At 41.6% G+C, this 72,089-nt stretch overlaps 1 protein-coding gene and 1 long non-coding RNA gene across 2 annotated transcripts; one reads left to right on the forward strand and one right to left on the reverse strand.

The window, feature by feature from the left end:
- The first annotated feature begins 838 nt into the window (after window positions 1-838).
- Window positions 839-57,639, forward strand: grk6 (G protein-coupled receptor kinase 6). Its single transcript, XM_031750294.2, has 16 exons — window positions 839-1,142; window positions 13,247-13,342; window positions 26,240-26,352; window positions 32,432-32,509; window positions 33,932-34,032; window positions 37,328-37,420; window positions 45,545-45,608; window positions 47,879-48,019; window positions 48,784-48,974; window positions 49,055-49,092; window positions 50,279-50,368; window positions 50,686-50,894; window positions 52,226-52,363; window positions 54,658-54,795; window positions 55,604-55,738; window positions 55,991-57,639. The coding sequence occupies exons 1-16, from the start codon at window positions 1,091-1,093 to the stop codon at window positions 56,039-56,041; spliced, it is 1,728 nt and encodes a 575-aa protein (XP_031606154.2). The 5' UTR covers window positions 839-1,090; the 3' UTR covers window positions 56,042-57,639.
- LOC120442266 lies at window positions 30,625-45,216 on the reverse strand. Its single transcript, XR_005614607.1, has 3 exons — window positions 44,731-45,216; window positions 43,964-44,095; window positions 30,625-31,044 (listed from the first exon to the last, which is right to left on the reverse strand). It is a non-coding gene; the product is annotated as an uncharacterized LOC120442266 (long non-coding RNA).
- Window positions 57,640-72,089: the final 14,450 nt, after the last annotated feature.

Genomic DNA, 72,089 nt, shown 5'->3' on the forward strand with positions numbered 1-72,089 from the left:
ACATGTAGTCTACAAATAACTGCAAGAAATCAAAACTTTTTGCGAATTATTTACATACTGAGATCAAATGGGCCTAACTGTAATGTGATTGGTTTGTCTACAACAAATATATTTGCTTTGACATAATTTATTGGACAAAGAGACAGACAGCATAAGTAATAAACCGTTAACCCAAAGTCACGAATGAAACCGTCAGCTAAAAGTAATACACAGTTAACTGAAAACAAAAAAAAGAAGTAGCAAAAAATGTATAAACTGTTAACGTAAAGTAACGAATGAAACAGTTAGCTAAATGTAATAAACAGTTAGCTAAAATAACAGATTACAAGGTCAGCTAAAAGTAATACACAGTTAACTAAAAATAACAGACAGTTAACTAAATGAATTAAAAGTAATAACCTGTTATAAATGGCTAAAAGTACTCAACGGTGAACCAAAAGTAATTAATTAAATGTTTAGCTAACAGTACTAAATGCTTAAATGATTAAACGGTTAGCTAAAAGTCATAAAGCGCTATCAGAGACCAGTTGTGCCCGTCTCTGGCAAAGGGTCCATTATGAATAATGCCAGTCAGTCTTTTTTAAATTGCATGGTTAAGTTTTGTGGACAGTAAAGTTTGTTTTAATATAACTCAAACTCTAATGGTATTGTTGCTAGCATTTTCTAATAGCTTTAAATTGCTTGTTTAAGTAACACACACTTCGAGGCTAGCTCAAAACCGAAGCATTAGATATGAGCAGAGTGAGCTATCTGCCTTTGATATTATGATGTGTATTTCCTTAAACGCGCCTTTGTAACAGAGTGAGAAGTCTGCTTTATTTCCTCCTCTCTGACAGCAGCTTCAGGGCGGAGAGATGGAGCGAGGAGGAGGAGTAACAGGAGGAGAAAGAGGAGAGGAGGGGCGCGGACTGTCACCGGACGGGTCTACGCGAAAGCAGAAACGGAGCTTGAGTTTTTCCTCCTTGGCTGGGCGGTGGGAGGAAGTGGTGGCGGTGGACGGTGCTTGGCAGAGGATAACTGTGATTGAAGCCGCCGGGGGGGACCTGGAGCTCGGTGTGCTGCCGCTGCTGTAAGCCCGCACAGCATTAACATGGAGCTGGAGAACATTGTGGCCAACACTGTGCTGCTCAAAGCACGGGAAGGTAAGGATGGGGAAGGCGGTGTGACAGCTCCTCTCCACCGGTGTGTTACAGTCACAGCACCGGAGGGATGCCCCGGACTCGGGCGACACGAACTATTCCTGCACTTCCTGACAAATCTTTTGATGATGCGCGCAGGGTGTTACCGTAAATACAGTTCGTACGAGTAGATTGAAACGACCAACCGAACTCCGTTTATAATTCGAGCGGTATAAGCCTTTGTTTCATATCCGTGGTCCTACCCTGAATGTCAACTTAATGAGGACTTTATTCAAAAATTTAGCAAACAGTGTCCAAATCGGCGTGGAATATGTTTAAACAAATCTCTTAATTACCGTGAAATCTCTGTCTTCCTTGTTCATTGTGCCGACTACATTGTAAAGTCAATAGCTCTGTTATACTACCTACACAGGGCATGTATGAATGTTTACTATATTCCAGTATACGCCGAATTAAAGAGTATGACCTAAAGGCTGGGAAAACGTTACAAGTACCAAATGTTTAAAATTATTTTTTGGCCTGGCTTTGATAGTGTACCTAAAAACGTTGTCCGGAAAGGGTTGTAACCGTGAACTGTGGCTGCAGCGACACATCGGGTTTCCCTTGCTGATCTTGCAGCATCGTCCTGTAGTTTGCGAAACAGGATGTTGTGGCAGAGCAGCTGTGCTGTGCATGGCTTTGTGCACACAATTGATTTTGCTGTTCCTGCCAAAGCCCATCATCATTAAAAAGGCCCTCATTAATCAGCTACAACCAGGAAGCTGTGATATCTGTGGGTAAGAGTCCAGGTGAAAAGGTTGGCTTGTAGGAAACCCTACTGGCACAGTTTGTCCAATGACTGTTAACACTTTTGAATACCTAATGCAACATAAACGGCCCTCATGCGATCAAAGGCGTTTGTTATTGTTCCAATAAACAGGAGACAAAGGTTTGAGTGGCTCACAGCTGACATAATCCTAATGCCGTCTGCACAGGCACCTGAGAAGATGTTTCATGAGTTTATCAGCTGTGCTCATACATAACCAGGACCTGAGGCTCTGTGCTGGCATCCAGCTGAAGCACCCTTGAGAAAGGCACCGTATCTCCGGGCCCCGTCAGGCCTTGACTCTGACCTCTCTGGAGCTGAGACTTATCTAAACTCTTGAGTTTTAAGTTCAGCGCTCACACAGACCGGCACAAAGTTTGAGCCCGAGGCTTTTAATTTCCTGCGTTCTGCAGAATTTTCTGCACCGGTTTGCACCTTTTCTCGTCGCTTAATATGTAACGCATAATTGCTTTATAATGATTGTTCTCAGTTTTCCTCATTTAACACTGTCCCCACTGAGTCATCACACATGTAGCCGTGACTCTTCTGACCTCATTGGGGTTTGCCTGGTTTTGGATGTGAGAGTCATCTGATATCGGGATAATTCCCCGGCCTTTTGTTTGGGGATGAATGAATAATTTGTTTATTTTAATTTACATACCTAAGACGTGTTTCAGTAAACAGGGCACTCATTCATTGAAACAAGGGCTGGCAGTGTTATTCTTCAGCATGTGTTGGACAACTTTTCACTTTCTTTAACCCAAACTGGGATTTTTTTCCTCTAAATATCTGCATGTAGTTTTAAGTAATAATTTATGAGGTTTTTGGATCAGTAATGTATTTATGATGTATTTAAAATAACACAAATTGATGTAAAAGCTGACTGAAGTGATTTGCTCTAACAACGATGATCCCTCCATTTAAAATTGGAAAAATATTCATGTCATGCACACCAATGACGTTGAAGAGTCCAGCGACACTTAAGTTAATAGGGAACAACTCTATGAAGTGACCAATGTGTTTCGGCTTGGTCGAATGACCCTGAGGAACGCCACAAGCCGAAACGCGTCAGTCACTTCATAAAGTTGTTCCCTATTAATTTAAGTGTCGCTGGACTCTTCTGTTTGTTACATTCTGTTAGTGGAGCGATAAATACAGTCAATAAACTGTAATGTGTCAGTGAACAACACAGACACATTACAGCGGGTCTTTACTGAAACTAAATCAGAACGCAGAGGCAGTGTGTGACAAACAGTGACTGAGTGGCTTGTTGAAGCATGTTTAGCAGGAGTAATTTAAAGTGTGACTTTATTAATCTCCCATATGGTTGTGGAGGATTTTTCATTCACTCTTCCTTACAATGTTGCTTCAGCTCATTGAGGTTTGTGGGCACTTGTTTATGCACAACTCTGTGAATGTCCAACCGCAGTATGTCAGGCGTGGCGTGGACCCTGAATCTTTTCTTTTTCAGTCGTTCTGTTTGATTTGCTGCTTTGGATCGTTGCCCTGTTGCATGACCCAGTTTAGTTCAAGCTTTAGCTGTCAGACAGATGGCCTCACGTTTGAGTCTTGGTATACAGGCAAGTTCATGGTCGACTCAACGGCTGCCAGGTGTCCAAATCATCATCCATCCACCAACATGCTGAAAGTTGGTATTAAGGTTTTTTTTCTGATCTGCTGTGTTTGGTGTTCTCACAGGTGGCGCTGTGCATTTCCACTTTGTATCATCTGTCCAAAAGACATCGTTCTAGAAGTCTTGTAGTTTGTGGAGATTTGCAAACCTAAGCCGTGCAGCCATGTTGTTTCTAGAGAGACCTTTTTCCTGGAAACCCTTCCAAACAGGGTGTACTTGTTCAGTCTTTGTCTAAGTGTGCTGAAATGAACTTTAACCTTGCTAACTGAGGCCTGTAGAGTCTAAGACTTTTCTCCAGTTTCCTACACGTTTGGGTGTCTTTGCTGTTCACGCCTGAGAAGATCGTAGTATGGTTCTGCTGGAGGTTTCTTCCTGTTGAAAGGGAGTTTTTCCTTCCCACTGGTAGGGCTGCTCAATTAATCGAATTTTAATCTCGATTACGATCTGGGCTTTCAACGATCATTAAAAATGACTGAACCGATTATTAGCACCTCCCTCGTGCTTTACTCTCGCGCTGCTCCGTGTGGCAAATCGAGCGCACCTCTCTGCGTTTCGAACACGCGTCACAACAATTAAGAGGACCCGAGGGAAGCTCGGAAAGCTAAGCAGAAGTTCTTTGGAGAGGAGAGGATAATGGCTGCTGAAGAAAGAATGCCGCTGGTTGAAAAGAGGTAAAACGACTTCAGTGGTGTGGAAACATTACGGGTTCACGGAGTCAGACGTGGATCAAGTAGACATAGTGTGGAAACTTTGCTACGGTGTCGTAGCTGCACCACAGAGCAACACTACAAATTTATTCAATCATTTGAAGACCGCTCACAAAGTGACACACGATCAAACAATGAAGGAACATAGAGAAAAACTCTCGACAACACCTGCTTCATCCTCACAGACCTCCGTTCACGCTACCCTGTACAACGCGACTAAATATCCCACCAGCTCCCAGAGACACAAGGAGATAACAAACGCGGTAACGTTTTCCTCGCCGAAGACCACCGCTCAATTAACACAGTGAACAACCAGTATTATGCAGGATTTTGAAGTTCACTAAACATAGATGTTTACATTTTTCATTTATTTTTTATATTGCAAACATTTGCACTGTAATCAGTATTTGCACACTATTTTATATTATTTTTTGACCTCTTTAAAGCCATTATTCAATACATTGTTATTGTTAAATAAATATCGTCAAATAATCGAGATCTCAATTTCAGTGAAAATAATCGTGATTATCATTTTTGCCATAATCGAGCAGCCCTACTGACTGTCATCAAGTGCTTGCTCACAGGGGGTTGTCTGATTGTTGGGGATCATTGAAAGGTCTTTACCTCAAAATACGAAGTACCTTGAGGTGAAAGTTGTTGAGATTTGTGCTATAAAAAAGAAATTAAATTGACTTGTGTTATCACACACCTGAATGAGTCAATAGAGGTGGTCATGCTTGCAGATGATAAATTAATTAACTGCATTTGATCAGCATGTGGCTGATACTTAACCTCTAAGTCTCTATGGATGCATTAGGGGTGCTCTTCATTTTCCCCACACTGTTTCTACATTTTGCTTTAGTTTTGTTACAAAGTGTGATGTTACATATGTCATATTTTGGATTTTATCAGGTTATTACCTAATTTTAGAACCTACAAAGAGCATGATTAATTCTTGTTTGTGTACTTTCTTTGTAACTGCGCACGAGTCCTAAAGATAATCCTGTAATCTAAGTGTACGTTTTCAAAGAGCATACCGCTTAGGTGCAGAGGAGGTATGCAGCCAGATGATGATAAACTCTCAGCTCATCAGCAGCTCTGTTTTTGCATCCGTAAACCTTTTAGAGGGGCAGCACCTTGATTTTCGACATGTTTGTGTCATTCAGGTGTGTTATGGAAATTTCAGAAGAAAGCTTTTTTTGGGAGTTTCATCTGTAGTCGACCTGTTTTACTGTGAAGTTGGATTATTCAGAGTGGTGTATACTGTATGCTGTCTTCAGCTTTGCCCAAGGATGTGATTTTAGCCCATTTCCTCACTTCTGGGAAGCAATTAGTGCCAGTTAATTTCAGTGTGCCTTTGAAATCGAATTGGTTCGTGAAGAGTCTTAAAAGTTCCCCGAAAGGCATGTGCAGCGTAACGACTCTTCATTATTACTCCAGACAAAGTCAGAGTCAGGGGGTTCAGGCCTCTGAGCTGCAGGTTTCTTCACGATGGCACGCTAAGAAACACTGAATGTGTCAGTGACCTAAAATCATGCAGCGCAATGTGAACGCTGGAGCACAAACGGAGGAGAGAGGCCGACATGACACGCTCTCTGCTGTGCAATAGTTCCAGTCGTGACCTTTTGTGTCACTTCCTGTGTGCAGAGACGCTCATGCCCTGCAGATGTCTGGTTTGGTGCTGCAGGGCCAATCGGTGATTTAGGCCAGCACTGAGGAGCGATTTTACACGACATCAAAACCAAACAGAGAATTATTTTTTCATATTTAAGACATGCAATAAAACACAATATACAAGCCCCAGTCCGATTTAATTTTTCACTTTGATATTGGAGCAATTAGCTGCTACACTGTTACAAGACGGTTAGCCATCTAGTTAGCTGTATCAGATTAGATGTGTTTCCATGTTAGCTTAATATGTTTTTTTACTTCCTGTGTGATTTCTGTCCATGTTTTAGATGTTCTAACGAATATTAAGCTAACACAGGCAGAACAAGTGTGTGTTTGTTGTCACAGCAACAAATACAGCACAAATGTGGTTATCATGCCTGTGACGTCACATTCATCAGTGAAGGATGGTGATGATTTGTATTTAGTGAGCTTTGAATTATGGACTGACGCGAGGCATTCGTGGTTCATTGTATTTTTTAGGTGCTTCTTTGGCATTTAAAGCCCTGCAGTAAACCCTGTTAGCACGTGGTCATACCTGCCACCGTTTAGGTTTCAAAATCTGGGAGGTTATTCTGGATGTTGCACAGAGAATTATGCAATTAAGCACATAAAAAGGGCACAAAGACAGCATCGTCCGTGTGCAACAGCACGACCAAACCGAACTGCTGCATGCAATCAAAAAGTCTGGTGAGGCAACAAAATGATTTAAACGTCCAACCGACTTTAAGTTCATTCTGTCTACTCTTTGTCAAAGTCCACTAAGACAGCATCATCAGTCCCGATGTCACAACAATCAGTTTAAATTTACTCAGATCTCAGTCACATACTCATGAGATATTACTCGAGGCAGTAGAAATGGCTGGTACTTGTATCCTGTTGTGGTTTGGGGATAATTTGCTTTCTGTTCAAAAAAATTGGAAATTGTTTTTCTTTCATTTTATTTCTAAACCACTATTATTAACTTGTTGACTTGCTAAATAAGCAAAATCCAGCAGCACCAACGAGTCCGTTAAGCTCCAGAAATGTTGGCCGTGCACTAACGAAGGCTGCGGCGAGGACAAAGTCCTCATAAAAGCAACTCTCACCATTCGTGAAATATCTTTTGGCTTTTGTTTGTGTGGTTATTGTTTATAATCACCAAAACATTGTTTTAATTTAACCCTATTAAAACCCTATGGTCAGCTTCTGCCTCCTGCCAAATAAACTCCCACAGATTTGAGTGGAGGATTGTTTCTGTCACCCGAGTCTCTGTTATAAGATCTCTAGCAATAATGGAGAAAGATATGGTTTGTGTCACAGCTGCAACTGAAAAATTTGAAACAATCTGTTGTAAAGTTTTAAGTAGAAAGTTTGAACTAAAGAATTAGAGTCCTGCTACAGAAGGATGAGATACCCTGAGGAAACAAGTCAAACAAAGTCCTACAAGAGCAGAGGGGTTAAAGTCAGTCCAGTCTGATGGAAGACGATTGCCTAAAAACCTGAAAAAAAAAGAAAGATGTTTAAGTACTTCTTGAAAACGTTACCATTTAATAAACTATATGTGTGTAAAACTGATAATAAACAGCCCAAGAGTTAGAGCCCAAGTGCAGTTTCAACAGTACATTACAAAGAAATGCTGCTGGTGTAAATCAGAGAACTCCATCAGCGCAACAAATCTGTAAAACAACCAAACAAAAAACATTAAAAATTGAAATAAATTGTCTGGTTCATCTAGAGTTAAAGAAGAAAGGAAGTCTTCAGTTATTTAATGGTTCTTCTGTAGTGAGAAGACAGAAACTTTTCCATTATCCAGTTGTAAAGACATCATCAATAGTGAAAAGGCAGGAATTTTTTCCCGCTACTTAGTGGTTTATTGACACTGAAAAAGCAGAATGTGTTATGGTTCATGGTTTATCTGTAGTGTTTCTTCATTGCTTACTTTACTATAGAACAGCCGGGCATAGCTAATGTATTTCTCAGGAAGACTGAGAAAGTATAGACTGATGATGACGTCTCTAATCCAGGAGCAGGTCTCAGTACTTGAAGCGGGTCACTAATCAAAGCTGACAAAAACACCAATAAAGTTTGCTTTAAAAACCTTCAACCCCCGTCTTTACTGTTGGGACACTCCCAGGCTCTGTCTTTTATGAGATTACCTCTGCTTCAGGTTGTAAGTAGCCAGGTCGTATTGACCGACTGAATGCATTTCATTGACAATCTGTCATCTTGGGTAAGAGGAGGCGGCCTTAAAATACAAGAGTGTTGGCCTGGCACTCGAACACATCAGTAAAAACCTTGCACACTCTAATACTGCCATATTAGCACCTATAGTAATGTCTTTAGCTGGTATATACCATAAATATCCTTTAATGTAGGACGAAACCACAATCTGAATGCGCAGCACAAAGGAAACGTGCCTTCTCACAGGAAGTACAATGAAAAGCCGCATCTGAAACTGAAGCTTGATTGTCACCTCCTCCTCTCTTTTTTTGCATTCCAGTTCTCATCTTATGCTATATGATTTCGGTCACTGATGTCACTTCCTCTCTCACTGCTGTTTACAGCAATTAAATCTGGGAAATCGTGAGCTTTAAAGTGAAGCACAAACACCTTAAAGCAACACCTTTTTAAAATAAACACGCAAGTGGAACAAAGTCGCAGACCAAATAAAAAACAACTTTTAGTTTGCTTTGGTGAAAAAGCTGCGAATCAGCATGTTTGAGGCCGGTTTTCAGTCCACTTGATGTAAGCACTTGCCTCGGTTTGGTTGAACCACCAAAGTTGTAATGACCTGTTCAGCATTTTAATCCGGTGCCCTGACATACAGAAAAACATCATTAAAAGAAGCATTTGTGGACCTAGCTGATAAACTGATTTGATAAAGCTGTATTAAATCAGAATGTGTCTGGCCTCTGCAGAAGACACAGTCTGTCTCCATCTGTATTTTCTACCTACAGTGTCCTGAGATGGTCCTACTGGGGCCTTCGATGTTAACATTTTATTGTAAAGAGGAGCTTCCTGGTTGTGGTGCCTTGCTTCACAAAGTATACACCACCAATTATACACCATCCATACACCACCACAGTGGATTTTAGATCAGATAATCAAGATGCAAAGACGTGCAGACCTTCAGCTTTGTTGCAAAGTGTTTTTGCAACATCAGAAATTACAGTCATTTTTAAAGACAGCGTCCCATTTCCAGACACTTAAAAGTAATCGGACAGTTGACTGACAGGAAACTGATAAAAGATCTACAGTTGATTCAGAGACTAGACAAATCAACAATCTTGTTCATTCTCTAAAAGCATGAATGCACTGACCAGCGCAGCAACACCAAACGGTCACCTAAAGTGGATGATCACAGAATTATTTCCATGGTTAAGAAAAACACCACCCAACACCGAACAAAGTCAAAGTCATTGTCAAGGCCTGAAATCAGCAGACGTCTTCATGAATGGAAATACCAAGTTTAAGGTGTTCCACTGCCTGCTGATTGGTCAGCAGGTTTCCTTCCTGGACATGCTTCAGGGCATGGTTAAACCTGAACTCAGCTTGCTTAGTTCATAAGCCAGCCTCATAATGGCCTCCAGGGTCATGTTTGGCCTTCAAGTGTAACCTTTGAACTCCCTAATGACTTTGAGAGTGCGGGATGAATTGGACCGCTTTCATCTTAATTACACCGGTGTGTCGCTCAGTCTTTCATTGGCTTTCCGTCCGTGTACTCGTGCTGTTTGTCTTGATTTACATTTTCACTAATGCACACAGCGGACGCGGGGCATCAGTCAGCTTATCAGTAATTCTGATATTATCGCCCATTTTCCAGGCACAAACACAACATCTTGTTTGCAGTGTCTCTATGACAGTAATTGATTTTCAAAGCAGCTGCCTGGAAGTATTTGAATAGCAAATCCTGAAGCGTGGACTGCCTTCCTTCAGGATCGGGGATGCTGAAGGCTGGACGCCTCAAGGCTGCTGCTGTATTCACAACAACGCCGTGTTATCAGTAAAAGCCTGGATGGCCCAGGTTCACGATAGTTCACCTGGATTTGATCAGAAAGCCACGTAAGAGGCTGTTTACAGACAGCACGGGGGATGGGGGGACTCGCTCTCCCTTATTATTTTTTAAACCTGACTTTGTGCCCCAGTTTTTTGTAGCCAAGGGCCAGAAAATAGCGACACAATGATGAGACCATAGCCACTGATGTCCATTTATGAACCTGCATTTTGATTAGATTTATTGCAGCTGCCCTGTTGGGTTTTTGGGAGCAGAAGAGAATATTACTTATCAGATATTCCACTAAAATGCTCCAAAAGGCATGATGGGAACAAGCCCAATCCACTTCTGCTAGAGCTACAATCCAATATTAATCACAGCAGCCCAACTTTAAGCCTCGGAAGGATCGAGATGGATCAGTTATAAACAAATTTACCCACCGTACTGAAGTCGAGTTAAAGGGAGAAACTTTGCATAGAGACCCAATGTGTTTATTCTCAGCTTGTTGATTTCTTCTGTAAAGTGGGACATTTTAACATGGGAGTCTATGAGGACTGATGCTACCAAAACATCACCAAAACATTTCTCCATCACAGCCTTTAGAGATCGTCTGAATTCCTGACTTTTCCTGATGAGCATCAATATTAAATGCAGATTCTTAAGAGACTTTATTCCTGTTTTTGTAGCGCCATGGTCCAATATCTCTAAAAAATGGATGTTTGTCATCAGATTAAATGTTAAGAAACTCTGGAGCATATATATGTGGAGCATGGTGGCAGGAAGAAGCTGTACGATTCTGGTGGTGATCCGATCTCTTTCCTAAACTTGCAAAGGGAGGATGGTTGGCGTTCGAGGCTCTTCTCAGGCATGAGCTATCAGAGTGCGCTTGTCCTGCTTGTTGCTGCGTCTTGAATGAAGTGCTATCAGAAACGAGAGTGCCGCCTGCCTCTGAGAAACCGCCCAAACACAGAGAGGACAGGAACTTCCTCTGGTTTCTCTTTGTTCTGCAGCTCTTTGTCTTCACCCTGCTCGACGGCTTCTATGAAAACGGTTCATCGGCTGCAGGGTTGCCGTGACTTTTAACCTCATCGCATTTCAAACACGGAGCCTCGAATAAAAGATCCTTCCTCTGACCACAGCATGTGCTCTTAACTGAGATAAACAAAGAGGATTCAGGAGTGGTTCAGGCTTGGGTGTAGAGACAGTCTGCTTTTGTCCACAGAGAAAAATGCTTCATGTTAAAAAGCTTTAAACGGGCTTCACAGGACCTGTTTGCCAAATTGATTATTGATTTAGAAACTACTTCCCTCTGTTTTTCCCAGTGTCTGTGATTTAGTATTAAGGTTATCCTTCAAAACATCCCAAAAACCCTAAAACAAACCGTCCTCAGATGAGGCCAGCAGGTCACAGTTTTACAAAGATCCTCTTTTAGAGCGCGATATCACTTCTGAGTAAATTCAAAGGACCAAATTTAATCAGATTTCACTCACTGGTTTCGTCTTATTTGAATACGACTGTGGAGGAAAGGAGGGGAAAAGAGGCAGACATTTGTCCGGCTCTCGGTTTCCTTTTCTTTTGTGCATTGCAGCTCGTGTGTGCACAGCTGGATTGGTGAGGAGCCGGCTCATCGCTGGGGATCATTCGTTGTAACGAGCCCTTTGACCTTGCCTGCCACCCACGACCGACAACAGCAGAGGTGTTACTGAACATGTGTAACCCTCAAACCCTCAAAATTAGAGATAGAGGGTGAAGCTGCGAAATTAGTGATTGTGGGTATGAGTGTTGGGTTTCCTGCTGTTTGTTTAAAGCGCATGGGAGCCACATCTGCTCAGATCAGCACCTCTGGTCACATCACCCCCATAGATCGAGCCTGCACTTCCTACTAAAACCACAACATGCTGCTTTTCTCTCTTCTGTTCTCACGTTTGGACCGATCAAACCAACTTCCAGCAGGGGGCGACTCTTCTGGTTTCAAACAGATCTGATCGAATAGACGTCTATGAGAAAGCGACCCTGCTTCGTTCTCAGTTTACGACCTTCGTGGAGCTCATGGTCGCAAGTTGTGTTTACCATGTGATGTTTACTTTGTCAATTGTGGTTGTTATTGTGGAGTTTTCAGACGAAACATGAAGAACAGTGATTTTGGGAACCCAAGAATATTCGCCCATAACCACCAACAGGAGGACTACTTATGTGGAATTACATCATGGCTAAGTGCCATCAAAAGGATCTCATCACAGCAACAACAAAGCTGTAAAACCACACAGACATCACCTGCTGCAGCTTCTATTGTATTATATTCTAGTCTGGTCTGCTTAGTGTGAACCCACCATTGGATAATGCTACATTGTGATTGGCGTATTGGCATGTGTTCCCTTAAAATAAAAATCAAAAATGGAGTTTCCTGGCGTTTGCTTGGTTCACCAGTATGGAAGACGTCGACTTGCAAACACTCAAACTACTCACCAAACTACTCTACAAAGTGTGATGCAAACTGAAAACAAATATAGTGTCCCTTCAAAGTAAAAGCTGCACCTTTTGAAACGTGTTGGTTGCATCAGTAAGGCGTAACTTTTACTTAGAAGGGAAACGCTCTCTGTTTCCCAGTTATGTGTTGGCAGATAGGTTGGTGTCTTTCGTGCAAACTATGACTGACTAAAGCAGTCCCAGGGAAGCTTTTAACCTGGCAACCTCCAGAAACTACTTGACAACCAGTTGGAGAATAACATTTTTCCCAATTGACTGCTGCACGCTCTCAGTCCTAAGACTGAATAAAAAGGAATAAAACTAAAAAATAAATAATAAAATAAATGACTTCATCAAACCAATGAGTTTCCTGGTTTATAACACACAAACAGACCATCGTTTATATGTGATCTGTGGTGAGCAGTCAGGCTAATGCAGACTGTCCCTGCAATGAATTTACTAGTTGTTTAAGCACAGAGAAAACATCCAGTGCTCAGAAAATATCTGCATGTCTGATTTTTCAGTCACAAAATATTTTGTGCATTAAAAACATTTTCAGTGCAGCTTTCCACACTGACCATGCGATTTCACTGGGTGAATTTGCAACATTTATGTTTTTTTTATTGTTTTTTTTAATATGCACTCGACGCATATTTAAGTCTTAAAAATCCTCAGTCAGATTCTCAGCATTAATGTTTTAACTAGAGTGATTATGAACGACACATCCTGCTGATTTACTGTAAACACTCACGTGTTTCTTCATGTCCTCACCGACTCGCTTTCTTTTGAATGTAGAGACTTTCTTCTCCTTCAAACCCAACATAAAATAAAAAATGTATATGTCATTCACAGGAGGGGGCGGGAACAGAAAAGGAAAGAGCAAGAAGTGGAAGCAGATGCTGCAGTTCCCACACATAAGTTTGTGTGAGGAGCTTCGACAAACCATAGGTGAGCTAATGCCGACCTCTCTCCAGTCCCTCTCTCTCTCAGAGCAGCACCTTTATCTCATTTGACGTGAACGTCTTTGTGTCGAGTGAGTCTGAAGCCTTTGAAACACATCGTATCCATGGCACCCTTTGAATACCCCCTCAGTCATCACCAGACTGCTGGTTCCTCAAACTCGACATGATCAGACTTGGACAAAAAAACATCTAATTAAGAAAGTAAAGTAGATAAAACGACATTTTTACTGTAACTATTACCATGGAAAACACAGTCTGTGATAATGCGAAACACAAGAAATTATTTAAGTGGGTAATTATGCAATAATATACTAAGAACTGAAAGGGAAGAATCTGTAGCTGTGCAGGTGGATTATTTACGATGTTTTTAACATCATGTCATTCTTTGATTTTTAATTTTCACTGTTATTATGATTACCGGCGTGTCCTCGTGCCTCCGAAGGATGCAAATTATTGATTTATAAATAAAGTTTTATTTGTGGGGGAATGAGCAGCAACCAGGACTTTGGAATCGTTAACATCAACATTTAATCAGCAGCTACAGGCCGTGTCAGAGGCCACGCCCCTACCCTAAAGCCCTCCCAGTATAGCTCCAGGTTCTAAGTTATAAAAAAGTCTCCTGCTACAGTCGTTATGAAGGTTAAAACTGTCCACAGAGAGCTAACTGTTTCTGCATCGGGCTGTTAAAGGAACTGTGTGGGAATTATGTTTTAAAATGTCTTTAGTGAGAAGCAGATGACTCCTCTTTACTGGGGAAAAACCCCTAAAAGACGTCCAGTTTTAGATATAAATTTATGAATTACTGCACAGCACGGCTCTGTGTGTTGCTCAGTTTAGTGGCTGATCTGAAGCCTGATTTCAATCCCCTCATTGTTTCAGAAGATGTTGTGCTTCCTAGTGTCTCTCTCCCTCTGTCTTTGCACTCTGGCTGGTGGTATGGTGGCCCTGAGGCTCAAAACTCTTTAAGAAAGCAAATAAAGTAGAGAACACACTGTCAGACGCACGGCTGCAGTGAAACATGAGCTACTCATCCTCAGTATTAAACATGACATTTCACTGAGGGAATATGATCAGTGTTGATTTTTCATTTCCTCTGTATACAGCAGCAGCGGTGGTGGCGGCTTCCTAATTCTGTACAGAAATAGACTCTCATTCATCCACATGCCTGATATTATCACCAGCAGACCTCAGGTTATGTACAAAACGGCAGAAAATGGATGGCACACTGTCCCGTGATCACAAAACTGTTGCTCATCAAGAAGTAGTTCCAGCACATAAACCTCCATAAATCACAAATGATTAAATAAATGAGTTGTTACATGTGAATAACAAACTTTAACTGTTTTAGTTTTTCAATGCGAGATATCTCTCACTGTGAGAACTGATCGGAGTGGATATGCTGAGGAAGATTAGTTTATTTTGAGAGGGAAACGGCTCTTTCCAGGGTCAACAGTGACCCTTCACACTCCAACATCTCACTTCCAACCACTTTGGATATGATCCATGACATTATGCTTGTATTAACCTCATTTGTAGCGATAACTGTGACTTTGTCTCACAGTTTTTAACCAGACGGTTAGGAAATTGCTTAATGTTGATTAATGTATCTGGCAGGTTGCAGAACTTTCATACCAGTGCAACACTGAAGTGTTTGCTGACGTGGCTCTTCATTTTCATACATTTCCATTTGTGTAGAAAACATTTCCCTCTTACAGGAACTAGACTAGGTAAAAATTAGACCAGTTATCAAATAAAAGTTATATGAGCTCCATGAAGTCCGTCGTTCTACCTGCAACTTTTACAAGCAGAAGGCTCTTGGTGAGTTGAGATGACCCTCCCATCTCGGCCACACGTTCATGCAGATGTCCACAATTAGGATTTTAGGGTTCATCTACTTGCCAAAACCCCACTTTAGCCCCTGACTGAACCTAACCATAAGCCTAGGCTTTGTGTGGCCCCCATCACCCAGGCTGACCACCACCTTATCCACATACACATGGTAGTGGTCAGGTTGTTGTGCATTAACCTGGGCTGCATCAAATATAAACTGAATGATATCATGATTGTTGTATATTTTGTTGGAGTTGGGAACTTTGTAACCATATTATATGGAAGGTTTTGGAAACTGGTGAATGTTGCAGAATAAACTGAGAATGAAAAACAGTTGCCTTCCAGTCCCCCAAACCAAGACTCACTTTTGAGATGACAGTTGATGTCTTTTGTAATCGCCAGACTGTCACTGCTTCCTGTCCAACACACCGAGACTGTGGATCAAGCGTTGCTACAACTTCTGTTTTTATTTGTCCTTTACTTTTTGAAGTTGCATTCTCAGCAGCTGCAGCTGCCATGTTATAAAAATGACTTTTACATTCAGGCAACAAGCAGCGACAATCTGCACTAACTTTAATAGCGTGCTATTCATTGAAAAGTCAAACCTGCGATGAGTCTGAAAGTGTGTGGGTGGTATGAAGACAAAACGCTACTGTTGCTCAAGTACTACCACAGAGGAAACTGTGGCGCTTGCAGAAAGAGGAAGCAGTCTGTTTTTTTTTCTACTGTTTCAACCAACTGATTACTTTCATTTTAACTGGGGACTGGTTGGAGAAATAAAATTTAGACTCACTCAGGAAAAGATCTGATCTCTACCTGAGACCAGACTACTACTCAGAGATAATTGTTGTTGTGCTTTATCATTGGTTGCATTTAGTCTTTTACAAAATAAAATTAAAGGTCAAAGCAGCAAGCATGTTTTTCTCTACGCCTGGCTGGTTTTCTCCAGGTGCTCAGGTTTCCTCTTCAATCTGAAGACATGCATGTTAGGCCATGCATCTATCTATAATCATGTAGATTACAGAAAGATAAAACTCGCACGCAGTAGTTTTTTCTAAAGAATAAAGTCCTGTGTGAATGAATGACAGTGGTTTGTGGTGTAAAGAACTTTGAGTGAGCCCAAAAAAGTGCAGGTCCATTGACTTTATCTCACATTTTTGGGGGTAAGAAGCCCGTGAACATGGAGGTCTTACTTCAGAAAGCATAAAGTAGAGTGATGTAGGCACCGTAACATCATTGAAACCTCAGTGTTTGCACTGTCATGTTGGATTGTTGCACCCAGAAGTGACTATATTTGGGCAATTGTGCAACACAGACAAAGATATCTGCTAATTAGCGCCTGCTAACAATCATCTAGATTACACAGGTGTCGAACTCCAGGTCTCGAAGGCCGGTGACCTGCGGGTTTTAGATCTCACCCTGGGCCAACACACCTGAATCAAATCATTACCAGGCCTCTGGAGAACCCCAAGACATGTAGAGGAGGTAATGTAGCCATTTAAATCAGCTGTGTTGGATCAAGGATACATCTAAAACCTGCAGGACACCGGCCCTCGAGGCCTGGAGTTTGACACCTGTGGGCTAGAATTTCGCTCACTTATATTTAGGGCTGCCACGATTACGTCGACTATTAAAATCGTCGACGACTAATTTAATAGTCGACGCGTCGTTTGAAGCTTTGTAAGATCCCAAAAGACGCAGGAATAAGTAGTAGGATTTAAGAGTGTAATGACGGACTGAAACAGAAGATGGCAGCACTGCATGTACAAGGATGCCAGCTGCCGTTAAACCCCGAAGAAGAAGAAACTGTGTCCCAGAATTCATAGCGCGGACCTGCTCAGTTTTCAACAATGGCGGCAGCTAGTTAGTTTTAATATCACTCTTATTATTCTTTCTGGGTCACAAAATAAACGTTTAACATATTTTCAGGCGAGAATGTAGCTGTGTAAACCTCAAATATCTGCTCAGTTTATCAAGACATCACATATTTTCAAAAGCGCTCCGACGTTTTCGGAGACGTCTGTTACCCACTAGCTCGATAGCTAGCTGGGGTTGACGGCTCACTAGAGCCGGTGAGAACACCGGACTCATGGCAAATCGTTTTCAAACCCACCGCCGTCTTTCGCTACTCAGGTTAAACATGATATATAAGTCAGTTAGATAACTTAAAAATGTTATTGTTTGGCTTTTTTTTAGTATTTTATTTGTTCCTGAGTAAATCGGGTTGGCTGAGATTAAAGTTAGTTTTTACACAGCTGAATAAACGTCAAGCAGACATCTGATTATCAGAAGTGTGAGATGCTCGAGAATATACTCCGGTGTCCTGTTATATTTTAGATAGCAAGGAGCAGACGGCTGAGTTTTTTAAACTCCACCAAACAAACTACAAATGTCATTAAAATTTAATAAACTATCATCTTGTCTTTAATTTTAGTTAGCACATACCTTAAACACTTAAAGCTGTAAGTTAATGATAGTTATTTAAGAGCAGATGCATGCTGGTGCAATAAGCTGTACGTTTTACATCCAATGGATGCATGATCTGATTAGTCGACTAATCACAAAAATAATCAGTGACTAGTCGACTATCAAAATAATCGTTTGTGGCAGCCCTACTTATATTATTGTTTCACTAATTTGATTTAAAAAGCCCCAAAAGACACGATAAGCTCAAACATGGTCCCTGTCAAACTTTAAGTCTTTAAAAAACTTGGCCCACAGTAAAGTTGTCATTGACTGGGAAATACCCATACTTGTATCAGACTGTAAACATGTTCGTTTCCTTGTTAAAGTTAAACATTTTAACATCGGAGTCTATGAAGAGTGATGGACATTTGGAGCTGTCCTCAAGTGGACGTCAGAGGAACTGCAGTTTCTGGCACATGTGCGTCTCATGCTTTGTGTTTATGCCAACTTGTTTATGATTTTTGCTTCACAAAATTGGATGGAAATGTCCAGATGTGACGGTCAGAAGATATGTGACCAAAGCATGAACTGTGGTTTACTCAGTTTGGTTCTCATGACTTTATTTCCTTAAATAGTAACCATATCCCATATTTATCTTAGCTGCAGGAGGCCACTGTCCAGCATTAGAGACGGGCTTTTATTTCAAAGTCCTTGATGTTTGATTAGAATAAATAACCGAGGTCATGTGCATAAAAAGCAATTGCTTTAAGTTGCTGCCTAACAGCAGCAGCAACATGTGATATCAATGTGATGTGAGTTATTAGCATTATGAACATTTTTACAGCTGACTTCCTGTTCATCTACTGGGGGTGCGTTTGTGTACAGAGGCATGGTTGCTGCACAGATACTGGTGGTATCTGTGCATCCATGGTACCCAGGCTGGGCAAGTCAGACACATAGGACACATTGTGAGGAAGAAAGAAGAGGAAGAAGCAGCGTAGCTGGGCTGATGACTTGTTATAAAACTTATCCTGGCTCAAGGCGCAGAGTGGCGACAGGCGGGCAAGCTGGACTAAAGTACAGTACATGTTTGTTACTGGTAAACCAAAGTTCACCGAAGAAGTCAAGGACTTATTTACCCCATACACATACGCTCAAGTCTTACGGATTTCTATTGCTTAATACATCCATTCACCAGCTCCTGGTGGCATGCCTCGAGGGTCGTGTTCTTGGCGAAGTTTACTGTTACTGTTAACTGTTTTGGGAAGATCGTGGAGCTTGAGTAAATTTGTTGTGCTGCAGTTCAAAAAGACAATGAAAGCATATGAAGTCCAGAGCTAAATGTTGTACTTTGCTCACATGTATCAGGAAATAGTCTGATCCAGATGTGTTCTCACTACTGGAAATACTGAATTTGGTTAAAGCAAGGGTGGCGCCTGAGTAGAGCGTGCAAGAGACAGAAACATATTTATTTTGCTTGTAGGGATGGTCATGATTTTTGAATATTCAAATAGTCATTCAAGACGTCTCCGGACTCAAAATGGGCCTTTGTTTATGCACGTAAGCACAATTGGTCCACCAATAGTTGAGCCATTTGGTAAACAAAACTCTGCATGATTCAGCAACAGCAACGACAGACGGCAGCTGTGAGGAATATGAGCATCATGTTCATCAGGATGGAGCGTTTTCAATGTGACACGTTTCGTCACTCATCCAAGTCTGACTGCAGGTTTCCCCAACCTTATACCCAGGGCTGCACATAAGTGGTCCGCAGGTGCGCATTCACTGTCAAAATAAAAGACGCGCACCAGATAAGAAGTTGCAACATGCGTTTGCATACATAAGATTTTCTGGAGGAGGACAGACATTTGTTTAGAACTCTTAAAGATGTCGAAGAAGCTCCTTTAAGCAATTACTTTGGTGTTCCTCCACCTCCAAAGAAATGTCAGAAGGAGTCCGAACCGCAAAAGAAGCGCGTATTCTCGGAAAAGTGGTTGCAGGAGGTGAGCTGGCTTCAAACAAACGATGAACGCACAGAGATGTGGTGCAGAATATGCTGTGAAAATCCCACTGGACAAAAACGGTGCCTTTTATATGCACGCAAACACCGATGCAACTTCTTATCTGGTGCGCGTCTTTTATTTTGACAGTGAATGCACACCTGCAGACCACTTATGTGCACCCCTGCTTATACCACAGGTACTAGTTCAGAAACATTGCTGTCTCAATAACATGTTCGGCCGTACCCCATTTTCTAATCACAGCGTGGACAACCCTTCATCATTTCTTTTTACCCAGATTAACATTCGTCCAGCCGAAAATTCCTGAACACAGATACATTCACACTGTGTTTAACACTAGAAATGCCAAGGCGGTCATTTTAAACCCTGAGCTCTCATCATCTCATATTTTGTGATTTTTCCTAAAGTGGGTCATCAAATATTGTGGGATCAAAAGAAGAAAAAACCCGTATACCTAGAGCTGCAGAGGACGTCATTTTGACCCCATACACATTAATATAGAGCAGGGAGTGCATGACTGCGTGGGTGGAGGACCGGTGCAGAGCAGCAGGGGAGCCGAGCTGAAGTCCAGAGTGTGGAGAACTAAACGGAGCAAATAAAGAGAGAAATCCAAAACAGCACCCAAAAGTGTTTCAGGGCTGAGGAGGTGAAGCTGAGACGGCTTCAGGTTCGATGTTCAGAGGCAGGTGATAAACTTTGACTGTTCTGCTTTTACAGTAATTATTTAAAATGTGTTTCTTATATTTTTGTAGCCAGCTCTGAGGTCAGCTCTGTTTTTACAGCTAACCCCACAATTCATCTTCATCTTCTTTAATAATTCCATTTGTAATTGTGTTTTTTTACTCTTTGTTCAGTAGTTTATTCTAACGTATATGTGTTAAATCATTGATAAAACTAATAAAAACCTTTAAAATCAACCTTAAATAATTATTTGGCCAAATCTGATTTAAAATGAGAAAAACAGTTGAAAGTTAACAACTTGTTTGAGAAATGACGTCTTTAGCATTCGTGCTGTTGTTACAGGACAGGGTCAGAACGGCCCCTCCTGACAGTTACAGTGTGGTAACCTCGGTGTGTAATCAACTCATTCAGCTCTTCCACATCATTGTCCAAACACTTCACATTCCACATGATGATGGCAGGAACAGACTTCCTTTTAGCTCCCAGTAGTCTCTACTCGGGGACTACAGGCCATCGTCCGGTGGCGACACTCTACTTCCAGAGTAAACTGGACATTTCACTTTCACATAAAACACGACGAGCGAGGAAAACCCCACAAAAGGAGCAGCTGTAACAGGCGTCAGACATATAGAGTATAATATTATATAGAGATATTATTAATAGAACAGCTGACGATATTTGAAATATATGAATATATCTGAAGTGGTGGCGTTCCCTTTGGTTAGGCTGTGGCAGGAGAGGCAGCAGCTTATTAAATAACATGACCACTTTGTTTCCAGCTCATCTACTGATTTTCCTAATCGTCACTGCATCTCACTTCTTTTAGATACGTACTTAACATAATTAAAGACTTCCTGCTGATGTGAACATATACAGAAATAAAGACGAGCCATTTTACACTCGAGATGCTGCTGCTTCTTTTGTTTCCCTGGAAGGGCCGATGCAAATAAGTTTTGATTTGAATGAGTTCACACACACACACAGGAAGCTAGAAGCTCAGCACAAAACCACATATAGTACAGTTTGAAATGCTGATGTCCCACAGAGGAGAGCAGAGTGCTGCAGGGCTGATAGGCCAGAAGGAGGAAAGTAAAAACAGAGGATTAGAAAGTGAGCTGACAGACGAAAAAGGAAGTCACGATTCATCCTCGAGACTTTTTTGCAGTGTAACCAGAAGAACGAAGACGAGTGGGAGGAAGATATTCAGGAGACTGTCAGCTTCCTTGTTTGTGAAGAGCAGGTGGTTCTCTTCTCTTCCCCTGCCTCTTTTTCGTCTTATCCCCTGATACGAACATCATTTATTGTTATGTAATTACGCCGCAAGCAATGTGAGCCATTTCTATGTTGCACAACAGAGATTTTACAGATGTTCTCCTTTTGTTACAACACATTTCACCAGCACCAATTAAAAAAACAAAAAACTGAAGATTGACCCTGCACCGCTCTCAAACATGTGCTTTCTTGTTGTGCGCAGAGTCGAGGCAGTGCATTCGCAGGCTTGTCTGAAATGCAGCAAAACGCTGAGCGAAAAGCGTGTTTTTCTGTCTGTTTGTGCCCCGGTGACTCTGCTGTTCGCTGAACCTGAGAAACACGTGCAGGGAGTTTCACCACACGTCCTCCTCTGCACAAATGAAAGCATCTTTAGTCTCGATTGATGCTTTCTCCTCCGCCTCCCCCTTCCCCTCCTCCTCAGTCCTCATAAGAGGCCATTAGAGTAACATGATATTACAGTAAAGTGGGTCCACACTGGTTTCAGCGTTCAGCTGCTGAATCATAGGAATATGTTTATGGTTTAAATAGAACTGAGCAACCCAGAGAGAGGAAGAGGGAGCCGGCTGCTTCGTCAGGGTGGTGATGCTATAATCATGCAGCAACTTCCAGGGCAATAAAATACAGTATGGTAACTGGACTGGTTCTTATATAGCACTTTTCTACTCCATCTGAGCACTCAAAGCACTTTGCACAACTTGCACAACCAGCACTTTTCGATGTAAGTGCTAATATCTAAGATACATAGACATTCATAATCAGGGGTTAAGCAGGATTTAATGAAAATAATAGTTTTTATTGTGCAGACATTGTGCTGCTGCACAGGTTTACTGCTTTTTACCAAATACATCCAACAATATATACACTCACCATCCACTTGTTCAACTGGTCATTAACACAGACATCCTATCACACGGTGGCAGCTCAAGATGACCTGCTGAAGTTCAGTCTGAGCACCAGAATGAGGAAGATTTTACTGACTTTGAAGACGAGTTGGTTTGAGTATTTCAGACGCTGCTAATCTGCTTGGATTTTCCTACCAAGCTGCTTTGAAAGGAAGGCAACAGTAACTCTGACTTTTTCTGCTGACCTGTCCTCCTGTTGGATGTTTTGGCATGGTTATTGATAGTTGTTCAGCTCATTCTAGGACAAACTGGTGCACTTAATATCAGTGTGACGCTGTATAAAGTGATGGAGGCACTCTGTTATCTGGATTGAAACCCACTTTCACTGCAGGGCCTTCGAAGCCAACAGGAGACCCGACAGAGGCCTCTTTGTTTTCTGTGTGTTAATGCACAGCATGTTCTCTACAGCCCTGGATCTGCATTCATGTATATCATAGCTCCTATCATGTCTCAAAACGTCCGTAATCAGCCATAATGAGATAATGATTATTCTGAGAATTCCCAGAACTTTGAGATGTCGTATTTCATAAATGAGAAGCAAGCATCTGATACTGCCTAAGTAACTTTATGAACTGTAATGAAGTAAATTTATGGCCCTTTTGTAAAGAAAACAGTGGGTTTTTAGATATGAAGACTTGGAACGGCTTTTTTCTCGTCTTTCTCTCTTTGGTGTCCGTTGTCGTCCACAGATTTATTCCCTTTGCCGCACACTTAGCTTCTCTGTTCTCTCTGCAGCGGGACTTAAGTAGAACATCAGAGAGAGAAGAGATCATTAGAGTAGAGGAGAGGGGGACAAAGGGCAGAGCAGAGACAACTAGAGCAGAAAATCTCAAAGCAGGATAAAACAGAGGAGAACCTGATGGAACAAGGCATCAGTAACCATCAGTCAGTGGGTCATCAAAAGGAAATGACTCAGCAGAGTAACAATCAAAGGGGCGCTCCACCCAAGTTATGTTCATCTACTGAGCCAGGCAGGGAGACAAAAGGATGATACGGATTACATCACCCACAAAGCAAACAGCATCTTTTTACTCCTGCGAGATGGTTTTATGAATGAAACTTCAGTCTGTTGGTGCAACTTGGCTATTAAATCTACAACCCTGTCTCATCGTAAAGTGATACGACGCCTCTGTCAGATAAAATCGACTCAGGTTTAGAGTAAGACAGTAGTTTGGATTAAAACCCTTCACAGCAGTAACAACGCTCACTGACAAATGATGTTGACAGCCTGGGGATGAGAAGAGGCTGAAATCTAACAACGTTTATTATTATATATGCAGATGACACCCTGCTGTACCTCGGCTGTTGAAGTCGGTGTGTGATGCACTGGGTTAAGGAATTAGTTGAACTGGGCCACTGTTTGGGCACAGAGAGACCCGACAGGGATTCTGTACATTTGTAATGATTTGATTTTGGTGTCAGTTGCTGAATGGTTACAGTTCAAAGAGTCAAAGTTTTAGGTTATCATATCTTTTATTCCATATTCACTGTGGAACCAGAAAAGAATCATTTCTAAACATTGTGATTTCTGTTTACGTGAGCTGTTCGAGGCTGTGCTGCTGTTTTAATGACAGTTACATGTACTCCAAAAACAAAAACATACTCGCATGAGGAGGTTTTAGATTGATATCTGGGGTCGTTTCAGTTCATCTGTCCAGCTGTGTTTGAGGAAAAAAATAGAAACGCTAACAAGGAAACATGGATTTGCATCTGTGACTCGTACAGATGCAAAACAACTCAGGAAGCTTCACGCACAAACAAATGTGACTCACTGAAGATCGGGGAGGTCGGCGTGAGAGACGAGGAAAAGAGTGAATAGCTCAGACTGATCCATGTAACACTTCAGCAAGTCAGAGAAAGGTTTAATCCTCCGTCATTCACAGGATCTACAGTTTGGACCGTTCACTGAGGGAGGCCTGCTCCTATAACAAAAAAGCGTGCTGCCTTTTTAGTATTTACATTCAGTCTTTCACAACAGTTCCTGCCTCACAAATGTGCTGAGCATGTTTCCTTCCTCAGAAAACATTTTATAACCTCCGTTCTCTACATGGAGAAATAAGCGTCCATATCACTTTGTTTTTCGAGAGCGCTCTAATAATCCAGTACATCAGAAACAACAAGCATCTGAATTTAACCTAAACAGGCCTATCAAAATCTAAAATAAATAAGAACACCGTTTCTGTTGATTTTTTATAAGAGAAACTCTGAAATAAACCTCTCGTGCAAGTTAACTCGATAAAACTACAGGGATGTAGCTCAGTAATGAAAAATGGCTTCTGACGACATCCTGACCCGATTCTCTGAACACTGTCCACATTTCTGTCTGAACAAAGTTCAGGTGGTCGGGAGGAAGCCACATTTCAAAGTGTCCAAACTGCATCAATCAGCGTGTCTTAGATGAAACACTTAATAGAATAAGGCTCTGCATCCATGTTTATGTGAATGGGTGAAGGTGGCCTGTAGTGTGAAAGCTCTGTGAGTGCTCAGTAAGACTAAACTGAACCTGTTTACCTTGCATCATAGCATCTACTTTACCTCGGTGTGGTCAGGCTGGAGGCTCACAGCATAACAGAGAGCAACACTGATCCATGGAATAATCAAATACCAGCTTATTTGCATAAACCTGCAGTTTTGCTTGCAGGAACTTTATTATTTATGTTATAAATAAGCGATCGTGGGCGATCGTGGCTCAAGAGTTGGGAGCTCGTCTTGTAATGGGAAGGTTGCCGGTTCGAGCCTCGGCTTGGACAGTCTCAGTCGTTGTGTCCTTGGGCAAGACACTTCACCCGTTGCCTACTGGTGGTGGTCAGAGGGCCCGGTGGCGCCAGTGTCACCTCTGTCAGTGCGCCCCAGGGTGGCTGTGGCTACAATGTAGCTTGCCATCACCAGTGTGTGAATGTGTGCGTGGATGACTGGATGTGTAAAGCGCTATACAAATACAGGCCATTTACCATTTAAAAAGTAAGCTTTTATTTAAAAGGAAGTAAAAACGGTTGGGAAAGAAAAACTGTGTCAAAAGCAAATTTCATCTGATGAATTTTCTATGTTGTAAATAGTCACAGACTATAGGGCGTGGTTAAGGTCGCGTGCAACTTTGTACTTACTGTGAGGGTCTGATTTAATTGGAAGCTTGAGGTTTGTTATAGAAAAAACCCCACAGTTTGTGTTTAGATTGTGACCTTCTGAGTGGGTGTTAGATTGATCTGGTTGCAGTTTTTAACAGAGCTCTGAAAGTTGCTTCCTGAGCTTGTGAAGCTCTGAGGATTAAAAATGATGGAAAAAGATGTTAAAAAGCACCAAAGTTAAACTCATCGCTGTGTCCTTCAGGCGCCTCAAAGACCTTTACACACCAAACATGTTAAATCATGTAAATCGTTCCTGCATTAAAAATATTCTTTGGACTCACCTATTCTCATTCCAGCCTTTTACACCACATGACTTTGCTGGATGAAGCTCGATTTTTCAGATTCGATAAACAGATCTGATCAATCAGACAACAAGTGTGCTCGCTTTGAGGACGAATTTTCTGCATAAAGGCCTTTATGTTACGTAATAAGTTTGCATCTGAAAAATCTTGTGTTGCTTTTTCGCAGCACGCTCAGTGTGTAATGGGCTTAACCTGAAAGCATTCACAGACGTTTTTGTCCAGATAAATGAAGTATGTGAGAATTCCTTCTTCCATCAGTGTAGGCAGGCCTCCTGTAAAACAGTGCCGGCGGTTTGATTCAGATCTGTGTAACGATGACCTCGCTTGCCCCCGTGTCTCTGCAGAGAAGGACTACAGCAGCCTCTGTGAGCGGCAGCCAATCGGACGGCTGCTCTTCAGGCAGTTCTGCGAGACTCGACCCGAGCTGAAGCGCTGCGTCAAGTTCCTGGACGCCGTGGTAAGCCGAGTCATCTTCGTCTCACCTCTTCTCTTTGTGTGCTCGTGTGTCTCCAGCCTCAGCATCTTTCTCTGCAGGGTTCAGACTGTCCTGTAGGTCAGCCCAGGGTTTATCAGCCTACCCATGTACGCATTAACGTGAAAACAGCGTGACCAATCAGACACAGAGAGGTCAGCTGACAGCAGAGAGGAACAGACGTTACAGACACGATTAAACTGAATTATTAGAAAAATGTGTTTTTTTTAAACAATGTCGTTTTATTAAGAGGTTTTCCTTTTATACACATAAACATCAACATATATATTATACATATAAACAGAAGGAAAAGAGAAGGGTTACAAATGATCTGTACATTCAGGTTAAGTCGTGCATTTAGGCTTTGAAATGAGTTCAGAAATGTATCTTCAGCTGTGAAATAAAAGGAAAAAAAAGAAAAAAGGGAAATAGAAGAAAGAAAGAAAAATATAAACATATGTATGATATATCCCACAGTAACATAATCCCTGCAAAATAATCCCATTCATTCCCACCCAGGTCACTGCCCTAGACCTGCACACTGTATTTCCACACCTGACATAAGAGAGTTTGCTGAAAAATTCTTATAGATTTTGAAAAGCATCAAGGAAGGGTCCCCACATGCTTCGAAATTTCCCAGTAGAGTTCTGAAGTGAGCGTCTTATCTTTTCCAGTTTTAGACACGCCATGAGGTCATATAACCACTGTGAGTGGGAGGGGCAGCGTCCCGCCACCTCAGTAGGATTGCCCTCCTGGCCAACAGGGAACACAATGATAATGCCTGTTTTTTAGAGACCGATAGAAGCACCTCAGTCCCGCTGATGCCAAACAGAGCAAGAAGGGGGCCAGGGGCCAGCGTCACACTGAGAATCCTGGACAGGGTTTGAAAAACGTCTGACCAGAACTGAACGAGACTGGGACAAGACCAGTACATGTGGATCAGTGAGGGTTCAGCAGTTTTGCATGTGTCACAATATGGAGTGATTTCAGGATAGATACGGGATAGTCTGGATTTTGAGAAATGGGCTCTATGCACCACTTTGAACTGGATTAAACAGTGGCGGGCACATAATGATGTTGTGTTGACATGTTTGAGTATAGAGGCCCTTGTTTCGTCAGAGATTGTCATGTTTAAGTCTTCTTCCCACAGTGTCTTGAGCTTGGATGAAGAGGTATGTGTCAAATTTAACATTTTATTGTAAGGCAAGGAAATCATCCCTCTATTGGTTGGATTGAGTTGTAGGATAGTTTCTAATAGTGTAGGCTCTGGTGGAGGGCTCGAGCCTGAAGTCTGGGAACAAATAAAGTGCCTGACTTGCAAGTATCTGAAAAAGTGTGATGGTGGAAGACTATATTTATTAGCAAGTTGTTCAAATGATGCTAGTTTGTTGGCTATGAATAGGTCCTTAAAGCAAGTTATTCCACTTCTGTGCCACTCCACAAACACACCGTCCTGGATAGAAGGTTTAAAGAGATGGTTAGATGTAATGGGGCTGAGAAGGGAGAAGTCACAGAGTTTAAAGTATTTCCTAAACTGGCCCCATATTTTTAATGAGTGCACCACTACAAGGTTGGGGATGGAGTTGAATGAAGAGGATGAGAGTGGAGAACAAAGTGCAGCTGGTAAGGATATACTGTTGTCACTATGCAATTCCATAGTCACCCAGTCAGGACAACCACTCCGATTGTGGTAAAAATATCAGAACAGCAAACATCGCATGTTAGCAGCCCAATAGTAAAAACGAAAGTTGGGAAGTGCAAACCCACCCTCACTTTTAGATTTTTGAAGATGCATCTTATTAAGGCTTGGGCATTTACCCTTAGATAAGATGAGATGACAGAGTCCAGCTCATTGAAAAAAAGTATTGGGAATGAAAATGGGTAGGGCCTGGAAAAGGTATAAAAATTTGGGTAGAATGGTCATTTTAATTGAATTGATACGTCCTACCAGAGACATAGAGAGTGGTGTCCAGTGGGTGAGGGACCGCTTCACTTGGTTCAGCAATGCACTCACATTTTCTTTGAAAAGGGTTTTATGGGGTTTTTGTCACTGTGATTCCCAAATATGTAAAATTTTTTCCTTTCAACTCTGAAGGGCAAGAAAAATGTTTTTGAGTTTAAACACATAATACAGACTGAAGGTATCATCTGAGGGTGTGTGTGGCAGCAAAACTGTGAGACAGCTGTTTATTAATGTGTGTTTGCTTTAAGCTCTGAGAGGTCAGTATGACTGGAACAGGAGTGAAAGAGGGTAACTGAGTGAGTTAGCACACTTATCAGTATCAGTAAGAAGCTGATAGTATCAGTAAGGATCTGACATTTAACCACAGCGTGTAATTAATCAGTTAGATTAATGTGTTGTTTAGATGTGCTTCAGGCAGTTTTAAGACCTCATTGTTCAGTTCTGTGTTTTAGGGCTGTGTGAGGAGTGTGGAGGAGGCGCTCCTGTAAGAAATCCAGGGTCATTTTAATCATTGATGCTGTTAGGGAACGACGTTAGAGACCTGATTGAACAGTAGGCAGTAATTTCTGTACTGTTCTCTAAGCTGGACCACGTGTAACATCGTTATTTAGTAGCTTTAATACAAGCACCCGATATATGACAGGAAATGAGGTGGAATATACAGCAGGCCTTTAACAGGAAACAAACTGACATTTAAAGTTTGTGATTATAGCACTACAAGTCCAATATTCACTCACTTTTAGCTGATTTTTGGCCTCCCCCGACTCACATTAATAAAGAAAGTTAGCTCTTTATCTGCTAAATGCTGCTCTCAGTTTACAGCAGGAAGTAACACACAGTAACAGAGCATGGTAAAGTGGCCTATTTATGCTTTTTTCTGCTGTGATACATAAACAGTTTTTTCAGGATTTGAGTCGCCCAGAATAAATGCAGATTTGCCCTAACTGTCCAAGCGGACCAGCGCTGAGCTGTGGGAAAATGTTCTTTTTTCAGACTTCGGGTGAACTGACCCTTTAAAAAGCTGATTGGCGAGTTTAATTACCCTGAATGCCCGAACGGAGCACTTGAAGACGAGGAGGAGGAAGTAGGGTTTAATATCTGTTTAATGAAATACAGGAACTCTTGACTTCTGGGAACAAACTGCGTCACTCAGTCGCTCTTTCCTACCCCCCATGCTGCATCCCTGTCACACACACACTCCGGTGGGAATGAAACAAAGCGTGAGGGAAGCATTCCTGAAATGAGCGGAGCGAGTTATGACTCGTTCACTGTGGCAGATGAGGTCACACAGTGTGTTTCTGTATCTAAAACCATTACAGTGAGGACATTTCTGCTTTGTGAGCACATTCAGAGTAGTCCTCACAACTTCAGGGACCAGACTCAGTTTAAAGAACCAGGTTCAGGCTGTCCGGGGGAAGGTCTGAATCAAGGGCTTAGCTGGGAATCCTGATGTTCAGGTATTTTAGTCATGAATTTGTTGATGATTGCCATTTTTTTTTGAACGAGGACTTTCTGGGAACCATGAATTTCTTGGTGTCTCTGTGTATTACTTCATCACTGTCATCTATGTTTATCCTCTGGGGATATGCATACAAATTGAATATTAATCTACCAAATTGTACTGGAGATATTTCAGTTTGAACCACTCAGAAGATGAAAAGGAGTACAAAACAGCATCAGGAAGTTGTTTTGAAGTTTAAAGAATTGAGGGATCATCCTCTGGAGACCACAGATTTCTAGATGTCCCTGTGTGTTAAATATCAGTAATTCATCACTGTCATCTGTGATTATCCTCTCGGGATCTGTTTACAAAAGTCCAGTCCATGTGATTATACTCAAGATATTTCAGTTTTATAGGGTCCAAAACCGATGCATGTGGTTTTGTGTTGAGGGTTCATCCCCTGAGGACTACGAATGTCTGCAGCTGAATTTTATGACAATCCATTTCACTGAAAACTTTCACCAGCTTGTTGTGTAATATTTGATGATTTCCACTGTAATTTGGGTTTATCTTCTGGGGAAATCTTTTCAGTAGTTAAACACCAGTCAGTGCAATATCTGTCGACAGTTTGAACCAATCCAAAATCTTAAAATCTGACCTGAAACCACCTGCTGGTGATATGGTAAAGTCAGAGGATAATCAGTGTTTTTAGGGTTCACTCTGTAGAGACCATGAATCTCTGTGCAAATCATAACAAATGAGGGTTTGAAGCATTAAGAGCTCTTTGACCTGTCAGACAGTATCACACTCAGAACGAAAACAAACAAAGCCCCATTCAGACAGGAAGTGTGGGATTATTTTAATATTAACTGTCCTGGTCCATGGCTTTTAATCCTCTCTGAGGCTTAGGTGAGGGCAAGGATAAGTGAAATTTCACCTGCTAATATGGGAAAGTAGTAAAAACAAATGAAAGCTTTCAGAAGGTTGTAACTGCTGAGGCTCATCAGTGTGAGGTAATGTCAGATACACCTTTTAAGCCTGCATTTCTTTAAGTTTTGCCAATTTGGTGTTATTAACAGTAGAAATTATTTGTTAAACAGTGTATCAGGTAATACTTGCAGTCCTATCTGCTGAGGTAGAGGAGGTTAATGAAGACACAGTCTGCTCCGCTCAGCTGACTCCAGTCTGATGGCTTTGCAGTTTTCAACTCGCATTCGAAGCAATTATGCTCCCTTTTACCCCACAACCGCTTCCCGTCTCGTCTCTGAGAGCCCTGCGAGAGGACGAGATGGAGAGGGGAAAATGAGATTTGAACCGTCTCCGCTGTCACTTAGCATTAGTTTACAGGCTCTCGCTGCCAGAGGGGAGAGGAAGCACTTTGGGGTTTTCCAGTCAGGCTCAGTTTACTGCAGGTCATTCACAGGGAGGAGTAGATGCAATCGGTTCGGGTGTGGGGGAGGAGGGCTGCAAAAAGTCTTCAATTAACTCATAAAGTGGGTTTTCTGAAGCCGAGAGGAGGCTGCAGGGGACACACACGAAGCTGGTAGTTCAGCTGAGCAATAATTCAATATTATGGGCCTTCAATACTGTCATCATATATTCATAGTTTCATCAGATTCTGTGTAAAATTAATGACTGTGAGTTATGTTTTTAAATTAAATGACATCTAGTGGTCATATGCAGAAATGCATGTAAAATGTAAATCAGCTTATATCGGAAAAAAAAAGAGTTCACTTTAACCCAAGCACTTCTCCTAACCTTTGGGATTCTGCAGATCTGTTTAGAGGCAAACCAATGCAACAACAAGAATTTTCTTACTGTTTTACTAAACACTTGAATTAATGTCATCCATATCAAAACAGAAGAATCAGATGTTTTGATGACAGGATGCTAAAAAAAACAAACAGCTAGCAGCAACATGGTAAAACCCAAATAAAAGAAATGTTTTTAACCACATTTTTCTGGCAATGCTGAAACTAAAAACCACATCCTGGTACTCTTCTCTTTGTGAAGGTCTGGCAGTGTCACATTGTAGTGCAGAAATTCTCAAAACTCCTTAGTTAGCTTGAGATGCCGCAAACTACCTTGTTTGTCTTAAGTGCTAAAAACTCTTTAGTTAGTTTAAAATGCTATAAGCTACCCAGTTAGCATCAATTGCTAAAAACTACCTAGCTTCAGATGCTAAAAGCAACCTGGTTAGCATCAATTGCTAAAATGCTAAAAAGCAACCTGTTTAGCGTCAATTGCTAAATGCTACTTGGTTAGCATCAGTAGCTAAAAGCTAATTGATTATTGTTAATTGCTAAGAATTACTTGGTTAACCCTAATTACAAAAAACAACTTTATCTCAAGTGATTAAAAAGTACTCAGCATTAATTGAGAAGTTACTTAGTTTGCTTCAAACATTAAAATTGACTTGTTTGGATTTAATGCTAAAAGCTACCTGGGTAGGTTCAGGCACTAAAGCCTTCTTGGTTAAACTTTCTTCATACTAAGAAATAAAAAGACACTAGAACATAATGTCACTAACAGAAAGTAAACTCAGGTCATGGCAGTAAATGAATTCACTGAAATAAGTCGAGCACAGTTTTGTCCTCAGATTGTGTTATTTGAGTATTAGCGCCTGCTCACTGCATGCTGATGTGTGCGTTTCTCTGCAGGCGGATTACGAGGTGACGCCGGATGAGAAGAGGAAAGAATGCGGACAGGAGCTCATCGAAAAATACTTCAACCCAAAGGTACTCGCTGATGTTTCCTGTCAGGTCTGACATGGTTTTATGTTTATTAGGAGGATATCTGTTGGGTTTTTTATTGTTTATTCTCAAAGCTCATTTCCATCTGAAGCAGGAAGATATAGAAACAAGCTCAAACTGAAGACCAACGACCATCAAATGACCAAAAGGTTTCCACTGGCTTTTGGTCATTAAATGTGTCACAAACATAACAAAATATCTACAAAAATCACCTGAAAAGTATCCAAACTGTGATGTTTAGAGAAAATTATTGCTATGGACGATCATGAATTTGATAACAAAACATCAGTTTTGTTGTCAAAGTAGCAGAGGAGCTCTGTAGGAGCAATTTGAAACTTTTATTAATGATGCATTCACTGACAAAAATATCAGACCAAAAGTCGTCAAATCTTTTCCATGTTTTACATTGTTTCTGTCTGATTGGTACCAGTGTGCTTTACCAGTGTGCACTATAGATTTATTTTGTAATTTTATTCAAAATACATCATCTGCCCAGTGGAGTAAATTAATAAAACTTTGAAATTAAATGTAATATAAATGGTAAGTGGTGTTTATTTAGTATACAGACTCGTCATCACAGCAGACTGAATAGAGTCACTGAGTTTTGGACAAAGTGCTAAATTTATTTGTATTTTTAGTTTTTTACTGTTATTATTTTCAGCCAGTTTTGTAGCAGAAGGCTCGTCTTCTGTTAAATGCCCCCACTGTGGTTGAATTTTAAAACACCTGCCTCTAGAGCGTCCCTGAACGGATCACTCAGAGTAGGAACTGCTCACTCCGGCTCGTCAAGAAGGAAAATCAGATCTAATCAGCTGATGGTGGATGATGATGGGAGCAGGGCCGCTCATTGGCTGACCATACGATGATGTAACTACCTGCAGTCCTGAGGCCTGAACTATGAAGCAGGGATTGTGAGGGTAACTTCAGGATTATCCTGAAGTTTCAGTGTCATGAAGGTGGTTCACTTCTCTGCAGGCGAAGGTTATGTTTGACATAAGAGATCACCACCTGCTGACCAATCAGATCTCTGTGTTTGATAGTATAAGAGGGTCAAAAGTCTTTTCTCTCTACCTCAGGTGTTTCCAGGCCAGGTGAGATAGGTAGTCTGATGCCTGACCAGCATCAGTGCTTCTGACACTCTGATTGGTCATTGCCTGTGTCAGGATCAGTGAAGCCAGATAACAGAAAGAAATCCTGGCCTCGCCTCGTAGTTCAGGCTGAAGCTCCGCCCTGATGTTTCCTGCTGATTCTGTGTGAGCGCGAATGTGCAGGTCTGAACCTGCAGACTAACACAAACACCTCCCAGCTCCGTCTCAAACCTCATCCGTCCGGCTCTCTCTGTCAGAGTTACAGTCGGAGCTGATTCACTGTTTTCACCTGAATTTCATGTGTTTTTTCCCTGTGCAGTCAGAGGACCACGTGCCTGAGGTGGAGGAGGCCATGATGGCTCAGTGCACAGAAAGGCTGCAGCAGGAGGCCTGCAAAGACCTCTTCAAGGACTGTACCAAGTAAGATTGCAGGGGTTTTTAAGGATTAATTTGCTGTTCTTTTGGATATATTCCCCCAGTTTAATCATATCAGCTTTTTTAAGGTTTGTTTAATGTGCTTGTTTGGACTCTAGCTCACCTGGGACCCCAGGAACATTAAGGTTGAGAGGTCTTCACTGAGCGAGGGGATACTACCGAAGAACATATGTAAACAAAAAGTGACTTGTAACACAAACGTAAAACCTAAGCTGTTAGATAAATCAAAGAAATTAAATCTGAGACCCCCCCCCGCCCACACCCCACCCCCACCTTGCAGTCAGGAGTAAGCACCCCTAAGGCTAAAACAAGAATCCTCAGTCTTTGTTCAGCAGCACGGGTCAGAACCTGACCCGTGCTGCTGAAGCGCCCTAAGAGCCAAAAATCACACAAACAGGTGCGCTTCAACTGGAAACGATACACCGAGTTACTTTAGTTTGATCTCAGCGATCCAGACCAGTGAAACCAGTCCAAAACAAACTGTCTTCAAAGAAAATCAGAAAAGGAAACATTCAGAGCTGGGACCATTCACCAACCAACCAAAGATGTCACCAGATATTATTATTAGGAAACCGATGGACAGGCCGAGGTGTTATTTCCTGATTCTGATGTCATTAGATATACATTAGAGTTTACAAACCACAGTGGAAACCCATAAAACCAAAATAATATGGTCGTTGACTCAATCAGTACTTTTAAGCTTCCCTTTCACTGCAGTTTAGTAAAGCTGGGATCCCCACAGCACCATTTACAAACTGGAGTAAGAAACAGTTTCCATTTCAGGGTAAATAAATTAAATCAGCTGAGTCACATATATTCTTTTACCTCGAAATATTTAAAATCAGACAGCTGTTCTTTTTGTTCATGATTTCTCACAAAAAGCCTTTGAACTCTAGTTTATGGCGTCAGCATTTACCCGATGATGGTCAAACACACGAGTAACGGCACCAACAGCTGACGACAACAAAATAAGACGAGCAGCGTCAGACATAAAAATTAATGTGCCACATCCAGATCTTATCTCAAGTCCAAGCTGCTTCACTTTACTGGGAATACCACAAGATCTGGAATATTCTGCTTCGCCTGCTGCCGCTTTAACCCGACTCTGGATAAGTTGGAGAGGATGTGTGGATGGGCAGTGATGTCTAAGCTTCACAAAAAAGGAGCTTTTCAACTGAAAATTTCCACCAGAATCTTCCTACTCAGACGCCTCATTTTATTGACACATGAAGGAAAAGCTGATTACATCTACGTTTGAGAAGCTGCAGGTTTTCCGAGCGTGTGATGAGCTTGGAAACGAATCAGCGGTTGTTTGAACAATGCCCTGTTTGTGTAGGCACAGCAGAGAAACTGCCACTTAATGTCAAATATGAGAGATTCAGTTGTGCAGATATGACAGACTTTATCCATTCTGCGTGAAATAAAACATCCCTTTGTGTCGAGGGTGTCGGTGTTAGCGCTTATCCAGAAATATCTCTGGAAAACATCGAGTGCCCTGCAGAGAAACCGGCAGCCTGGCTTTGATGTCGACCCCGTGCGAAGTCTTTAAAGTCACAAGTCTCGAGTCCAACTGAAGTCAGAGGTCAGAGCAGCGTCGATTTTTAGAAGGTGATAAAGTCAGCGTTTATTTCAAACTTGTGTCCTGAGTGTTGTGTGTGTGAGGGGTTATGATTGGCCCAGAGGAGGACCAAACGCCCGAAGAGTTCTCCATCTAATAATGTTTGTTGGAGTGTTTCTGGGTTTTTTTGTTAGGCAACAATAATTCAGTTCAGTTTTATTTATATCGCACCAAACCACAACAACAGTCGCCTCAAGCTGCTTCAGAATGTAAGGTAAAGAGCCGACAGTACTACAGAGAGATGTGTGACAATGAAATTCCAATAATCACATTTTCATTTTAAAGCTCTGACTCGTTGTTTCAAACCGTGACTCTTTGTAACATCTCCAGTATTGGTGGCTGTTTGTCAGGCTGCAGATTACATAAAACAAAACTAACTAAAAAAAAAGGAAAAGAAAAGTTTGACTTGAGCAGGTTGTAAAAATAATAGGAATACACTTAATGCTGCTTCTCTGATGAGGAAGAGCCTTAGTGTGCTAACAACACTCACATGTTGAGTAACGTCCTCTTCATCGCTGCGTAGGCGTGATGCAGCGCAGAGATGCAAAATCAACATCACGATCTCTGAACTCCAAATGTAAAGCAGCCATCGTGTGTCATCTTACAGCTGACAGTAGGCCATTGAAAGCTCTGTGTAGGTCACTCTGTGGCTGCCCACCTGAGGGTAACCTGCAGTTCCTCTAATGTCCACCTGAGGCTCCAAATAGACCCTCACATTTACAATTTCCAACAAGAGATGAACTCGGGGAACAGCTGCCTTACTGCAGGATGCATACATGGCACCCAAGGGTGAAACATTTATGGCTAACGCTGTAATTTAAAAAGCCTGTGCGTCGAAGCAGAGTCTCATTGAGGACACTGATGACCGTGTTTTATTCGTTCATCAGGGGTGAGTTTAAGAGAGGAGGGGTTTACTGGTAGACCTGCAGGATTTCAGGAGCATTCAAAACAGGAAATAAACAAACAGGTTTGTGATAAAACCACGACAGACCCAGCGATGTTTGCATGCTTTGCAGCATCTTTATTAACGGTTGCTGTACACTCAAACACCTCAGCTGCAGCTCACAGCTGGACACATGCAAACAACAACAAAACTAATGACAACAGCACAGCCTTTTACACTTCACACATTGCAGATGCCACACAGGTGCGTCCATCTGACCTGCAGCAGCATCGCAGACCACGCCTTGCCACAGGGTTAGTCTGCACAGTTACTTTTAGTTGTCTGGCTTTTAGATGATTCGACTAGTCTGAGATCTCTCTGTTGTCCAGCCATCCGTCCATTTTCTGTTGCATGTCTGAGGATGGAGCAGCACCTCCACCAGCTCATCCGCAGAGACAGTGTGGGACTCTGAAGCCAGATATGTTATATCATCTCTGCAGCATGTCCCTCCTCCTAGTAGGACACACCCGACCCACCTCACATAGGGGTTCTGCTGGGAGGTGTCCTAATCAGTGTCCTGAGCATGGACTGACTCCTTTCGATGTGGAGGACCATTAGCTCTGTTCTGAGTCCCTCTGACTCTGAGAGTCCAGTGTGATGTTCGCAAACAGCAAATGCAGAAATGATCAGATTGTTGACTTAAATGATCGGAGAGCTCTCAATGATGAAGCTGAATTCAGTGTGAAACTGACAGCTGTTGTGTGTTGTGCGTTTTCCAGACTGATCCACGACTACCTGAGCATGGCGCCCTTCGCAGACTACCTCGACAGCATGTACTACAACAGGTTCCTCCAGTGGAAATGGCTGGAGAGGTAACATTTATGCATAAACACCAACTTGCTCTTTCTTCTTTCTTTCTTTCTGCTCTCTGTGTGCAGCAACTTCTTCAACTTAAAAAAAATAACTCAGGCACATTAAGAAGCACTAAATCCTCCACAGAACCAGTATGAACACGCTCAGCTGCTTCATCAGTTTCTTTCAGTGTCCTCAAGGGGGGGAGGGGGGTTAACGGGGGTGAGAACAGTCTTTACAAACAAAATCAGCGTCACACGTTTCAAAATCTGAGGTGGAAATTGCTCAATGGGGTGTTTCACTTTTCTGTTGAATATTATGGGGTAGCTTCTCGAACAGACAGCCTAAAGGGGGTTCTGCAGAATTTCAAACAACACCTGAGGGCTTTGTTCGATCATGCAGCGTGACCGAGCAGTGTCTAATCACGTCTTCAGAAATAAGAGATAAACGCTTCCACAGAGCTGTGCTGAGCGATAACAGATTTACAGAAAAACAAAGGATGACAATCTCTCAAAACAGCTCCAACGTGTCCTGCAAACACCTCCTAAATACCTGAAGGAAGAGCAGCGATTCACCTTCAGCTACACATTTCTATTCCTGGATCCTTTGAGGTTTGAACAGCAGGTGGGTGTGGCTTCTCTGACATCATACACATCCTAGAGCAGGAAAAAACAACTGCTCCTGGCACAGGGAGTACTTAAACAACTGGACTTATAAAAATCAAGCAGGCGGCACCTGCTGGTCGGCTGAAAGAGACGTCCATGTTTTTATACACAGCAGATGGCGCTGTAGAGCGTTTTTAAGTCACACCAGAAAATGGAAATAGCAGGGAGTCTCAAAGTGTGGGCCACAGCCCCCTGGTGGTCTTTGAACGAACTGCAGTTTGGCAAAAAGAAACATTTGACAATAAAAAATTCATTTTTTTTCCACTTATCCAGTTCAGGTTTGTGGGAGGGCTGCAGTCTATCACAGCAGCCATACTGGACATGTCGGCAGTCTTTTGCAAGGCTCACACATTATTATTTAATAAATTTGTTATCACTCATTTGCAAGAAAAGTAAAAGGGGACCTGTTAATAGAGAAGTTCAAGCAAACGTTTGTGAACCAACAATGAAATAAGTTCTTCTTCTTTAGTCTTGTGTGTCACACTTGTTTTTTAAAGATTTGAGTGTAGCTTCCTTTGTCTGGTTAATTATGAAGCGACCTGCAGCTGCTCGAAGGACGAAGTGAAACCACTCAAGGTCACATCTGGCGACCTTAACTTTTCCTTTAGGATATTCTGTCACATGGCTGCGCTGCCACTTTAGCACACAGAGTAATTGGAAGAAATAGTTTCTTCTTTCAACACTGAGAAAAATATCCACAAGCCAAAATCCAGACTTCCCACAGGGACTTTTCCTGATGAGGTTTCCCAGGAAACCCCAGGGTCCTGATTCCTGGTATTCAGCTGTAAGCGCTCTCTGATGAGTGCTTTGTTAATTTGTTTGTGGAGGAGTAAGCCGACACACAATGGCATAATGGCAGTTTTGTCAGGTTTGTTTGCCTCTCTGATGGTTCCCAGTCTCCACTTTGAAAACTTCAGCGATGCCGCAAACAAACTCTGGATCCTGCAGACTGTTTTGCTTTCATTGTTTAAACTTCTGCTCATGATGGATTAGCGGAAACAACACACTTGGGAAACCAGGGAATCTTACAGGGATCCACGTTTAGCAGATATAAAACACGAGGCTCGTTTGTTCCAGCCTCACATGCTGTTCAACTTTTTTTTTAAAGGGTTTATCATGATCGGTTTTCCAGGAACTGTGGAGGGTCGTTGACCTCAAACGTCTCAGTTCATCGACTGAAGTTTCGAGGACTAGCTCTGAATTCCTTCCTTTAAATGAAGCAAAATCATGAAAAATGAGCACCATAAGTGGAAGTTCTCTTTTAGCAGTAACGTCGGGCTGCTGTGCTGCTGACAGAGATTAAAGTCGTGGCCATTCAGAATGTCTCCACGCAGTTATCAGAGAGACAGCTCATAAGACTTGAGATTTTATTTACACTACTACCTCTCTAACTGTATTTAGCACAAATATAGATAAAATAAAATGGAAACAGAGGGTATCTGAAGATAAGAAAAGTTACACAGAAATTAATTCTGCTGTCTCCTTTACATACACAAAACTCAAAATTGAGCCAAGAAATTGCTTTACATAAAGCCACATGTCAGTTTTAGTCAGTCTAACAGGGCAGTAGAAAATTTAGCTCATTTATAGTTTATAAAATATAATTCACAGATTTTTCAGTGGAGTAAAAAAATTTGCCTGACGTTGTATTGCTCTACCTAAATACGTTAGAAACAGGTTTAGCCTGGGTGGAAAGGCTCTTATCCTTCCTCTCCGAGTGTCCGGGGTCAGTCTTGATAATGTCACTTCGTCTGCTATTTCCTATCCGGTCTTTAAGTCTGACGTCATTAGCCAAATTCTTTCATCTGTAATAAAATTATCAGTGTGGCTGTTTTACCAGGTGTAACAATTAAGTTTAACATCCAGGCATCCATGAAAACAGGATTTATGAAATTTAACGGAGTTAGAAGTTAGCAGGAAGTTAGCGCGCTAGTTTCAAGCTAAATATAATTTATCATGTTCTGACTGAGAGGTTTCTGAAAAAATTCAAACGTACAGCTCTGCTATCACTTCCAACATAAATGAAGACAAGAAAACTAAACAGCAGTGACGTTTGTAGGGTTACTGAAGTTGGGCTAGCTGGTATATAATGATGTGCTACGTGATCGCTAGCGACACAGCTATGTTAGCATAGCATAAACACAGTGAAGCTGGAGGATGAACGCTAACTTTTTTCCACTCGATAAAAGTTAACGTGAGGGTTCCCGATGGTTAGGGACAAATGCAATCGCATGGCAGGATGCTGTAAATGGACCAAACTTCAGTCAGGAGAACAACTGAGATAATCCATCCACAAGACGAGGTTAGTCATTAATATACTGCTGCATGGGCTGGGCTGTAGTTACAGCGTAAGGGTTTAAAAACTGAGCTTTAAAATGAACAGTGATAATAAAAACCGAGAGAGGCCAACAGTGATCACTGACTGTTTTTAGGGGCTTGTTGAGATTAAATAGAACAAGATACAAAGCATTAAAACATGTTAAATACACAACAGACTTATTAAACGTAGAGAAGTTTGTGCCCGGAAGCAGGTTTCATCACGTCATCACTTAAAGATAGCATGTGGGGTCCCACAGGGCTTAGTCCTTGGACCTCTTTATAGAAATAAACTAATGGCTGCCAGTTATGTCTCATTTAGTCCTGAAAAGAAAAGGTCCTCCCTGGACTTCTGTCTGCCTGGCATTAAAAACTCGATGACTTCTTGCAAATTAACTCAGAAATATGATCAGAACAAAAACAAGGATTGTAGTTTTATCCAACAGGGACACTCCCCATCTTGGACTGCTAAGAACCAAAGTAAAGCAATCTAAACTTTATTCAGATAGAAAAGAATTAAATACTTAATGGAGATTATGGCATTTTCAATTTAAATATTTTTATTGAGACACAAATGTACATTAATTTACAATGACAATACAATCTGTTCCCCTCACACATTTGTTAATTTTTCTTACATGAACAGATACAATAATACACACACACACACATACAGGAACAACCACACATACGCTTATATAAAATTGAGAAAACAAAAAAAAAACAAAACTAAGAAGAAAACCAAAACAAAACACACACACACAAAAAGAAAAAAAAAAAAAAAAAGGGGGGATTATATTAATCAGCTGGTAGAACGTTTAATGACTTGGTAATAGTTTACGAAGGGCCCCAGATACGATAAAATCCTCTGTATTTGCCCTTCGCCACAAGGCCTATCTTTTGCAATTTAAGAAATAACATCACATCTCTAAACCATAAAGAAACTGAAGGTGGCTTTGAAGATTTCCAAAGGAGTAAGATGCAACGTCTAGCCAAAAGTGATGTAAAGGCTAATATTTTGAAGTGTGTAGGGTCTGTCAGACCAGTGTTGTCTGGAAGCCCAAAACAGCTAGAAAAGGGTCCATGCAGATTTGGGTCCCAAGAGCCTTGGAAAGAATAACTGAATACTGACTCCAGAAGCCATGGAGTCTCGGCACAGAAAGAACATATGACCTAGGTCACATGGGGTGGCATAACATCTCTCACACTGATCCATCACTTGTGGGTAAATCTCAGAAAGACGAGATTTTGAATAGTAAACCCTGTACAATACCTTGAACTGGATAAGTTGTAACCTGGCACAGGACGTACTATAACGGACATTGGATACTGCTTTCTCCCATTGCTGATCCGAAAAAATTACTCCTAACTCCCGCTCCCAAGCCCTCCTAATTTTAACAACTGAATGGACATTTAAATCCATAAGTTGTTTATATATTAAGGATATAATTGACTTCTTATTGGGTTTAGGGATAAGAATTCCTCCCATGGTTGGACGTTTGGAAGAAGAGGGTAGGAGGGGAAGAGAGCAGAAGTGCAGTGCCGTGCCTGAAAATAACGGAATAGATTGGTAGCCGGAAGATTTGTTTCCGAACACAGGTCTAAAAAAGTTAAGAAAGTGCCATCTTTATAGAGATCCTTAAAAGTATTAATACCATGACGCTTCCACTGTACATAGGTACCATCAATGAGGCCAGGAGTAAACAGATGGTTCTGTGTGATGGGCATGTGTACTGATGCAGAAATGTACTTAAAATGACTCCTGAATTGTGACCAAATCCTTAGACTAGACTGTACCACGGGTTTTTTGTGAAATGAGAAGGCTTAAGTGGTAGTGGAGAGAACAATAAAGCTTCTAAGGATGAGGAAGTGCACGACAGGCGCCCAGTTTACACCACAGCAGTTCTTGAGATTCAAGCCAATGGGTCAATTTGTGAATATGAGAGGACCAATAGTAAAATAAAAAAAGTTAGGCAAGGCAAGACCACCATCAAACGTCAGTCTCTGTAATAATGATTTCCTCACCCTGGGATGTTTCCTCCCACAAAAAACGATATGACTAGCTGGTCCAACTTTTGAAAAAAGCTTTAGGTAAAAATATAGGAATACTCTGAAACAGAAATAACAATCGAGGCAAAATGTTCATCTTTACAGCATTGATCCGACCAATTAGGGACAAGGGTAGCGAATTCCATCTTTGAAAATCTGATTGAATTTGAGTGATTAAAGGGGAGAAATTGGAAGAGTATAAAGAAGACAAAGTACGAGTCACGTTAACTCCCAAATATTTAAAACCGGCAGGGCTAAGTCTAAAAGGAACGTCAGATTGTTTAAGTGTAAGACTTAAAGAATTTATGGGGAAACATTCACTTTTAAGAAGATTTATTTTGTAACCTGACAGAGCGCCGAACTCGTTTAATAGAGACACAATCGATGGTATGCTAGATAAGGGATCCGAAACATATAGAAGCAGGTCATCTGCATACAAAGAGATTATGGCATTTTCATTTTGACTTTGGTCTCCAACAAGATTATCAAACATAATACCTCAATTTCTTCCAGCCTCCTGATCAGAGGCCAGAAACTGATAAATAAGCCTAAATTTGAGTTAATGTTCAACTAAAGCTACCAGGTCACAATCTGAATAAACCTCTGAATTTCTGCCTTTTATTAACTTAAGCAAAAAGACACAAAGGGACAAAACAAATCTGACATTTGGATTTAATTGGTGAACTTAAAGATGAACAAAATCTTTTTGCTTCAAGTAATGAGAGAAAAGTGTCAGACGTGACGACAAGAAGGAAAGTAATTTTACCATGTCAGTACTTCTTAAAAGCTTCTCTCGTGCAGGAAGATTGCTCTCTTGCTGGAAATTGAGACAGACTGACTAACTCAAGACAAGTATATGCCTGCAGACTAATGGGGCTGATTTAGCAGGGCTGGGTTCCCACCCTACTAGCTAGCTAACAATGTCTCAATTGAAATAATAAACTGGATCTATGACTGTTTTTCGCCTGTATGTGGAGTTGTGTTGGAGTCTCTGTTGTGCTGGTGTTGATTAATATGCTGTTTGTAAGCTAATGCTAGCTAGTGTTGCTCATTGTTGATGCTGGGAAATTAGGAAAGAGAACTGGACGTAAGCATCAGTGTGACTTTATCAACTTATCACATAGAAATCAGTCCACGTGCTACTAAAGCCTAAAGATGGAGAAAATCTTTGAGTTTCATTAGAGTCTGTTCCAACGCTGTCAATAAAAAGATATTAACACATTAAAAGTGAGGGCTACTGCATGTTTTAATATGCAGGGCAGCAGAGAGAGTGGTGCTTTTGTTACTAATAGCTTTCCAGGTTCCTTGTGATTTCCATTTGAATACATTAGATGATTGTTGGCAGAGAAATTTGCTAATAAAAGTACCAAGGATATCACATGTTCTTAATGCAAATATACACAAACCAATGCCAATTATTAAAAAATGCAAATGTGAAAAAAGAAATAGGAGAATTTTCATCCCATGGCTTATTAAGCAGTAAATGAGTCATCAGGTTTAATGAGCCTGTGCCCCAGGGTCCATTTAAATTACCTGCTTGGATGACCAAAATGCCCAAAAGGCGTGATGAGATGAGAGTGTTGATCCCAGGAGGGTCCAGATCAGTGGTGCTGGTGTTTATTACAACAGTGTGCGGTTCTCTGCAATCCATTTACCAACGACTGTCTGTCGACAGAAAAACTGTATTTCAAACCACTGCATTGTTCAAACAGGTGGCATACAGAGCTGCTGGTATCTTGCAGTTTTCACATAATATGTTATCATTAAAGTAATGGTCACCTGAAGATCAAAACAAGACACTTATTTAATCTGCTTTGTTAAGTCAAAGTACTGGACAATTGTTAAATCAGATGTATTAAGTAGATACTCAGTGTTATCACTTCTAACAAAGTTTAGATGATAGCTGCTAATTCAAGTTATCAATGGTTGATCAAAACCAAATATCAGTGGTTTTCCCTACTCCCCAGGAAAACTGACTGTATAGCTAACTGACAGCTAGCCATCTGATGTCAAGTTTTGACACATAAGATGTGGCAAAAAAAGGGGGGATTTAAGGGTTAATTTGAAATGAGTTTTAGGATCATTTTAGGACTTCTGAGGTAGAAATTGTTATTTTTCTGGTTAAGAAAAAGAAGAATGAAAATGAACTGAATCCTGTTTAGAAGATAAAAATGCTATACCAAGAACAGGTTATAACACAGGAAATGTGAGTTAGTGTTAACACACAGGAGTTGTTTCTAGGCAGCTTTTAGCTATGATAAAATTTATTCATGAATAACTGCTTATATGCTTAAACTTACTTGATTAGAATGGTTGTTTTCTTTCTTTTTTCTTTACCGTTCCAAACGGTACAAGCTAATAGATAATTAGCGTTACCTTTGACAAAGAGAGTAAGAGGACAAAAAAACCAAACAAAAAAATCATTGACACATCCAAGTAAAAAACAAATGAAATTCTCTGTATTTTACATTGTGAAATACAGAGAATGATTCTTAGCTATTTATCTATATAAGCATGCATGCTAGCATTAGCCAACATTGACCAGACAAAGACTAAAAGTTAAAATTGGTCCATAAAACCAAAGAAAGAATCTCTCCATGACTTCAACATCTGGCCAAACAGTTTTCTCCTGATAGTCAATTTCCTAGCTGGTTAATGAGGCTCTAATAGATAAAACTGGGTTTCTTTTAACTAATGATAGCCGATATGCTAATATTAGCCTACAAATTGTTTGAAAACCATAGTAGCAGTTAGCTGGCTATCTCAGATTCTCTCTAATTTTACCTCTTGACAGATAATAAAAAAATAAAGTAATAAAAGAAACTTGGCTGTTTTTCGTGTAACATGTATACGGTTCTTATGTGTCCGAAGTTAAAGTTTGTTTGCAATTCTTTGTTTTTCTTGATTGGAGAAGTGAATGACATATTTTAAACAAAGGGAAAATAAGCAGACTTAATACGGCGGCTTTTCTTTAAAGTTTTAAACTGGTTCAGCTATATCGTCATTATAGCTTTCCTAAACATAATTTTTTCATTTCATTTCATTTCTAAACATGTGTACATTGCTTTTTAAATTGGATGTTTATTAAATTGACTTTCTCTCTTTGTTAAACAGGCAACCAGTGACGAAAAATACATTCAGACAGTACAGAGTTTTAGGAAAAGGTGGTTTTGGAGAGGTGAGTACTGAATGTTTTGGTTACTTTAATTATAATGTGTTATGTTGTCACAATGTCATTAAAAACATCTTTCTTGGGCAGCTACAGTATATACAGGTAAAGTTACCTGAGTTAAAGTTCAGAGGCTCTGCCCTCATTTGAGGTCTCTGAAGATTTGAATGAAAAGTTGTGCGTTGGTAAATCAGAAAGTTCTAGATTTTAAGACATGTTTTTATTGGATTTAATCTCAACCGTTAAGAAATGGGAGGCTGTAGATGAATTTATAGGTCCTCACACGGGCCAAAGAAACAGAGGGCAGAAAGAAAAATAGTTAATTACGTTCTACTTATTTAGATTCAGAGAAATGGGTGCTGTTTCACTGAGGTCAGACTAAAACAAATGCCTTAGAGCCTTTAAACAGTCTAATCGTGCAGAGGAGTTCAGTGTTCCTAACTCAATCTTTTCTTTGGCCCCTGAAATGAAGGACTTTATCGGAGGCATCTAAATCCTATTACACACCACTGAATGGTGTCTCTGTGCCCTCTGTTCGTCTAATGAGACCAGTCTTTTTTAATTCCAAACACCGATAGCTGATTAGGCGTATACGCATCAGGTCATGAGATAACAGGGGACATTAAGTCAGGGTCAGTTTTGTCGGTTCAGATCACGGTGAGTCGAATTTACTGGAACCACAAGGAAGGTCATGGTGAGGAGAAAGCAGGGGGCACCTTTAAGTGATACACAAAAGCAATTCGGGGTCCTTTACAAGGTAAAACTAACATTTTCTGACCGTCTTTGACCTACATGAGGGGCTCTGGGGTCATTCAGTGCCTCCCATCTGAACCCCTCAGCTGATTGCTTTTGTACAGTAACTTCAGTATATTTAATGAAACCATGCAAATCTTACCTCCAGGCTCAGAGGATGATCTGAGCACAGATACTAGCAGAAGGAGGAGGACACTGCACTGAACACAGCTGGATGTTCTCCTCTGAAGTTTGTACAAGTTAATAAAAGGGACACGCTGAGCAGACAACAAAGCAACAAACCACAAAGATCCCAAAACCCTCCGCACATTCTCCAGAAAGGAAAACAATGTTTGATCAGCGTCCAAGCTCCATGAAGCATGTCTGAATTTACATTCATTCGACAGAGAAAAAGTCCTCTGGTACCGTTCGGTGAAATCAAAACAAAATCCTGTAAAGACAAACATTTTGTCTTTACAGGGAGTGATTTTTTTTTTAACAGAGCTTACTTGTGTTTTTCAGCCATGAACGTTTCATGGAATAATTAGCCTATCGTGTTCAGTAGTGGGTTGTTTCTTTACCTTAACACTGCTGCTCCCTACACAAAAGTCACTACAGCTATAAATGTACGTCTGACTACAGCTGAAACATGAAGTTTCCGTTAACTCTGTGTTTAAATGTGATATAATCAGATGTGAACTCTTATCCTCCTCATTTGCTACAGTTAATATAGTTTCATATTGTTTAGTTTTCATGATTTTTTTCAGTCAGTTTCCAGCGTGGTTTTGTATGGAAGTCCATTTCCGCCGCTAAAAACATTAAAAAGTATCCATAACTTGAAAATTTGAGTTATTTTCTTGAAACCTCGACTTATTAAAGCTTATAAGTGAAGCTTATGGCTTCAACTTACGGCTAACAAGAAACTGACGTCATTCACGTAGATTACTGATTGGCAGCGCTAACTCGAAAACTCAAAATTCTGACAAAAGTAACTTGAAATTTCGAGTTAGCGCTGCCAATCAGTAATCTACGTGAATGACGTCAGTTTCTTGTTAGCCGGAAGGATATAGCACAGAGGAATTGCGCGCTCAAAACCGGATCGTGAGCTACCAATGTATAGCAACAAATTGGCGCTTTCGAGAGTACGTTTGCTGATAGTAACGCCATGTGATTCAGCTAATAACAGAAGGTTTTCATCATTTGTGAAGCCACGCTGAAAATACTCAACAGTTTGTGCATTCATGACTGGCTGTAATACTGGTAGCTTAGCTGCAGCATTTATAGCTGAGGGCTTAAGCTTAAGGAAATGACATCATTCATGTAGTTCACTGATTGGCAGCGCTAACTCGAAATTTCGAGTTACTTTTCTCAAAATTCTGAGTTAATAACTTGAAAAAAATAATTTTTTTAGTGGTGGAAACGGGCTTCCACAGTGTTGCTTGTTTCAGATCTTTTGGGGGTTTTTTTTGGTTTTAATTGTTTCTTTTTTAAATGATATTTTTGAGGGATCCTAAAGTGTCCTTTTTCTTCCACCCCGTCGTCTGCAGGTGTGTGCGTGTCAGGTACGAGCCACGGGGAAAATGTACGCCTGCAAGAAGCTGGAGAAGAAGAGGATAAAGAAGAGGAAAGGAGAGTCTATGGCCCTCAACGAGAAGCAGATCCTGGAGAAAGTCAACAGCAGATTTGTAGTGAGTATCTCATCTCAGCTTCAGATTCAGCTCGAGGGATCGTTTGCAGTGGCAGTAATTAAAAGGCAGCGCTGAGGTTTGCAGCGTCTCTGCTGTGGTTTGATTCTCGACCAGATGGACTTCATTCAGCTGTTATTTGATTTGGACGGACGTCAGTCGGCTGGTCCGGTCTCCCGGGGTTTAATGCGAAAACCCACAGATGGCTTTAATTAACACATCTTAATCAGTTTGGAAATCTTTGGCATGATGTTTTTGTGTTTATGTGTGCAGAACAGAACTTGCTGAACTTCCTAAACTTCAAAGGATTACAGTTTTTAAAAGAAAACAGTTGATGGCGCAGATTATCGTCAGCACAGACTCTGAGGACAGCGCGCACATTTTTAATGCAATTCAACATCCTCGTTGCAGATACGTTTAAATCCTAAATGAAAACCAGCCACAGCAGTTCCCCTGCATCAGTCCGTAGACCTCTCAGTGTTAGAGATCTTATAGGGTTGCCTACAGATTCCACATATTAACATCCACGTGTGTATGAAGAGACGACGCTTCACCGGAGCCTCAGTAAGCATGTTTGCAGTGTGTGTGTAAGCAGCTGCAGCATACTGCTTGACAACCTCGGGGCTTTAGAGCAGCTCTCAGATCAGCTCGTCGGTTTAGTCACAAACGGCTGAAAGTTGTGTGAATCATGCAAAGCCGCCCTAGAAGAGTCTATGAATCACTCCCAGCTCCAAATGCTTAAACACACGACTCCTGTCCATCTCCAGGTGAGTTTAGCGTACGCCTACGAGACCAAGGACGCCCTGTGCCTCGTGCTGACTCTCATGAATGGCGGTGATTTAAAGTTTCACATCTATCACATGGGCGAGGCGGGTTTCGATGAGAAGAGAGCCATCTTCTACACCGCGGAGATCTGCTGCGGCCTGGAGGACCTCCACCGGGAGCGGATCGTTTACAGGTGAGCACGCAGACACCTTCCTCTCGTCTCATTGGCTCCTGCCTTTCTGCTCACTCTCCGTGTCTTTATCTTCTGTGCAGGGACCTAAAACCAGAAAACATCCTGCTGGACGACCACGGTGAGTCCGATTACCGAGGAGGAGATATCGCCACCACAAACATCATCAAATCTTTAATTCTGCGCGTCTTTCAGTAACGTTGCAGTAATTCCAGTCAGTGTTTGGAAAAATAAATATATGGCAGGTGGGGGGACTGGGAGGCCTTGTTAAAGACCTTTGAGAAGCATCAAGTTATATTTACCTGACTCAAAGACAAATCATTACAAAGCATTTATGGTTAACACAACCAGCTCTGCTTCCACTCCAACACTCACTTTTGCAGTTTCAGTATTTGCTGTTAAACAGCAGAGGGCGCTCTGACTCCAGGAAACTCGCCTCAGGCTGTGCGACTCTCTGCTGACGCATCATTACTGACAGGGTGACTGAAATTAACTCCTGAGAAAGAAGAGACAAACATAAAAGTCTAAATCTGAGATTCTCAGTTTGAAAAAACTTTATTTAAAACCATGATTGGTGGTTTGTTCCATGAATCTCAGCCGTCAGTAGGAATCTGATTACATGACAGGAAGAAATCTCTGCTGCTTTTTAGCTTTCAAAGATAAATGATCAGGTTTTTTAAAAGTGTATTCTAAATACAGGGCTGTGTGAAAGTCCTGAGCCACCCTTCCTGTCTTTACATCTCTCTTACAATGAGCCAAACAAACAAGCTTTATTTTCTCATACAATATTGTACAGAGTACAACATGCAGTGAAATGTTTTGTGTCCATGCTGCAGACGTAGCCGCACCGTTCCAGGGCTTGTTTGTTTTTCTTTTTTGCTTGGGGGAGGACTAGCTAGGATGCTCACTGGATGCTGGGTGGGAATTGAACTTGCGACTTGCGCTCCAAAGGTGTGCAGATTTACCACTACACTATCCAGCTACTCTGGACTCTGTTGTCACTTTCAAAGTGGTCTCGAACAATAGTTCTCCAGCTCGCTGAGGGTCAGTCAGAGTCCAGTCCGTGTACCTGGACCAGTTTAATTCTGACTTTTGAATAATTCAATCTTAAAAAGAACTAAAGGGATGAACGAGCTGTGCGTCGACATAACAGACAAGTTTGCAAAGAACAAGCAGTTTGTTGCCAACACAAAAAACATCATTTGTTTCCATTTCTTTAGATAAATCTGCAGATGGGTGGATGGGTGGGTGGAGTATTTCTTTAATTAGCTGATTATCCTCATGTGTGCTAACGTTTGTGTCTTCAGGTCACATCAGGATATCAGACCTGGGTCTAGCGGTTCATGTGCCAGAGGGAGAAACTATCAAGGGACGAGTGGGAACAGTGGGATACATGTGTAAGTGACCTCTGACCTTTACTGAGCAAGTACATTTATGTAAGCACTGCACTAAAGTATGAAGTGCTTTTATTTCACATCAAAACATTTCAAAGGAGCATTAAATGTTTTTACCAACTTTAATTTAACACTGAGACATTTCACTATAACAGAAAACTTTTACACATTAACACTCGGTTATTCTTGTGTATTTGTACTCAGGTTATGTATTTCAAGACTTTTACAAAGTGGTAATTGTACTTTTACTGTAGTACAAACGTCCACCTTACGATCCACATTTCTAATTTCTCTCCCACCGCCTCCTCGCTCCCCTCCAGCTCCAGAGGTGGTGAAAAACGAGCGGTACACCTTCAGCCCCGACTGGTGGGCGCTGGGCTGCCTGCTGTACGAGATGATCGAGGGCCAGTCGCCTTTCCAGCAGAGGAAGAAGAAGATCAAGAGGGAGGAAGTGGAGCGGCTGGTGAGGGAGGTGGAGGAGGAATATTCCAGCAAGTTCTCAGAGGACGCCAAGGCCCTCTGTAAAATGGTGGGTGGATGCGCCGGCGAGCAGCCTCATCAGCTTCTTTCTCTTCGGCGTCTTTAGCTTCCATCTGCTTAACGTTGAAGCTCAGCATCTGCCGCCTCAGTCACACCATCAGATAGCTGACTGACGTTTTTTTACTCTGAAAAGCTAATTCTAAAAACCAGAGCGGCTGAAACATTGCCGCGAGATCTCCCTGCTTTAACCTTTAATCTGAGCTTTTGAACTTTGAGATAATCATAATCGCCCAATATTCCTGGATCCAGGAGGACGTGTGGATCCAGATTAGTTTGTGATATTTACCTGAGATGTACACAGATACATTTATCCCATTCATCCAGGCTCGGGCCCGGAAATAAGACAACGTTAGCTCATAACTCCACGAGGCTGGGGGTGTGTCTCCACCCAGAATCCAGCCTTCTTTGACGTGAAAGACAAACATGTTAAAACGCTGTACCACGTCCTGGTCGAGGGCCAAATCACAAACAAAACAAATGACCGAATTCACACGCAGAGAAAGACCAGGAATACGACGCAGACGTGTGCATTTGCCGTCTTCGCCGTGAGCTGATGGATACGTCTTGCATCGTCCGTCTGTGGTTCAGCCATGTTTGCTGAGTCTGCTAACAAACAGAAGACAGAATAATCTCCCAACAGGAAATACTGCAGTTTGTTTTTGGTCATTGGTCAGATTTCCACCTGCAGCTTTTTTCTATAAATGAAAGTCAGGTGGGAGGTTTATTAAGGTGAGATCTGTTGTTCACCTGTAGTCTGAGTTTATCCTGACTCATAATTGGACACCTGGAGGGCGATTACACACGGCTCAACTGGTCTGCATACACTTAAAGTAATGATCTGCAATATTTTGGCTGAAAGATGGGAAATTATTCTCGTCTCACTGCAGGGTTACAGGAAAAACCTGAGCTGTTCCATGCTTAGGAAAAACAAGATTTAGATTTGCTGCAGAAGTTTCACCACAGCAGACGAGGGAGACGAGGGAACTTCCTCCTGAAGATCAGACTCACGATGTGTACAGACTGTGGAGGCCAAACAAGCAAAGCTGGATCACTGGCACAGTGTCTGCTTCATTTTAATAAAGAGGGTAGCAAACATCTTCTCCCTGCATCCAGAACTCTTTGCCTTTGGCTGCTTTTCACGCAGACACGTCATGGTTTGAATACCAACACACAGCTTCCTGCTAAAACTCTGTAAAACTGGTGGAAAATGAAACCCGGCTCCACTTCTGTCAGAGGCGTGACCGCTGACTCTTTAACACCTGACCTGAAGCAGTAACTCTCCACCTTCTCTAAAGCTCTGCTGTGTTTTTAACCCCTTAGCTGCTGGCCAAAGATCCCACCGAGAGGCTGGGCTGCCTGGGGGGCGGAGCCACTGAGGTCAAAGCTCATCCCATCTTCCGCTCCATCAACTTCAAACGGCTGGAGGCCGGCATGCTGCAGACACCCTTCATCCCTGATGTAAGTCCACAGTGAGCACACTGACATGCTCACTGGTTTAGCTTTATTTAAAAAAGGAAAAAGATTTTCATTTTTATCATTTAGAACAAAACTCAGCTTCTGAAGAGTCGTTGACAAGTTTGTGACTTGACGTTCATGTACGAGCCTGAAAACAGGTTTGTTGGTAACCTGAGGTGAAATCTGTGACTTCACTGAGGATCCAAACTGAGGGGAGACTCTTCATCTGTCACACATTCATGTTTGTTTCCCTGAGTGAAGATAAATGATGAAATCTGTATCTGTCAGTGCGTACAGTGTTTGCCTTTATTTTGGAAGGTTCAAAAGTACAAAGTCACAAAGTTCAAAGGTTGGAAAAAAAACCTGAAATGCAAAAATAAACACGAGAAATCAGGAAGGACGCGGCGAGCAAATCAGGGATCATAAACAGAAGTCTTAACAAACAAGACTATTTATAGATGAAGCAGTGATTGCACAACGAGGCGCATGAGGGAGCAAAGCACACAGCAGCTGACAATAATCAGCGACAGGTGAAGACAAGGGGAGGGGCAAAAACTAGACTAGGCAGCATCTAACCAATCAAAAGGTGTTTCATACATCATCACATGACTCTTCTTCTGCACAAAATGATCCCTATGAGTGCCACCTACTCCACAGATGGTGATTAAAAATCTATAAAAACATAAAAACTGTTATAAAAGGATTTGTGATTCCTTTGAGTTTGTGCACAGAGCCGCAAAATAAACGTTTAATTCCACCAGTGATACTAAATACACCAGAAGAAACAAATTCATGACTCAAAACATTAAATATCACAAAAATACAAAACTCAGTAACATCTCTGGGGTCACTACTGCCTCATGTGGACATCGCTGGAATCAAAGACGGTTCTGTGATTCTACCGTTAAAACAATCGGAGCCGTCTGTACAGTTTTAAATATCAGCCAACATCACAGTCCTAATCCAGTGTGAGCCAAACAGCAAAAAGCCTCCAATCATATCACTGATCCAAACAAAGACAAAGGTCAGTCTTAAACCCAGGCTGCTCTAAATTAAGTAATAAAATCAATTTAATCACTTAAGTCTGGATGATTTGGAGGTTTTTTTGTGTTGTTACTTGATCATAATGAACAGGGGTCCCCAACTCCAGGCCTCGTGGGCCGGCGTCCTGCAGGTTTTAGATGTGTCCGCTGATTTAAATGGCTAAATTACCTCAACATGTCTTGAAGTTCTGCAGAGGCCTGGTAATGAACTAATCATGTGATTCAGGTGTGTTGACCCAGGGTGAGATCTAAAACCTGCAGGACACCGGCCCTCGAGGCCTGGCGTTCTCCACCCCTGGTGTAGATAATAAACAGCATAGAATAAATAGCATAAAAGATCAACCAGATCCTGATCTGACCCTCTTAGAATCAGCTGATGCATTTTTTATGAAAGAAAGGAGGAACTGCAGAGACTCGGTGTGACTGAGGATGATATGATCCTCGGTGGTGACCTCTAAAGGAAGCTGCTCAAAAAAGAAGATTCAGTTATTTATTCAGCATTTTTGAACCGTCATAGCTTCATAGGAAGTTTTCATGTAGATATAAAAATGTATTAGGTGACTTAAAAAGCACAAAATCTACTTCATGGCTCTATTAATGGAGCTGATTCTGAGGGGGTCAGGTGGGAGGCCCTCGCTGATTTTCTTGCAGTAACCCCGGTGTTAGCCGATAATGCGAGAGCCAAGTATCTAATAATAACTGAGTGAGAGCCTGTACAATGGGAGCACTCCACAGCACAGTGACTGAGTGCGTCTCCGAGGCCCTGGCGTGATTTGTGTGAAGCTGCTGCTCCATACAGCAGGTTTCATGTTGGGCAGGTACAGAGCGAGCTTAAATCTAATCAAAGAGACGCAGAGTTTGGGTTCAAGGTGTCTTTCCCCTTTAGGTGTGGCTCCAAAAGAGGCCACCGAGGAGGCAAACTGGCAGGTTGCAAAACATAAAAAGGAACTCAGAAAAACTGAAGGCACTGTGGGGTGAAGCAGGATGTTCCCAATAAAAGCCAAAGAAGACTGCAAAGGTAAACTCAGGCTTGTGCTGGAGGTAAACAGAAGGTCTGACGAAGGGAGGGCAAAGACTCGGAGTGACGCAGGTGGAAACGATCGCAAAGTCAGGAAGCAAAAACACACAATAAATACTTCAAAAATGAGACAGGAAGCAAACGTGGGGTCAGATCACTGGAGATGTTTGAACTTGTCTCTGCTGAGGCTGATGACCTTTGAATTCTTATCAGCTGTGTGTGTTTGTGTGTTTCAGCCTCAGGCCATCTACTGTAAAGACGTGCTGGATATCGAGCAGTTCTCCACGGTTAAAGGGGTGGAGCTGGAGCCGAAGGACGAGTCTTTCTACAGCAAAGTGTCCACGGGCAGCGTTTCCATTCCCTGGCAAAACGAGGTTAGAGACTCAGACTCCTGCTGTAAGACTTCCTGCTGAAAAAAAATCCAGGAAAATGAATTTGTTCTCCTGATGATGTTACCACCAGCATCATGATTTTTAGAGCTTTTGACATTTATGTGACTAACAGCAGTGAGAAAATGTTAAACATGCTGCTGCTGGTGTTCCATCTCAGTGGGAGGAGGATAAAAATACTTAATTGGAAAAACACAGTCTTCACTTTGTCTTTACGCCCACTGTTCACCCGAGAAAATGGTGACTGTTAGGAAAAGTCGCCTGACCTTTTCAGCAGATTTCAGAGGTTTAAAAAAAATAAATAACATATCCAGGAAATCTGGATATGTGGATGGAACTAATTAAATTAATTGATATAATTAAAAGATTACATTTCAAGTACAGGAAAGTACATCAAGTTATCCTAAAGCACCAGCACATGAGTTCTTGCAAAGACCGGAAGTTACGGGATGGTTCACACTCCCCACGTAATTAGATACAGTGCTCAAAACCGTGGTTACATGAGTAACCAAACATTCTATTTGTTCTTTTGAAAAATAGTCTTAAATGTAAAAAATGTTACAGAAATCAAGCACAGCTTCACCCAGGCAGGCCATAGAGTATCTCCAGGCTGCTTTGCAACCCACCTTCATCCCTTTTTCATGTCATATCAGATCTGTTGCCACCTGCTTCACTAACGTCTGCTGTCCAGAACAAGTCGAGCCTTTTGACCATGTTACTGTTAAAAAGGACAAACTCCTAACTGCCTTGTGTTTTTGCACAGGCTCTGAGATTTTTGTCTTTTTCTCTGCAGATGATCGAGACAGAGTGTTTCACAGAGCTCAACGTTTTCTACCAGGATGGGGCGGTTCCTCCTGACCTGGACTGGAGAGGACAGCCGTCTCCAACACCCAAACAGGGACTCCTGCAGCGACTGTTCGGCAGAAATGTGAGCAACCTCCCTCAGCTCAAAAACATCACCGCTCTTTTATTTACCGGCATCCATCAACACACACGAGCTGTGAGCTAGCACAAAGGACGCAAACACTAAACTGTATAGTCTAAGCTACGTCAACAGACAGATGGAGTTAATAAAAAAGACCAGTAAATACATGAAAGAAGCAAATTTAGTCAATAGAAAAATGATCTTCATTCATCTGTGAATGACAGCAACATCTGTGCTCTCTTCCTCCCCCTGCAGGACTGCTGTGGTAACTGCAGCGACAGTGACGAGGAGCCCACCAGGCTGTGACACACAAACCACACACATACGATCTGATTTGTTTACAACTTTTGCACATTTGTATTTTTACGGTAGTACTATCTAAATGTCAGAATGTAAATTTTCATCATAGCCATAATGTTTAATGTTATTTAAAAGTGTGAAATATCTGCTGTTCAAATCGGGAGGCGGAGACAGAAAATGAACTCGTTTTTTTTGTTTTGCCTTTTATTTTTAGTTTGTTGTTATTATTTGTCCAGGGAAGACTTTGCTTTTGTTTTCATCCACTCACACACTGAACTGAGAGCTGCTTCTGGCTGCGAAGCAGCTCCACTGGAATAAGCACCTGCTGTAGAAGTGCCTTGCTTGAGGGCACTGTGAAGTGAGGACTGAACATTCCTCCATGTCTTTGTCCAGGGAAACTGTCAGCCTGTGAACTGTGACCACTTCTTCTGCCCTCCATCCTGCTGAGACCAACCTCACGGCTTTTTTATTCTCTTGTTTGCAAGCTGGGATATTCGGGGTTTGAACATTTGGGTTTTTTAGAATTTTTTCCGATGGATTTCATGAGACAATCGACTCCTTGTGTGTGTCAGCGCAGCTTCAGTCACTCTTGTTAGTAAAATATCAGTTTTCAGATGTGATGGGAGACGAGCCGTCCAGTTTTAACAGAAACTCTGAGATAGAAATGATCACCTTTAAACACTCCTGGTCACTCAGAGCTGCATTTACCAAGACCTTATTGTGCCTTCATTTCACTCACTCTGGTTTATCCTGGCGAGGGTTGGAAAGCAGCTATGATTACTTACCGGCTGAAATTCAGAGCAGCAGCAAAGAAAACTGTTACACCAGCTCTGGTAGTTTCCAAACTGCCACCTTTAACCCCTGATAATAACAACAGTCAGCCCGGGGTTTAGTTTACCCACCAAGACATCTGGTTGGCCAAAGATTTTATTTTTCACCTTCACTTTACTGATTCATCTTTTTGGGTCATGTTACAAACTGCCTGTGATGGCAGCCTGTGCAAGCTGCTTTGCAACCCCCCACCAAACCCAGATCCTGTCCCTGATGCTGTGCTGTAGCTCCCAGACCAGACTCATACTGCCAAATATAAATCACTGCAGATAAAACAATTAGGCTTTTTTCTTTTTATCCCAGTGTTTAGTGCTGCAGACTGGATTTCTCTCAGGGTTTCTGCTGCTTCCAGTTGTTCTGGGTTCTTTCTACTCGGTCCAAACTCTCAGTCACTCTGAAACTGAAACAACAAGAATAACTGAAGCTTTGGGGTCAAACCCTGAGACTGAAGTTGGACAGTTACAGTCAATGGCTTTCTATTTCTAAGCTATTAAAATGAAATACCTCTGAATGTACAGAATGGCTGCCATGTTGTTTCTGCAGAATGACCTTTAGGACAACAGATCCAACTAGACGCCAAAGTCTCACAAACATCCGTTTGTTTCTGCTGTTATGTAAATTCTCCGTAGCGGATGAGTTTGGAAAACGTGTGGAATTCTTTAACTGTCAGCATTCCTCTTGGCTCCAGAATTAAAGCTGTACCATAAAATACGGTCATTTTTTAAGACGTTCTTCACCAAGTTTTATAAAAGAAAACATGATTTGACACTTTGCACTAGTCGTGTTTCTCAATCTGTGCTTGTCGGTATTTGGAGCACTGAGCCGTTATTGGCTCTGTAAGTATCCCAGTATGGGATGGACCTCCATGACCCCTGACCTTTTAGTGCGCCTGATATCTCTAATGTTAAAAAATAAATGGAATGAAATGGAATTTTCGTTTAGCCAGTCAGATAATGAGATTGATCACTGAGGTGAATCATGACCTTATCATGTATTAAATGCAGCTAAGTAAACGCCCGGGCGTGCCCACTGTGCAGGAAAAACAAACATGAGTGTGACTGATGGTTTCTTCCATAAAGCAAGAAACGCCTGCTGCTTTTAGCATTCAAGGACAAATCATCCAGTTTTTTTTAAAAGTTAATGTGATATCAAAAGTTGTGAGCCACGCGTAATCCTCCAGGTTTCCTGAAGGCGTTTTAATGTTTTTCTTCGGACATCGGCTGCTTTGTCACTCATTTTTAGTCCAGTCCTTATACCTGATAAGGACTGGACTAAAAATGAATGTTGTTTTGTTTCTTAAGTCAATTAACACTGACGTATGAATCATTAAGCATAAAGAATGCACCTAACTCGAGGGATGAACCAGCATTTTGTCTACATTTAACAGACAACTTAGCAAACATCCAATTTTAAATTGTATCTTTAAGCACTTACCAGCAGCCAACTGCAAAAACACATTTGTTCCCATTTCTTTAGTCAAGTCTGTGCAAAATTACAAAGGTAACACGGTTTAACAGACAGAATCACATTTTTCCACTAACAAGGTGATTCTCAAAGAGTGATTAGCTGAAATTAGTACCTTAAGAAAGAGGGGAAAATCTAGGCCTGTATGTGACCTTCAGCTGATCCATCTACTGTTTTATGGGTCTCAGTGGACGTGTGTGCCAAATTACACCAGAGCTGGACTGAAAATCACTGACAACAAGGCTGATGAATCCAAATGTAACACTTTTCTTTGAAATATGTACAGAAGAGAGAGACGTACAGCAGTGAGTATCTACAGCCGTCTGTAAAACACGCTGAGACTAATTGTCAAAACTGATGAAATTTTGACCCCAGAAACGTAACATCAGATTTTAATGCCAATATCATCTGAAAAGGATCCGATTGGCAGCAGCCTGTATTTTCAACACACCTTTGAAAACACACTATCAGTGCAGTGAAAGCATACCTGGATACCTGGAACAGGGTTTATAGTTTTGCAATTTTCATTAGTTTTTATTTTTATTTCGTTTTGACTTCAGATTTTCAATTTTATATTAGTTTTAATTAGTTTTTACCAATTGTTTGCTAGTTTAGTTTAGTTTTTATTTTTTTGAAAATCCTTAGTTTCAGTTTAGTTTTGATTAGTTTCAGTTATAGTTTTAGTTGTGTTTGCAATAAAGTGTAACAAAATCCCAGTTTCATCATATCAGTCATTCTCTTCTGCTTATCCTTGGGTATGTTGCTATTCCAGCTACCATACCCTGCACCCTGGACAGGTCGCCTGTCTGTCGCAGGGCTAACACGCAGAGACAGACAACTCACATTCCCACCTATGGGCTCTTTAAATAAATAAATAAAGGCAGATGAACAACCATTGATACCAGGCAACTATAAAATGTACATCTTGGCCCCAATGAGACTATTAACTCTTGCAGCACCGGGTGTTACGGCAATTGACTCACACAGTTATGTAGATATCCCAGTCCTGTTGTCTCGGGATGCATCACGCTGCCTTGCCTGGGGTTAGCTTCTGTTTCTGGGGATGAGGGTTGGGCGTGCTCCCTTACCTTCTCCAGGTAAGCTAGGCTAGGTTAGCCTTCTTGTGTGAGCTTTTCAAGTGCACTTTAAGGTTTGTGGGATTTTTTTTCCCTTTAGAAATGTCCCTCATAATTTGTCTCTTTCCACTACAAGACACTTGCTTTATCCAAAACACAGTCATATTCAAAGTAATCCCAAATTTGACTCTGGCGCTTTCTCCAGACTTTTCCTGACATGATTCTGCGCGTGGACGGAGCAGCAACACAGACGACTCGACTAACGTACTGCCACCTGCTGGCATAATGAGACACAGCAAGAAAAAAAACCTGGAAACTAAACTTCATTTTCACCCTTGACTATTGTATGACACGCACACATCAACGAAAACTAAACACATTTTTGCTATAAATTCAGTTAATTTTAGTTAGTTTTGTGAACACATATTACAGTTTTAGTTAGTTTTCCTTTTTTTGTTTTTATTTTTATTTCCGTTAACGAAAATGTTTTTTCACTTCTAGTTTTCGTTATTTCGTTAGTTTTCATTAACGATAATGACCTTGACCTGGAACATCATCAGTCATGGATCGGCTTCCCCAGAGCTCGGACCTCAACATTGTTGCAGCAGTGTGAGATCACGCTGACCAAGGATAGAACAAAAGGCAGAAACATCACAAGAAGAGCTTTAAATGTCTTTCAGGGAGCCTGGAGAAGGATTCCTGAAGACTGCTGAAAGAAATGCTGTCAAAGACAGTTCAGACTGTGCTGAAGAACACAGGTGATCATACCAAATATTGACTTTTGCCTTACATGCTGTATTTCCATGTATGTTTGCATGTTTCAATAAATCGCTGCATCTATTTTACATTTTCCAAGCAAAATAGAAACAAATGACTCAACCCTGTGAGGTACAGCACTGTGCAAAAGTCTTAAGTTAGTCTTAAGTTAGTTTTTGGCCAACACTACCAGTATTATTACTGCTGCTCTTCGGTTTTGAAATGCTTCGATGACAGCCAGAGTTTGGAAACATCAGTGTTACAGTGTACACCTGCATCTGTCGTCACTGTGATTAATTTAATAATATTATTGTTTCTAAATTACAGGATAAAAGCTGATGTCAACCACATTCTCATTAACAGGGGTCTGTAGAGCCCTCTGAAGTTTAGTTACACAGACTCACTGGAAGAAGGAAGCACATCACTTCCACTGAATGTAGCCAGAGCCGATCTACGCATGCAGACATGAGCTTACAAGTTTTATTTATACCAGTTTCTAGACAAAAATATCCATAAAGCCCTAATGTGTGCTGATTGGTCGGTTAAGGACAGACTCAGTGGCGTCCAGCTCCAAATGATAGCCACACATTAGAAGGTAAACCACAGCAGAAACTGTGTGTAGAAGAAACACAGAACGGCTCAAGGAGAAGATTCTCCACCCCTGGGCAGGTGCAGGATTTCCTGGCTTCTCTACTTGATTGAATCCCCTGCCGCTTGCTTCTTCTTCCACCTGTTATTACTGCATCTGGGTCCTGGTTTGGTTCTGACTGTTCCCTGCACGCCGAATCAGCTGAGCGGTTTGGGCGCTCTGTTTATGAACAGGTGCTCTTCACTTGGAATGTCTAGCTCCAGCACGATGAGCATAAGTTTTTTCATATGCGACTAGTTTGCTCTCTGTTGTGGGCTTCAGGGTTAGTTGTTTGCTTGGTCCCCGTTTAACTGGGGAAAGACCCTCAACCGTATTATTCTTTCTTTCTTGTTGTTCTATTTTGTGTTCGCAGCTCAGGTTTTACATGCTCTTTTTCCTCATACTACATTGGGTCAGATCCAGCAGCACCTTCAGATAAAGACTCGTTCATCCGAAGAACAAAACACCTCGGACTTTCAGACTGGAGACCAGACACAGATACAGGCAACAAAAACACAGCTACCCATCTGCACCAAATGGAGAAAGGACACTCTTTCACATTCTGGACTTAAAAGTCAGGTGCTTTGAGAGAAGAGCGCATCTGCAGAGCTTAACCTGCATTCAGACCTCGATCTGCTGCAGGTTGAATACCCAGAATTTTACGTTGCAGTCAACTTCTCTGATTGCCAGATCCTGTGATTCCTACAGGAGCAAAACTGACTGTAGTTTGGTTTGAGGAGACAGAGCCTGGTTTGATTTTAACCACATGCTAAAGAGAAGCTTTTTCAGAAACTCTCACTATCACAGCCACTGACAAAATATCCCAGCAGTCAGTGTTTTCATGTAAACCAATAGTGTAAAACTTCTCATTTTCTTTTGAGCTTATTGGAAGCTTATGATTCACAGCAAAGCAGCAACTGGAAAGTCGAGTGTCCACGAGCGAAATAACCTCGGGTGTACGTGTATCACGTTTGAGGCAAAAGACTGAAGCGACCAATGAGAGTGAGCGACATATGAGAGGGTAGGAACTACATTATCTAGACAACCAACTGACCGTCAGCAGTGTTGGTCAAGTTACTTGAAAAAGTAATTAGTAACTAATTACATCTCCAAAAAAGTAATCCTGTTACTTTACTGATTACTTATTTTTGAAAGTAATTAGTTAGTTACTTTTTAAAAACATGAAACACAACCTGAATAGGTAATAAAGCGATAGACCTTTCAGCCCAGTTCTACTTTTTCTGCATAATCCATCGTATAAAATGTAATCAAATTTAAAAAGTCTCTTTTTAAAGATTATTTTATTAGTTCTAATCTTTTGACTTTATGCATCAAGCAGACATTTAATTTTATGCAACATTCTCTGACTTGAAGAAATTAGTTTTTGCATATTCCAGCATATAAAATGAAATAATTTTTTGTGTTTACACTCAATCTTTCAAATAGATGCAAGTAAAACACAGCAAAAATTAAATATTCAATTCCATTTTTCAATTCACTTTTATTTATATAGCGTCAAATCACAACAACAGTCGCCTGAAGACACTTTGGAGAATTGCTGGACTTTTAATCAAAGATTCAGCAGATCTATGTTCACCTGTTCAGCAGCAGTGGGGCGGGTGGAGGTTTGCTCGGTGCCACAGCGGTCATGTCAGTGGGGGGATCCGGGGGTTTCTCTGTGAATTTCACTTTCCCGTGGCAGCGTGCTCGCTGCTTCCTCAGAAGTTTAGGGGTTTTTTGCTGTAGAAAGAAGTTTTCTTCCCACGCAGTGAACAGCGGACGCTAATGTTTTTGTCACTTTTTACAGAATCAAACTCAAAGTAAGGTCAGTCCTTCCACGCTTTAAATGTTGCATGGTCGTATTCTCTCCTGCATTCCATATTATCCATTGTTGATTGTTGATCTGCCCGTTACCACGAATGTCGCACGCTCGTATGTCATTATTATGAGACACTCACTCCCATCACTGCCCATCAGTGACGATGTGATGCCCAAATCGCCTCATTCAGGCCCCAAATAGGTGAAAATTCACCATAAACTCCGCCCCTTAAGCTAAAGACCTTGTTGACATTAAGCTGAAATGCATTTTCTATACAACCTACTAGAGATGGACCGATCCGATATTACGTATCGGTATCGGTCCGATACTGACGTAAATTACTGGATCGGATATCGGTGAGAAATTAAAAATGTAATCCGATACATTAAATATTAAAAAAAACACCTCACAAAACTTGCGACAGGGTGTAACTCGGCTCATAACCGTAGCATGTCGGAGCAGTATGCCTCACTGATAGAGCGGCTGTGTGTATTTGTAGCCTCACTACCAAACCAGCATTTCATCTCCGAGAAAGTTATCCCAGAGAGAAGTAAAGCAAGTGTGTAAGTTCATCTCTGAATGTTTGTAAAGCGTTCCCATGTTAAGCTTAACAACCGATATATGGAGCGACTGCCTCTCTCTCTCCCTCACCTTCCTGCCGCTACTTCAATTGTGAAACTGCTTAACGATCAGCTGATCGGCTTTTCTGTCGGGAGTCCGTCTCTCTTCTTTGTTTTTGGCCCACTTTGCACCAGAAAGAGGAAACCAGCGGCTGAACAACAGCAGCACGTTTAAACTTGATAAGCTGCTGTTAGAATTTTTATTTAATATTACTTTCTACACCAGGATCCTTTTAGCTGACGGCTGGTAACTGTGCAGGGGCGGATCTAGCAAAGTTTAGCCAGGGGGGCCGATAGGGCATGAACAGGGAAAAGGGGGCACAAAGACATACTTTTCTTTCTTATTCTCATTTAAAATATCTAGCTTTTAATAAATAATTATCTGAATCTTACACCCAAAGTTTTAATCTGATGTAAAATGTATAGAAGTCCATTTCTGTATATAGTAACTGTTAAGTCTAATATACCCTAGTAAGCTATAGTACTTTTTCCTTTGGGAAGGTACCATCTGTGCAGTCTGCAATTCTGTTGAAGAAAGATGTTGAATCTATTTAATTATTCTTGAAAAATAATTTAATTCTGTGCATTTTTTTTCACCCTGCATCAAATTAAAGTTGATTACATCGATTAAGCATCATGAGGTGGAGGGTGGGGGGGTGGTTCCCTATTTTTTTTTGCTGGGAGTTTGCAACCCCATTAGTTAGGTTGCTTAATATTTCTGCTAAGTACTCTTTAAAATACCAGAATAGGGAGGATGGAGCAGGTTTAAGTTTATTAGATTGATCAGTGTTGCTGAACTATGAAATATTTTGGGTGCAGTGTATTTTTTACATACAGGTATAACAGAATAGCTTTAGTGTTATTGTTTATTTAAACTTGAGTATGAACTTATACAAAATGCAGCAAGATATTAAAAAAACAGTTTTATTGATTAAAAAACACACTATATCGGATTCATATCGGTATCGGCAGATATCCAAATTTATGATATCGGTATCGGTATCGGACATAAAAAAGTGGTATCGTGCCATCTCTACAACCTACAAGTCATATGTTCATCATCTGAAGGCAAAACACGCCTACAAACTCTGCAAGCTTCCAGAATAAATGTCTTGATGCATGCTCAATCATTCAGGTAAGTAAATCCCAAAAGGTTGATTCTGTTCATCTTGGGAGTTCAAGAGTAATGTGGCCTTTTAGGGAGGAGAAAAAGAAAAGAGCAAAAACTGCACTGGACGAGGAGCTCTTTAAAAATGTATCTTCAAATCCCAAACTTCATGAATCCAGGTCGAGTTATCCTGAATTAAATGACCTACATGAGAACAGCAGGTGTGTTAATGGTCTGCTAGTTGGTCTGCACGCCGCCGGCGTGGTTCAAGGATTCAGGCGGTGCAGCTCTGAATGTGTCCATCATTGTTTCTACTCTCCTGCTAACAGACTATTCATTACCCCGGAGAGCCTTTCACTGAGGAATAACACGCTGCCGTCATTCATTCATTTATAGTGAGAACTGCTCCGGCTGCTTTCACACTGTTACAGCTTTATAGATTATAAAAGCACTTTTCTGGGAACCATCGCCTTTAAACCCTGAAAAGCTTTAACAAAACATAATACAGACTGAAATAAAAGCACTCGTCCTGGCTCTGGAGTGACCTCAGCACACATTCAGACGAGTCAAATAATCGTTAGAAAGATGACGTCTCTCCAACTCTGTTTTTTGACCTCGATAAAAAATATGATGGTTGCAAGGAAAGCGGTGACGGAGAATTAGAAGAGAAGTCCTTCGAGAGTCCGACTGAATGTAGACGAGACTACGAAATCTGCTGAAGAGGCTCTCGTCTCTTTAACGTAACACGAGCCTTCAGAATTTATCAGTCGTCATGTCTCTGACCCTCAACAAGAACCTTTATTAAGAACAAACAAATCCTCCATCATCTCTGTGCCAGTGTGTTTATATTAGCCGACCCAGTCTGCAGTCAACACCCATTCACATCTTACTAATACAAATTTCTAATCAGCCAATCACATGGCAGCAGCTCAGATCTGGAGTTCAAAGTGAGCATCAGAATGAGAAGGAAAGATTTACGTTACTTTGAATGTGGCGTGGTTGTTGAGTTGGGTGTTTCAGAAACTGATGATCTGCTGCGATTGTCCCTGATAACCATCTGTAGAGTTTATAGAGAATAAAACCAGACAATGGCCACCCAAGACAACCTGATCAGACCGCAACAGAAAGTCAAATAACCACTCTCTGCATCCAAAGTCTGCAGAAGAGCATCTCTGAATGCACAGCATGGTCAGGCTTGAAGCAGAAGACCACATTCAGACTGTCACTCCTGTCAGCTAACAACAGGAAACCGAGGCTGAAAAAACACATTGTTTGGTCACATGAGTCTTCCTCCTGTGACATTCAGATGGCTTTGTCAGTATTTGGTGTAAACAACATGAAAGCACAGATCCATCCTGACTTACATCAGTTCAGGCTGCTGGTGCTGGTGTAATGTGTGGGGGGTATTTTTGGCCACATCTTTGGTTGTTTAGCAACAACTGAGCATCATTTAAACACCACAGTCTACCTGATCGTTGTTACTGACCATGTCCATCCCATTAAGACCACAGAGTAGCCATCTTCTGAGGGCTGCTTCCAGCAAGATAATAATCCATCATTTCAAACTGGTTTGTCCAACTCAAATGGCCGGTCACCAGATCTCAGCCCAGTAGATCACCTTTGAGTTGTGGTGAAACGCAGGTCCAACCCAATACTAGCACGGTGTACCTAATAAAGTGACGTCATATGTCAACTAATCAAATTTAACCTGCAAACGTGGCTGATGTTTAGTTTTCTGGAGTGATTGATTGAAGGAGTGCAGAACTCCTTCAGTCAGAACATTTTTAGATATAAACCAGTTAGCTAACATCCTGCTAACCCTTAACTCGGTTAAACCTCTGATACCCCGATGAAGGCTTAGCTAACATTTCATTTAGTTTGATGATCTGAAACATGTAAATGTCACAAACGTTAAAAACTCAGAAGTGGGAAAATACTTTTTACTGTAGAGGTGTTTCCACTAATCTACTGAGTCAGGGTAAAAAAAATCGTTTCATTACATTCTGCTCATTTTGTGCATTCAGATATTCGCTGTAATAAACGAGGAGAAACCAGATTGAGATGAAAACACGACCGACCTCGATTTGCGACCTGCCAGAAGTCCAACAGAAGAAGATTCGTCAGGCGTCCTACCCTCGTGGCTCATACCTGTGAATTAGTCGCACCGAAAAACTAATCTTCACCAAACAGCACAAGTATGTAAAATATGAACAGCTTGTCCTTGAAAATAATGGCTGCAGATTATTTCAGAGATGCAGCGGTGTCGGCGAGTCCTGCTGGGCCTCGTCTCACCATCTAATCAGTGACAGTCGCTCACCAGGTGAGTGAAATTAACTGTAATAAGCAAGCAGGGCAGAGATCCGGCCGAGTGAATCATTTTCATGTATAAAAAAGAAAGAAGCCAGTTTGAGTCAGACTGAAGTGACGTCTGTCCGTGACACTGGTGTGAATGCTTTCACAGCTTTAATACATTCCCCGTCCACATATCTCTCCTCCTATTAAACCAAGCCTGTTATTTTACTCTCTGAACTCCTCTTTGTTCTCCTTCAAACCATTTTTCGTCCCTCCTGTTAACAAAAATCCCTCTGTTAATGTCAAAGCAAAAGACGCCTGCAGCTATAAGCTGTGGAAATGTTAAGCCCAAGTTATTAAAGGCTTACAGCGCAGCATTTTGTGAAATTAGTGTGAAACATGTAATTTTCTCCAACACGAAACGGTCAATATTGTCTCAATAATTCCTCCACATGCTGCTCTAAGTGTGACACTGATATTTGTCATCAATATTCTCATTTAATGTGAAACAGGAGCTTTCTCACTTTGAGGATTCTGGGAACCTTATTCACAGATTTTAAAACATTTTGGCTGCTGTCAGAACTAGATGTGATTATATTTGGGAGACATGGTGGGCATAACGCAGACACAGAACACTTTGTACCGCACAGGAAGCCGAATGATTTGAATATCGCTGTTTGCTGAATGTATGGCTAAAACATGGTGTTCCACAGGGTGCTGTTCTTGGACCTTTATCACTTATGTTATGCTTGTTGGTATTATTGAAGAACACAGTGTGAGTTTCCATTTCAGTGCTGATGACAATCAATTATATTTCTCCTATGAGACCAACTTACGAGTTAAACAAATCAGCACATGGCTGCTGCAAATATTATTAACTTAGTAATATGTCCAGACTTATCACAGGATGTACTTTCCTACTATGCTATTTGTACTTCTCATCAAATACTACTAGTTCCTGCATTAATAACCACCGCAATTATAACCAACATAAACGATTTCACAGCAAACATTTCAACACAGGTTGGCTGTTAGCCCGACTTCTTGAACATTTCCTGGATGTCCTGGTTAGGTTTTCCAGCAAAGAAAGCTTATGTTCAAGAATCATTTAATATTTTGTTAATTACAACAAAATTAAATAAAACGGACTCGTTCTTCTGAGCTGACTGTGAACAGCTGACATGATAGGTCCATATTAATGCTGACAGAAGTGATGGTTATGCTAGTTTGACATGTTATCGTCCCAATAAAACCTCTTTGGAACTAGGAAAGATTGGCAGGTGAATTTAATTTTGTCATATTTGGTGAACATTCAGCTGCAGCGTGCTGCTCGTCATGCAGAGGATCAGCAGGCAACACCGCCAACCTTTGGATGACCACATTCAGGAAACTCAACTGGCTGTACTTCTAACTTCATTTCTACAGTTCTAAAGTCACATGATCACAAACAGATTGCATATAATCGGCAACTTGATTCAGTCACACACTGGTAGCAGGCTGACTCCGTCTTATTGCTGTGTAACTGCCGTCTCGTCTCACCAAAGCTGTCCTAAAGATGGCGGTTGACTGCAAGTGGCTGAAGACGCCGTCCCCGTCTTCAAAGCGACCAATCCAAATGCACCGAGGCTGTAAGCTCATCGCACGTAGTTGCAGTCATTTTGGTCGCGCCGCTGTCTCCAGCCACAGTTTTCCTGAGTGTGACTCGAGCATTAAATTCATCGAATGACAAATGAGACACAATTTAGGTAAATATAAATGTCTTGCATTTTGTTTACACCCATCAGGCTCTGGTGATACTGATCTGAGTTCTTGGGCGGTTGTTATGTGACCGTGTGCAAGTTATCAATGAAATGTCGCCTGATTAAAAACCAAAGACAGCTGCATTTATTTTCTGACCCATATTACTTATTTTATGGTTCAGTTTTTGTTTTTTGTTCAGTTTTTTGCCCAGTTTAGACCCGTGGGCTCAGAAACAATAATTAATGCACTCAATTCACTGAGGTGGGACTGCTGCTGTAGACAGGCTGATAACAAAACCCACATCTGACACGTTTGCCATCTCATCTCATTATATTCCATCATAACAGTTTACTAATTGTTCCTTATTGGCTGACAATGCTCCACATAATGAAAGTTAATCACGAGAGAGGGCAGATATCTACGTGTTAGGAGAGAAGTGGGATCTTTTTGGGGTCTTTCGTGGCTTCAGAAAATGAGAATCTCTCTCTCGATCACATGGGGAGAAATTAAAGCCCCATAAAGTAAAATTAGAAGATGAAATTGGTGCAGAAACAAGCAGCATGCACGAGTGTCAACATCTCCCCATCCATCCTCCGTTTTAACCCGTGTTGCCACGGCAACTCGGAATCAGGAAGGATTTCAATGAAGCGATTATACTGTAAGTAGACACACGCCCACACGTGTTGTCACCCACGCAGACACCCGTAGCGTACGCTCGCCGCCACTCTCTGTATTCGTCTCTTTGTGGCACGCAGAGGAGGAAAAGATGATTGCTCGCATATTTCATGATTGCAGCCACTTTGTCTTTCATGAAGATACAAATGAGGAGAAGGAGGCAGAGCAGGAGAGGCTCCGTGTCCTCTCAGCAATCAGGTCGTGAGCTGTGTGAAGAGTCCTCAAACTCGAGCGGCGGGGAGGAGCGCCTCGTATCTCACTGTCACTTCAAAACCCTGAAAATCTACCTGCGAGCAACCTGTGATTAAAGCACGACGCGCAGCTCAGCAGTCTAGGCTGGAATGCCAGCCCATCACCTCAGAGACAAGATAAATGTAGGCTGTTGACTTTAAATATCATTAAACTTTATTTTTAGAGCACTTTTTCCTCAGGAAGATACAGAGCGGGTTTCACAGAAGGAAATTAAAAATGCTCAAACAGCCAAATGAAAAGAAGCACAAATGCTGAGGAGAAAGAAATGTTCAGAAAATAAGAAAGGCATCATAATAATCACATCCTGCTCTTTGGGAACACGAACAGCTCCTTTCTTTGCTCACTAAGACTTGGTTGGAGACGGTGGAACAAACAAACTTTTTGCCATTATGTGCAATAAACTTGCAGTCTTGCTGCTTTTCAAATGGTTGCATTGAATATAGGCCGCAGGTCTGCAACTACTTACAATCTAGTTGCTGTATTGAGAGGTGCAGCAAAATGACTGTAAGACATAAGCTGAACGGGGTCAAGGTCAGCATCTGTTAATCTGAGAGACATTAGTGATAACCAAATATCTTTTGCATTCGCAGTAATTCACATGAACTATTTACATTCAGAGTCCAGACAGAGCTTCAGAGACATAAAACAGAAACTGCTCCACATGTAATGATGTAGTTGCTGCATTACAGCAATTTAACCGTGTGTCACCTGAGTCGAGTTACAAAGAGATGTGCTGCAGACCGACTCAGAGTGGCTGCTTCAAACATTAGACAACAGTTATTTGCAAACCTGTTGCAGAGTGACTGCAGTCAGTTGTGTTTACCTGAGGTCTGCAGCAGGCAAGTCGTCCACCCTCACATGCACAGAGAAGCCTGATACAAGTTAATGAAGGAAACTACACATGGGATATCACAGCTACGATGGGTTCATGTGAGCGACGGCTGTTGGATCAAACCTTCATGCTGAGGGAAGAACCTGAAACTTCCTGTGCAAAGGCTTTGGGTCATCGTCAGCCAGGCTCGGTAACAGTCTGCAGCCTGTCAGACTTTAAATAATCCAACTGAGCTTCTGTTGTTTACAGGTTTATGTCCACAACATGACTCCAAGTAAAAGTTAGCCCAGAACGGTTCAAGTTCATCGTGTTTCTTGGTCTATGCTGTGATCTCAGGACAGTGTGTGAAATAGAGACATCTGCTGATTCATGTTGCTGAACTTAGTCTAAAGTTTGAGTTTATCTCTGTTTTGTTGTATAAGACGTAAGCGGTGAAACAATGGCTTTTCCTTTAGCTCCAGTCAGCGTGGCTGCACTCCTAGGTGTTCCAGTAAAGTCCAGGCAGCCATGAAAAAGTTATGAAACTTGAGTTAGTAAGAGGTTATATTTAAAGATGATATACTAAAAAAAACCATGTAGCACTGCTATAACTCTGGATGTAAACTAAACCGCAGCGATATTTGGAAGGTTTTCAAATTCAGGTGAGTTCATGTTGAGGATCCCCAATGGGCAAAGATCAATGACATCAACTGGCAGGAAGTAGACACCACAATCTGACCAAACTTGAGCTCAGAGAACATCTGAGACGTCCATCCACACCCCGAGGTTAGTGATTAATATGTCACTGTGTGGTTTGGATTGGTTGCAATGAGAAAACACTGATCCTTAGTTAATATAAAATGCTGTCATGTAGCGTCTTCCAGAAAAGTCACGGGATGGGACGCGTCCAGAGCGGACAGCACAAAGACTCCACTGTGTGTACAGTCAGTGTGTGTGTGTGTGTCACTTCTGGATCGGACGTCATACCATCACACTTTCACCCCCACACGCACACCCTTGTCAGCGCTGTGTGTCACTGGATTAAACCCAGTTTCTCCTGCAGACTCAGCGCAGCCACGTCAGCCTGAACCCACTCAGACCGACACTTTTGTCTTTTCTGTCGTTGTCGTCTTGCTTTATCCGTCCTGCGGGTCAGATCCCACGCTGGATCATCACTGCGGCATTGTTTATTTCCTACGTTTTCCCTCATGAGTCAGTCGGCTGGAGGACTCGATCTGCTCAGATCCCAGGATAATTTTGGCGTCTGAGTGAAGCGTCTCTTTTTTTTTTTTTTCTTATCCACACCTGTGACGCAGCACTGAAACAGCCAAGCATCAGATTAACAGCTTTGCAGTGAGATTTGCACAGACGTTCATGATTCTTCTGTAACTTTAATTTATAATGCACACTGGCTTACTGAGCACGTGCACTACACGAAATATTGAAAAAGTTTCATTCAGGTTCATCTTTGAGGTTATCCAGTTCTACCTGAGGGGTCCTGTTCTGCTTATTGCCACCTTCATATCATTATTCATGGACACTGGAGCAACTTCACTTCATAGATATTCATAGTTCCAATTAACCATCACTGAAGTGCACAAACAAATATTATAAAAATAAAAAGCTTGGCACTCTATCAAACGGTTCCACAACAGAAAAATTGGGAAACATGATAAAACGTCTTCAGCTGTTTGCAGAGAACTTGGCACCATCCATGCAAACAAAGGGCAACAGCAGCAACCTGCTGGCAACCAAAGCAATTGCAAAGAGGTTTTTAGTGAAGCCTCTTTTTGGAACTAAGTTCATGCTACCAGGAACCTCCAGCAACCGCTTGCCAACCGGTTGCATACTGTTTCCTACCAACTCGTGATTTCCAGGGTGTTGCTCATCAGTGTGACTGATAATAATACTTCAAAATGGCCCCGATAGCCATGTTACCATGACGTTACTAACTGATGAAACCTGTTTAAACAAGGACGACT

This window comes from Oreochromis aureus, linkage group 10 (assembly GCF_013358895.1).
Source record: "Oreochromis aureus strain Israel breed Guangdong linkage group 10, ZZ_aureus, whole genome shotgun sequence".
In the NCBI taxonomy this organism is placed as follows: domain Eukaryota; kingdom Metazoa; phylum Chordata; class Actinopteri; order Cichliformes; family Cichlidae; genus Oreochromis; species Oreochromis aureus.

Excerpts from the sequence above, each read along its gene's own strand:
- grk6 (XM_031750294.2), top strand. The coding sequence starts at position 1,091 with ATGGAGCTGGAGAACATTGTGGCCAACACTGTGCTGCTCAAAGCACGG. Across the intron at positions 34,033-37,327 it reads CTCTTCAAGGACTGTACCAA|ACTGATCCACGACTACCTGA; the intron begins GTAAGATTGCAG and ends TGCGTTTTCCAG. Across the intron at positions 50,369-50,685 it reads GGGAACAGTGGGATACATGT|CTCCAGAGGTGGTGAAAAAC; the intron begins GTAAGTGACCTC and ends GCTCCCCTCCAG.